The sequence below is a fragment of the Amblyraja radiata genome, chromosome 23 (assembly GCF_010909765.2).
Source record: "Amblyraja radiata isolate CabotCenter1 chromosome 23, sAmbRad1.1.pri, whole genome shotgun sequence".
In the NCBI taxonomy this organism is placed as follows: domain Eukaryota; kingdom Metazoa; phylum Chordata; class Chondrichthyes; order Rajiformes; family Rajidae; genus Amblyraja; species Amblyraja radiata.
The window spans coordinates 41,079,036-41,139,983 of record NC_045978.1 but is presented as its reverse complement, the minus strand read 5'-3'; the positions used below and the strand labels follow the sequence as shown (position 1 = coordinate 41,139,983).

At 49.8% G+C, this 60,948-nt stretch overlaps 3 protein-coding genes across 3 annotated transcripts in view; 2 read left to right on the top strand and 1 right to left on the bottom strand.

Moving 5' to 3' along the window:
* Positions 1–312: 312 nt before the first annotated feature.
* On the bottom strand, positions 313–21,284 carry LOC116986102 (vegetative cell wall protein gp1-like). The gene is made up of 3 exons (XM_033041271.1): positions 20,857–21,284; positions 3,848–5,013; positions 313–374 (listed from the first exon to the last, which is right to left on the bottom strand). The coding sequence occupies exons 1-3, from the start codon at positions 21,282–21,284 to the stop codon at positions 313–315; spliced, it is 1,656 nt and encodes a 551-aa protein (XP_032897162.1).
* Positions 21,285–22,465: 1,181 nt separating this feature from the next.
* On the top strand, positions 22,466–47,065 carry cpne1 (copine 1). The gene is given in 17 exon segments (XM_033042135.1): positions 22,466–22,599; positions 23,620–23,752; positions 24,637–24,816; positions 28,112–28,135; positions 28,137–28,187; positions 31,308–31,379; positions 35,462–35,545; positions 36,799–36,888; positions 38,006–38,101; positions 39,649–39,735; positions 40,541–40,600; positions 41,950–42,083; positions 42,199–42,253; positions 42,902–42,953; positions 43,361–43,494; positions 43,798–44,034; positions 45,363–47,065. Coding segments are annotated over 17 exon segments (1,722 nt in total). The 5' UTR covers positions 22,466–22,480; the 3' UTR covers positions 45,477–47,065.
* A 7,175-nt stretch (positions 47,066–54,240) lies between these two features.
* The window catches only part of snta1 (syntrophin alpha 1), a 15,371-nt gene continuing 8,663 nt past the window's right edge, over positions 54,241–60,948 (top strand). Inside the window, exons 1-2 of the mRNA XM_033042139.1 lie at positions 54,241–55,363; positions 58,296–58,509. Of these exons, the coding sequence (XP_032898030.1) occupies positions 54,943–55,363; positions 58,296–58,509 (635 nt within the window). The 5' untranslated portion in view covers positions 54,241–54,942. The remainder of the gene's footprint in view (positions 55,364–58,295; positions 58,510–60,948) is intronic.

The following is a 60,948-nucleotide window of genomic DNA, read 5'->3' as shown; positions in this document are numbered from 1 at the left end:
ACTTGTGGGAGAGTCTCGGACCAGAGGCCACAGCCTCAGAATAAAAGGACGTACCTTAAGAAAGGAGATGAGGAAAATCTTTAGTCAGAGGGTGGTGAATCTGTGGAATTCATTGTCACAGTTAGTTGTGGTGGCCAAGTCATGTGCTGTATATTTTTACGGTAGAGGTTGACAGATTCTTGATTAGTACGGGTGTCAAGGGTCTCTTGGGGAGAAGACAGAAAGAAAGATAGATCAGCCATGATTGAATGCTGGAGTGGATTTGATGGGCTGAGTGGCCTAATTCTGCTCCACAGAAATGACGATATATTTTCAAGTTCGGATGGTAAATACAGTGATGAGGGACAGATGCCGGTTAAATGACCTCTTTTTCTCTGTGGAAACAAGGAATCACAGATTCAGAGGAGATTTACTAGAATGTTGCCTGGGTTTCAACAACTAAGTTACAGAGATAGGTTGAATAAGTTAGGTCTTTATTCTCTGGAGCGCAGAAGGTTAAGGGGGGACGATAGAGGTCTTTAAAATGATGAGAGGGATAGACAGAGTTGATGTGATCAAGCTTTTCCCTTTGAGAATAGGGAAGATTCAAACAAGAGGACATGACTTCAGAATTAAGGGACAGAAGTTTAGGGGTAACATGAGGGGGAACTTCTTTACTCAGAGAGTGGTAGCGGTGTGGAATGAGCTTCCAGTGGAAGTGGTGGCGGCAGGTTCGTTGGTATCATTTAAAAATAAATTGGATAGGCATATGGATGAGAAGGGAATGGAGGGTTATGGTATGAGTGCAGGCAGGTGGGACTAAGGGAAAAAAGTTGTTCGGCACGGACTTGTAGGGCCGAGATGGCCTGTTTCCGTGCTGTAATTGTTATATGGTTATATGGTTATAGATGCTGGTTTACCAAGGAAAGACACAAAATGTTGGAGTAGGTTAGGCAGCATCCCTGGAGAACATGGATAGATGACGTTTCAGCTCAGGACCTTTCTTTATACTGATCATGTTTTCCAGGGTTGCTGCCTGACCCACTGAGCTACTCCATTAGTTTGTGTCTTTCCTCCTTTTCGCTGATTCCTTCGACCCGAGAGAGGAGGTGGGGCTTTGGTGTGTAACACTAGAGATGTCAGCTTTGAGAGTGGGGCAGCACAGTGGTGTAGGGGTGGGGATGGTGCGTTACAGCGCCAGAAACCTTGGATCCATCCTGACTGCGGGGGGTGCTTGTCTGTACGGAGTTTTTACATTCTCCCTGTGACCACGTGGGTTTTCTCCGGGTGCTCCGGTTTCCTCCCACACCCCAAAGACGTACAGGTTTGTAGGTTAATTGACTTTGGAAAAATTGTAAATTGTGTTTCATGTGTAGGATAGTAGTTAGTGTTAGTGTATGGGGTGATCGCTGGTCGGCTCAGACTTGGTGGGCTGAAGGGCCTGTTTCCGTGCTGTATATATAAAGTACTGCAATAGGAGGGTGGAACTGCATTGTGCTCCAGTCTCTAGTGAAGGTTGGATAAGTCTGAAGAAGGGCCTCAACCTCAAACGTCACCCATTCCGTTTCTCCAGAGATGCTGCCTGTCCCACTGAGTTACTCCAGCTTCAAGTTCAAGTTTATTGTCATGTGTCCCTGATAGGACAATGAAATTCTTGCTTTGCTTCAGCACACAGAACATAATAGGCATTTACTACAAAACACATGAATAAATAAACTGATAAAGTGCAAATAACAAATAATGGGTTATTAATGTTCAGAGTTTTGGCCGAGCCAGGTTTAATAGCCTGATGGCTGTGGGGAAGTAGCTGTTCCTGAACCTGGTTGTTGCAGTCTTCAGGCTCTACCTGAAGGTAGCAGGGAGATGAGTGTGTGGCCAGGATGGTGTGGGTCTTTGATGATACTGCCAGCCTTTTTGAGGCAGCGACTTCGATAAATCCCCTCGATGGAAGGAAGGTCAGAGCAGATGATGGACTGGGCAGTGTTTACTACTTTTTGTAGTCTCTTCCTCTCCAGGATGCTCAAGTTGCCGAACCAAGCCACGATGCAACCGGTCAGCATGCTCTCTACTGTGCACCTGTAGAAGTTAGAGAGAGTCCTCCTTGACAAACCGACTCTCCGTAATCTTCTCAGGAAGTAGAGGCGCTGATGTGCTTTCTTTATAATTGCATCAGTGTTCTCGGACCAGGAAAGATCTTCAGAGATGTGCACGCCCAGGAATTTGAAGCTCTTGGCCCTTTCAACCATTGACCCGTTGATATAAACGGAACTGTGGGTCCCCATCCTACTCCTTCCAAAGTCCACAATCAGTTCCTTGGTTTTGCTGGTGTTGAGGGCCAGGTTATTGTGCTGGCACCATATGGGCAGTTGCTCAATCTCTCTTCTATACTCCAACTCATCCCCATCAGTGATACGTCCCACAACAGTGGTGTCGTCAGCGAACTTGATGATGGAGTTCGCACTATGACCGGCTACGCAGTCATGAGTATAGAGTGAGTACAGCAGGGGGCTGAGCATGCAGCCTTGAGGTGCTCCCGTGCTGATTGTTATCGAGGCTGACACATTTCCACCAATACGAACAGACTGTGGTCTGTGAATGAGGAAGTCGAGGATCCAATTGCAGAGGGATGCGCAGAGACCCAGTTCTGCGAGTTTGGTAACCAGCTTGGAGGGGATGATAGTATTAAATGCCGAGCTGTAATCTATGAATTACAGCCTGACATATGAGTTTTTGTTGTCCAAGTGGTCCAGAGCGGAGTGGAGGGCCTGCGAGATCGCATCCACCGTTGATCTGTTGTGGCGGTAAGCAAACTGCAGTGGGTCCAGGTTTTTGTCGAGGTAGGTGTGGATTTTCGCCATGATCAACCTTCTTGTGTCTATGGTTGGAAGTGATAACCTGTGATTTGGGTCAGAGTGCAGCCAACTGTGCCATGGATAGTACCCTGTGATAGCACTTACATTAACATAACCGTGATGTTTACGATACTTGGTGTGATCAGTTATCACCAGTATTAGGTGGCAACGAATAAGTCCAAGTAATTTTATAACAGCAAGTAATGATTCAAATCTAATTTTAGCGAAAGTTGATACAGCACAGTGGGGCTAGAAATATTGAATAAACTATGGCTGAAACTAGATGCCACACAAAGTCTGAGTTTGGCGATGTTGCGGAGATGAAAGAAGGAGGTTTTAATTACATGGCGGATGTGAGGCTCAAGGGAGAGGGTGGAATCAAAGATCACGCCAAGGTTGCGGGCCTGGGGAGATGGGGAGACAGTGGTGCCGTCAATAATCAATAAGTCAATAATCGATAAGTCAATAATCCACGGGTGTTGTTTTAAGATGGAGGTTTTGGAGGGGAATGGATTTATCCAAAGAGTAGTGGGCGGGGGCGAGTGTGGGTGAGTGTGGGTGGGGGCGAGTGTGGGCGGGGGCGAGTGTGGGCGGGGGCGAGTGTGGGCGGGGGCGAGTGTGGGCGGGGGCGAGTGTGGGCGGGGGCGAGTGTGGGTGAGTGGGCGGGGGCGAGTGTGGGCGAGTGTGGGCGGGGGCGAGTGTGGGCGGGGGCGAGTGTGGGCGGGGGCGAGTGTGGGCGGGGGCGAGTGTGGGTGAGTGGGCGGGGGCGAGTGTGGGCGAGTGTGGGCGGGGGCGAGTGTGGGCGGGGGCGAGTGTGGGCGGGGGCGAGTGTGGGCGGGGGCGAGTGTGGGCGAGTGTGGGCGGGGGCGAGTGTGGGCGGGGGCGAGTGTGGGCGGGGGCGAGTGTGGGTGAGTGGGCGGGGGCGAGTGTGGGCGAGTGTGGGCGGGGGCGAGTGTGGGCGGGGGCGAGTGTGGGCGGGGGCGAGTGTGGGCGGGGGCGAGTGTGGGTGAGTGGGCGGGGGCGAGTGTGGGCGGGGTGAGTGTTGGCAGGGGCGAGTGTGGGCGGGGGCGAGTGGGCGGGGGCGAGTGTGGGCGGGGGCGAGTGTGGGCGGGGGCGAGTGTGGGCGGGGTGAGTGTTGGCAGGGGCGAGTGTGGGCGGGGTGAGTGTTGGCAGGGGCGAGTGTGGGCGGGGGCGAGTGTGGGCGGGGGCGAGTGTGGGCGGGGGCGAGTGTGGGCGGGGGCGAGTGTGGGCGGGGGCGAGTGTGGGCGGGGGCGAGTGTGGGCGGGGGCGAGTGTGGGCGGGGGAGAGTGTGGGCGGGGGCGAGTGTGGGCGGGGGAGAGTGTGGGCGGGGGCGAGTGTGGGCGGGGGCGAGTGTGGGCGGGGGCGAGTGTGGGCGGGGGCGAGTGTGGGCGGGGGCGAGTGTGGGCGGGGGCGAGTGTGGGCGGGGGCGAGTGTGGGGGAGGGGGCGGGGGCGAGTGTGGGCGAGTGTGGGCGGGGGCGAGTGTGGGCGGGGGTGAGTGTTGGCGAGTGTGGGCGGGGGCGAGTGTGGGCGGGGGAGAGTGTGGGCGGGGGCGAGTGTGAGCGGGGGTGAGTGTTGGCGAGTGTGGGCGGGGGCGAGTGTGGGCGGGGGAGAGTGTTGGCGGGGGCGAGTGTTGGCAGGGGCGAGTGTGAGCGGGGGCGAGTGTGGGCGGGGGCGAGTGTGGGCGGGGGCGAGTGTGGGCGGGGGCGAGTGTGGGCGGGGGCGAGTGTGAGCGGGGGCGAGTGTGGGCGGGGGCGAGTGTGGGCGGGGGCGAGTGGGGGCGGGGGTGTGTGTTGGCGGGGGCGAGTGTGGGCGGGGGCGAGTGGGCGGGGCGAGTGTGGGCGGGGGTGAGTGTTGGCGAGTGTGGGGGGAGCGATTGTGGGCGGGGGCGAGTGTTGGCGGGGCGAGTGTGGGCGGGGGCGAGTGTTGGCGCGTGTGGGCGGGGCCAGGGTGGGCGGGGTCCGGGTGGGCGGGGCCAGCATGATTATGGACTGGGCGGGCGAGAGCGTGGACGGTGTGAATGGGGGTGGGGCGAGTGTGGCGGGGGCGAGTGTCAGTGAGTGTGCACAGCGGTGAGTGGGGGCGGGTGTGGGCGGGGGCGAGTTGGGACGGAGGCGAGTGGGGGCGGGTGTGAGTGGGGGCGGGGGCGGGTGTGAGTGTGGACTGGGAGGGCGAGAGAGTGGGTGGTGTGAATGGGGGTGGGGCGAGTGGGGGTGGGGCGAGTGGGGGCGGGGCGGGGGCGGGGCGTGAGCGAGGGACGGGAAGTGTGCGGGGATGGGGGAGTGAGTGTGGACATGGTGGCCATGGTTTTGGTCTCCTAATTTGAGGAAGGACATCCTTGTGATTGAGGCAGTATAGCGTAGGTTCACGAGATTGATCCCTGGGATGGCGGGACTGTTATGAGGAACGATTGAAAAGACTAGGCTTGTATTCACTAGAGTTTATAAGGATGAGGGGGATCTTATAGAAACATATAACATTATAAAAGGACTGGAAAAGCTAGATGCAGGAAAAATGTTCTCAATGTTGGGCGAGTTCAGAACCAGGGGCCACAGTCTTAGAATAATGGGGAGGCCATTTAAGACTGAGGTGAGAAAAAACTTTTTCACCCAGAATTGTGAATTTGTGGTATTCCCTGCCACAGAGTGCAGTGGAGGCCAAGTCACTGGATGGATTTAAGAGAGAGTTAGATAGAGCTCTAGGGGCTAGTGGATTTAAAGGGATCACAATGAATGGCGGTGCTGGCTCGAAGGGCCGAATGGCCTCCTCCTGCACCTATTTCTATGTTTCTATGGTTTGACGGCTTTGTCAGGTTTAATGGCAGTGTAATAAATTCAGGCTACGTTTCTTCGGGAAGTTTACACCTTTGATAGTGAAATTGTTGCCGTGGTATGGTCGGATTTACCGAAGTGAGGGCGAGGAATGGAGCGATAGGCGTAACTGATGGTTGTGTAGCAGTGGTCGAGGGTGTTTGGTACTCTGGTGCAGCAGGAGACATGTTGGTGGAAGTTAGGGAGCGATTTCGTAAGGCTTGCTTTGTTGAAGTCCCCAGCTATGGTGGTGAACGCCTCGGGGTAAGACCTCTGGTGTTTGTTGACCACGGTGTGCAGCTCCTCCAGTGCCAGACGGACGTCTGCCTGGGGTGGGATGTAGACCACGGTCAGGATGATGGAGGTGAATTTCCTCGGAAGGTAGAAGGGACGGCATTTCACCGCCAGATGTTCGAGGTGTGGAGAGCAGGAGTTGGACAGGACTGCCACGTCTGAGCACCACGCAGAGTTGACCATGAGGCAGACGCCCCCTCCTCTCCCTTTCCCAGATGCCTGCGTATGGTCCATACGGTGGATGGAGAACGGTGGATGGAGAACCCTTCAGGCTGGACCGCAGAGTCTGGGGAGCTGGGGGTGTGACATGTCTCTGAAACAGAACACAGAGCATTCCCTCAGCTCCCTTTGATAAAGCAGCCTTGCCCTTAAGTCCTTCTTGTACATTGTGATATTATAACCAGAGGAACAAGCTCCCAGTGTTGATCTGTGTAGGAAGGAACTGCAGATACTGGTTTAAACTGGAGATAGACCAGTGATGACCTGCTCGCTTCATCCCGGGTCAAGAGTGTTTTACTGTCACACAGTATGTCCTGAAACGGAACAATAAAGTTCTGACTTGCAGTGTGTAATGTAGAACTCTGTAAATACTATAATAAACAACACCAAAAGTTCATAAGAAGGAACTGCAGATGCTGGTTTATACCAAAAATAGACAAATGCTGGAGTAACTCAGCGGGACAGGCAGCATCTCTGTGGAAAAGGGATGGGTGACGTTTCGGGTTGGAACCCTTCTTCAGACGAAACGTCACCCATCCTTTCCCTCAGAGGTACTGCCTGTCCCGCTGAGTTACTCCAGCACTTTGTGTCTATCTGCAACATAAAAAGTCCAGTATGTAACAAACAATAATTGTGCAAAACAAGCAATAACAGCATGGTGTTTAAGAAGGAACTGCAGATGCTGGGAATATCGAAGGTACACAAAAATGCTGGAGAAACTCAGCGGGTGCAGCAGCATCTATGGAGCGAAGAAAATAGGCAACGTTTCGGGCCAAAGCCCTTCTTCAGACAGCATGGCATGGTTTGCAATTACTCTGGAAGTGACGGTGATCAGCCTGTGGTGGCTTGTAACCACAGTACTGGGTCTGTTTGGCCCACGGAGCCTGTGCCAGAATCAGCAAAGTTATTTTGTACTGAAGCCTGTCCTTTTGAAGATAGACACAAAGTGCCGAGGTAACTCAGCGGATCAAACAGCATCCCTGTGATGTTTCGGGTCGAGACTCTGAAGCTGGCTCTAGCAGCCGAAGAGGTGCAGTGTTGATGTCTAACTGTTCCCTTGCAATCATTCTTCCACATTGCTGTTTCTCTCAATACAATACTGCCTTCAGACTGCAATATAATTTGGGCTGACACTTCATTCAGTTCTGTTTAGTTTATTGTCACAGGTACCGAGGTACGGTGAAAAGCTTTTGTTGCCTGCTATCCCGTCAACAGAGACATTGCAATCGAGCCATTTACAGTGCATAGATACATGATAAGGAAATTACGTTTAGTGCAAGGTAAAGCCAGCAAATTCCAAACCAGGATAGTCTGAAGGTCACCAATGAGGTAGATAGCTCCCCGACAGACTCTCTCCCTCAATCCCCCTGGTCCACTTCCTCTGCCCTTTCTTTTTTCGCGCCTGACTATCAAGGCTGAGCAGGTGAGGAAGGAGCTGAGCAGAGTCCGCCTAGGCAAAGCCATGGCTCCAGATGGTGTCAGCCCTAGGGTACACAAGGCGTGTGCCAGCCAGTTGTGTGAAGTGCCATAGCATATCTTTAACCTGAGCCTAGAGAGGGTTGCTGTGGTGTGGAAGACATCCTGCCTGGTTCCTGTACCAAAGAGGATGCTTCCCAGCTCCTCCAATGACTACAGACCGATGGTGCTGACCTCACACATGATGAAGTCTCTGGAGAGGGTGGTGCCTACTCACCTGCGACCCCTGGTTAAACCCTACCCGGACCCCCCTGCAGTTCACTTACCAAACAAACATGGGGGTTGAGGACGGCACCATCCACCATTGTTCCAATACTCACCTGGATAAGCTGGGAAGCATTGTGAGAGTCATGTTTTTTTACTTCTCCAGTGCTTTTAACACCACCCGGCCTGCACTGCTAGGGAGCAAACTGACGAAGATGCGGGTGGATGCTCCATTAGTGTCCTGGATCACCATCGACCTGACTGGATGACCACAGCATGTCAGGCTACAGAACTGTGTCTCGGACATGGTGGTGAGCAACACAGGAGATCCACAGGGCACGGTCCTCTCTCCCTTTCTGTTCACCATCTACACCTCAGACTTCAAATATAACTCGGACTCTTGCCACTTGCAGACTGACCCCTTCTCATCCCCCCCTTCCCCCTCCCACTCCCCCCTCTCCCCTCCCACTTCCCCCTCCCTCTACCCTTCTCCCCTCCCTGCCCTCCCTGCCCACTTCCCCCTCCCCCTCCCCCCCATTCCTCCCCCCCCCCATTCCTCCTCCCCCTCCCCTCCCTACCGCCTCACTCTCCCCTTCCCTCTCTCCCACCCTCTCCCATCTCCCCTACCCCCTCCCCTCCCCTCTCCCCCCCCCCCCCCCTCCTCCCCTTGATTATGCTGCTGGCCTTTCCAGAAGGCTTTATCTTGCTAAACGTTCTTCTCTTATCTTGTATCGATACACTGTAAATAACTTGATTGGAGAGCACGCAACAAAAGCTTTTCACTGTACCTCGGTACATGTGACAATAAACTAAACTGAACACAATGAAGTGGCAAACTGGAGTGGCTCTATATCCTTCCCATCTTCTGTTTAGATCAGAGCATTGATTTGCGCCATTGATTGCACCTCAACTTCATTGCTGGATTACTATTACATTAATGAATTATACTAATGCCATGTTTCAATAGTGATTACTCATAATTTTACTTCGGAGTCACGTGAGTGACTACGTGAAGAAGGGCCGTCGGTCTGCGTGCGCGTCATTACGTCTGAATGCAACGCGCGACGGACTGGCAGAGGCACTGCGTCCTCCCAGGCCGTTAGGATGGGCAGGTAAGGAAAGTTGAATCACTTACCTGCGTTGTTTCGGGCTTGAAACTTTTTGTAGTTTCAGGGCCCAGATGTCGAGGATACGGTCCGCGGGGAAGTCGGCTGCCGAAGACCGCAGCATTTCCCAGTAGCGGGCAACGGTGTTTCCCGACATTTAGCGCCGGCAGCTGAACTGGCAGGAGACTTGTTGCAGGAGGAGAGCTCCGTTGGTGGTCCTGCAGTACGGGAAAATCCACCCGCAAGTCAAACAACCCGTTGACTCAGAAGAGTCCGGGGAGGGAAAGGGATACCCTCCCTCAACGGAGAGCGTCTGAGGACGACTCTCCCACATAGGAGCAACTTTTTGGAGAAGTTGCTCCAACAATGACCTGCTCTAAGGAGAGAGCTGTGTCAGCCCGGGCCTACAGCAGCAGGCAGTGCCGGGAGCCTCGCATAATGGGGCAACCCAATGTCTTCCCCAGTGGGGAGTACATATGGAAGAAACCACTCTGAATCAGAGTACAAAAGCAGGGGGGGGGTGGAAACCTTCCCAGGGACAAGCAGAAGAAAGGAAGTAAGTAAGTCACTTTTACTTATATAGAACTGTTTAAGTTAACTTGCACCAAAGAGCTTTACATAAAATAAATAATAAGCACAAAAGAAAAGAAATACTTCTGCAATCATCCAGGTTCCACTGGGTGCTTCCCTGGATAGAGATCTAGAAAATGTCTCCTGCTCTGAGGAGAGGAGCATTCACGGTCAGTTTCAGTCTGACCCAAAGCAAGAATCTCATTTAGGCCCGCTGGAGGGGCCATGTCAGCGCAGGTATCCTCAGGGGCCTGCAGCAGCACCTGTTTTCAGGGCTACCTACAAATCTCACTCTCAATGGAGGGGAGTGTGAGTGATCAGTAGGTAACTGATCTTGAGTTACAATACTATACAATACCATTTATTTGTCATTTGAACCTCACATAACGTTCAAACGAAATTTGGTTTCGAGATCAGTAGGTAACTGATCTCGAATTAAAGTATGAACATACTGAAGCACATGCATATGGCCTCAAGAGACAGCAGTTGGCAGAATATCCGCACAAATGCCGGCAAGGGAACAGCACTATCAGGGTGACTTTGGAGAAACCAGCCGCCGAATCCTCTCTTCAGGTAAGACCAGAAGAAGGAAGCAAAAGCTGTCAGACCAATCAAGGTACCAACGACAAGCAAACTTCATCAGTAGGCGACAACACACCCCACACCTCCATAGGGGGTAAGCAGTTCACTGAAGCCGGTGGTAGCTTGAAAGCTGGGCACGGAAATATGATCAGAGTCTTTCAAGGCAGACTCAGAATTATGGCCAGAATTGTCCGACAAGGCAGGCTCAGTATGATAAGGTTTCCAGACCAAGACCCAAGCAGAGGTCAAGAGAAACATGGAATCCACACTCCCTACCAGTCCAACTCCCAATCAAGGAGAGAAAAGGAACCCGCATCAGGGGCCTTTGGGCTTACCACAAGACCACCGGTAGCCATGGAGGTAGGTGGGTCTGGGTTTACTGAAACAAGGGATTGTGGACCAGTTACATGTTGGTAATTTTACTCTTGTGTTTTTGTTCAAAATGACAATAACATGAATTTCAGATCTGGTTTTAAAAAACAGATAACAACATGTGATTATTTTTTACTGCACAACATACATAGGTTCCAAGCAGACTTGGAACTCGGACCGGAATTGTCTTCAAGGCAGGCCCAGTATTTTGGGCAGGATTGCCTTCCAGGACAGGTGACAGATGGAGGATGTCACTTCATCCAGGTTTAACTCATTTGTGCAGTACAGACTTTTAGAAACAGCAATTTTTTGTTACGGTCTAACTACTGTTTTATAGGAGCTTCCTATGAAATGGTCACATGGCATGCATCGACCTCAAAGATGCATACTATTCGGTGTCTATTCATTAAGAACAGGAGATATTTGAAGTTTAACTGGATGACATGGCTCTGCCAAATGGGTTGACATCAGCTCCTAGACTATTGACTAAACTACGGAAACCAACTCTGGGACTACAAAGGTCTCAAAACCACATAGTAATGGCATATTTGGAGGACATTTTCATTTTGGAGTCACCAATAATTGGCAGAAGCATCAGTCAAGCAAACCAAAACCCTGTTTGAAAGAATTGGTTACCTCATCCATCCAGTTAAATCAAAATTGACACCTACAAGGGTAATTGATTACCTATAATTTACTATCAAAAACAGTAAATATGTTGGTGACTTTGCCTAGGGGCAAACGACAATATTAATTAAGCCTGCAATGACCTGATAGTCAAATTCTAGCCATCTATCAGGCAAACAGCGAGTGTAATTGGCAAATAGTAGCTGCATTCCCAGCAGTACGGGCCTTTGCATTACCAGAACTTACAGCAAGCAAAGGAACGAACACTCAGATTACATTCAGGCCGAGTTGGCAAACTATGGATTGCCAGCAGAGGCCATTATTGAATAACTATGGTGGATAACGAATGGGAGACAGCTCAGGGAAATTTTGCTCGAAAGCCATCGAGGGTTCTTCAGACCTATGCAAGCGGCTAAGGATGGGGAGACACCAACACAGTCTAAAGCTGTGGGGGCAGATGGAATGAGCAGGAGTCTGTAATTCCCCAACACATGGAATCAATTACCCAGAATTGTTGGGGGCACAATATGGACTCAAGGTTCTCTGTAGCGATATGCAACCGGTGCTTGTTCAAATTCAGATTGATAACACCACTGCGGTGGCATATATCCATTAACAAGGGTGGTGTAAAATCTGTATCTTACGACAGATTGTCGAACCTCATTTGGCACTGGTGTATCGAGAGGAATATTTGGGAAATCTACGAGGTAAATATAACACGGTGACAGATGCTGGATCACGAATGTTTAATAACAACACAGAATGGATGTTGAATCAGACAGTATTTAACAAAATAACTACACGATTTGGCATACCAGATGTTGATCCGTTTGCATCTAGACCAACCATTAGTTACCCAGATATGTGTCCTGCGAGCTGGGTCCAGGAGCAAGGCAGTGGATGCTTTCTCCCTCAATTGGGGAGGAATGTTTATGTATGCTTTCCGCCAATTTGTCTCACAAACCGATGCTTGACAAAAATCAAGCAAGACTAAGCCACAGGCATATTGGTAGTGCCAGATTGGCCCACTCAAGCCTGGTCCCTAAAAAAAATTGGGAATTATAGTCCAGCCAGTAATGGATGTACCCAAGAGCAGGGACCTCCTAGTGAACCCAGTTACAGAGAGCAATCATCCACTACATGAACGTATTAACTTGTTGGTCTGCAGATTCTGAGGAGGCCATTTCAAGGCATAGGACTGTCCGAACAAATACAACACAGTTCGGATAACGGATGTCTTGGAGTTCCTATCAACTCTGTACTATAACTATAAACTAAGTTATAGTGCATCTATAGTGCCAGAGGCGCACTCTCCTCCAATCTGATGCCGGAAGCAGGGCACAGTTCGATAGGAACGCACCCCTTTACAACAGAATTCATGAAGGGAATTTACAATTTAAGACCTCCAAGGCCAAGGTACACTGACACATGGGATGTGAGCTTGGTACAAACCCTACTTTGACAGTGGGGACCGTCTATAACTAACCCTGAAGGTGGTATGCTGACAAAGAGTCCAGACACTGCAAAAGCTACGGTTGGACTACATGACCACCAATATGAACAACATAACATTCCTAATCAGGAACCTGATAAAACAGAGCAGGCCAGGAATGCCAGGGATGGAGATCCAGTTCTTGGCATATCCAGAGGACCAACGGTTGTGTGGGTGGTAACATACTAACACCACTATCTGAGAGTTACGGAGAACCTCAGAGGCTCAGAACAATCGGTCCTCATCAGTCATTAAAAAAAACCACACCAAAAGGTGTCAACTCAAACCATCTCCAGATGGTCAAAAGAGGTAATGCCGGTAGCAGGAGTAAACATTTATATGGTTAAATCTCACTTCACCAGGGCTGCATCTACGTCGGCAGCAAGAGCTATGGATGTGGCCCTTGACGACATCCTAGTGGCTGCAGGATGGACGAATGAAATAACGGTCCACCGGTTTTATAACAAACCCATAACCGGACTGGGGGTGTTTGCATGTACCATGTTAAATTCTGTCCCTTAGTTTCCCCCCCAAGGTTGGGAGGGGTAACTTTTTTTAAACTTTTCTTTCATTTAAAGCATCAGTTTCTTTACTTAACTACGTAATGTCTGAATGCTTTAATGATTACACGCATCCATGGTCAATCCATTCAGTGTGTGACGCCTGGATTCGTAACCGGCGTAAAATCACAGAGCTTTGAAATCTTCACGTAGTCACTCACGTGACTCCGAAGTAAAATAGTAAGATTAAACGAGAACTTACCAGTTTGAAGTTTGATCTTGATTTTATGAGGAGTTACGATGAGCGATTACGTGCCCACCGCTCCCACCCTCATACTATCAAGGTCATATGGAAGTTCTAGTTTCTTCACAATCTTACTATTCTCAGGTCTTCTTTTTATCTGTGATTTAACACCGCTGCTTTGAAGATTGACGCGCACGCAGACGGACGGCCCTTCTTCACGTAATCGCTCATCGTAACTCCTCATAAAATCAAGATCAAACTTCAAACTGGTAAGTTCTCGTTTAATCTTACTATTATCTGTGAATTATTTTAGGGCCTTAAATAGTTTATAACTGGAGATGACGGACAGGGTTGTCAAATCGACACTGCGCGCGGTAGATGGGGAATCATGTAGTTGTGAGATTGAAGGTGAAATGCCAAATGCGAAGAAGTTCAACTCTAGTATCCTGTGACAAAAGTTGATTTTGGTGAATAGAATATTTGTGTGGAATTGCTGGTTAAATATTTGCAGGTGTCAAAGAAGGAAAATATAATAAATATAGAATGCAAATTACTCGTTATCATCTCGTCCGCAGCTACCAATGGCCTGTTTCCTTCGTCAACTTGACTTTCATTCATTTGTTCCATATCTCTCTACATCACTGTCTACATCTCTCCTTTCCCTTTTCCCTGACTCTGTCTGAAGAAGGGTCTAACGAGGGTGAAGTATAGCTTCCCCTTGACAGAAGTTGAACAATGATGAAAATTGCGCCTCAGAAAATTTTGGACACCTGTTGCTTTCACCGTTGCATGATGAATCTGACCATTCCAACGCAGATCATTCTGCAATTTGATGCCAAGATGGTTTGTTTGGATTCTTCAAATAAACCAAGTATATTGTAAGATGTTTCGCCTGGATTCCTCTTTCTGGTGACACGCATGGTTTCACATTTGGAAGGGTTGAACTGCATGCCCCATTGTTGTGACCACTCAACCATAGTATCGAGATCCTTTTGGAGAGCATCTTCATCATCAGCTGACTTAATTGGACGGTACAGCAAACAATCATCAGCGAATAGTCTGGTCGTACTTGCAACTTTTTCATGGATGTCATTTATGTAAAGCAAAAATAGGTGTGGGCCAAGTACTGTGCCCTGAGGTGTACCACTCAACACTGGATGCCAATTGAAGCTCTTTCCGTTCACACACACACGCTGAAGACGTTTTGTCAGGAAACTGGAAATCCATCGTTTCGTGTTGGAACGAATACCATAGAAGTCAAGCTTCCGAAGCAGTCTCTGGTGTGGGATGACATTAAATGCTTTAGAAAAGTCCAGCACAACTAAATCCGTGATGACGTTACTATCAAGGTGCTTGGCCAGCTCATTTGTCGTCAGGATAAGCTGAGACTCACATGATCTATGCCTCCTAAATGCATGTTGGTTGTCAGCAAGAATGTTATGTTTGCTCACGTGTCGCATCAGATTATTATCAATTAAATGCTCCAGCAATTTGCAGCAAGTACTTGTTAATGAAACAGGACGATAATTCGGTGGGTTGGTGGTTGAACCCTTCTTAAAGAGAGGAGTGATGTTAGCCTTCCTCCAGTCCAGCGGAACATCACCTGAGTCAAGCTACTGTTGGAAAATGAACTGCAAAACTGGAGCCAGTTCTTCGGCTGCGATCTTGAGGGCTTGATTCTGTATCTGATCTGGTCCAATTGCTTTTGTGGTATTGATGTTGAGCAATAACTTCTTGACACCTTCAACCTCAATTTTAATAGCAGGCATATCAGCATACGGGCTGGGCGGTAGGACTGGAAATGATGAAGGCTCCACATCTTCCCGGGTGAAAACGTGTTGAAATTGGTTTGCAAGAGCTTCTGCTCTCGCCTGGTCCTCAGTGATCAGACATTCCTTCTCTCCAGAGATGCTGCCTGCCCGCTGAGTTACTCCAGCTTTTTGTGTCTTCTATCATGTGAAAACAATCACTGGGTCAGGCAGCATCTGTGGAAAGAGAAACCAAATTAATAACGTGATAAAAATGAATTGCAGGTGCTGGTTTTACCAAAGATGGACACAAATCTCTAGAGAACATGAATAGGTGATGTTTCCGGTCGGGACCCTTCTTCAGACTGATTGTAGGGGGGAGGAACTGGAAGCAAGAAACGACCAGGCCAAATTAGCGGCAAGATGAGCTCGGGCAGAGTGTTTCCCACAGGCCGGTTGTTGGCTTGGGATGGTGTGATCCCAAGAGCGATAATACATCGTTGTTAAGAGTTAATTCTTTGGTCAGAACTGGGTGAAGGAAGTGGTTTTATTAAATGGGAGGCAGAGAAGGGGTGAAGAGGACACAATGTTGGGGTCAGGGTTGTCTGGCGATAAACGGATTGTGAAGCTGTCAATTTATAAAGATTTTCATGAAAAAACATAATGTTGGAAAACTTAGATGCCACTTAAAAATGTGTAAAAAATAAAATGGTGAGGCTGTGTCTAGAGCACATTGTTGCTTTGGGTCTGTGTTTCAGAAGCTCCGTACTGTTACTGGACACATTGCAGTGAAAAATCTGGCGTAGTGTGGCTGGAGAAAGGTTGTCCATGCTGACCCGTGTGGGGGAGTGTGTGTGGGTGTGTGTGTGTGGGGGGGGGGGGGGGTGGGGTGGGGGTGTGTGTGGGGGGTGTGTGTGTGGGATGTGTGTGTGGCGGGAGTGTGTGTGTGGGGGTGTGTGTGGGAGGGTGTGTGAGTGGGGTGTGTGTGTGTGTATATGAGTGTGTTCAAGTTACATTTATTGTCACATGCATCAGTTGGTACAGTGAGAATTGAGTTAGCATACAGCCATACGAATAAAAAGAACACAATACACGATAGAGTTTAACATAAACATCCCCACACAGTGTGTATATATATGTGTGTGTGTGTGTCTATACATATATGTGTGTGTGTGTGTGTGTGTGGGGGGGGGGTGTCTATATATGTGTGTGGGTGTCTATATATATATATCTATCTATCTATCTATATTTAAAACTGTGTGTGCGTGTGGCTGTGTGTGTTTCTGACTTGTGGCTGCCAGCCTTTGATTTGCTGCTACGCCAACACCCGACCCACAAACGCCCTGATTTTTTCCATTTCGGTAGAGATTTCACTTTTCATTCCAAGTATCCACTCATTAAATTTCGTCGTGTCTATGTACACATTTTTAATAAAATCCTTCTCCCCCCCCAAATTTCAAAAGAAACAGCTCTCAACTATAACATGCTGGTGAACGTTCCATCGTGTGATGTCACAATGCCCAATGCTCACAGATGTCCAATCGGAATGGATCCATTTACATATGCCTTTGCAGGAGCCCGAGCCCCTCCCCCCCACCCCCGCAGCCTGTGTCGAAGCGCGTCATCACGTGTGTGGGAATAGAGAAAGAGGATTGGGGGTGATGGGAATGGGGAACAGATGGACTGTCCCTACCCCTCCCCCTTCCACTCTCCCTCCCCACTATGTCCCCTCTCTCCCCCACCCCTCTCCCCCTCCCTCCACACTCTTCCCCCTCCCTCCCCTACCCCATCTCCCTTCTCCCCCCCTCCCCCACACCTCTCTCCCCCTCCCCAATCCCTCTCTCCCCCTCTCCCATCCCTCTCTCTCCCCCATCCCTCTCTCCTCCCTTCTCCCTCCCTCTCCTCACCCCTCTCCCTCTCCTCCCCCTCCTCCTCCCACCCCCCTTCCATCTCCCCCCTTCCCTCCCCCACCCCCTTCCCTCTCTCCCCACCCCCTTCCCCCTCCCCCCACCCCCTTCCGATCCCCACCCCCTTCTCTCTCTCCCCACCCCCTTCCCCCTCCCCACTCTTCCCCCTCTAACCCCCTACCCATCTCCCTCCTCGCCTCCCTCCCCTCTCCCCCACACCTCTCTCTCCCTCCCCCTCTCTCCTCCCCTCCCCCACCCCTCTCTCCTCCCCCTCTCCATCTCCCTCTCCTCACCCCTCTCCTTCTCCTCCCCTCCTCCTCTCACCCCCATCCCTCTCTCCCCCCACCCCCCTTCCCTCTCCCCCCCTTCCTCCCCCACCCCCTTCCCTCTCTCCCTAAAATTGATTTTAGATAAAACGCTAGCACTTACCGCTGTGATTTTTGGCCATCTTACTCAGTCCCCCTCCGCTCATCAGATGCAGAGGATTCTTCCCATCAATTAAAAATGAAAGTGTTATAAGTGTTTAAAAAATGTTGAGAAACTCTCTCCTGTCAATCACGCCATGAAGGCCACGCTCCTTCTGGTGGGAGTGGGGAGGGATTATAAAACCCGGAAGTGTGGGTGTGCTCAGTCTCTGCAAGATGGGGGAGGGAGAGGTCATGACTCTGTCTGAGCTGTGAATCAATGAACCACTGAATGTCTACTGAACTGTGAGTGTTGTGTTTGAAATGGTATGAAACTGCATTTGAATTTGGTGGCCTTGTACCCTGCTTGAAGCGGCATGAAACTGCACTTGAATTTGGTGGCCTTGCATCCTGCTTGAAGTGGTATGTCACATCCTGACCAAGAATCGAATGCTCTGATGTTTACTCGATGAGTATTCATTTTACGCTATAATGAGCCTATATTTATGTTAGAGACCCCCCCCCCCCGATGGTGCCTTTGCAAATGTGGGCTATTACCTTTAACCTAAAATAACCCTAAAAGTGGTGCATAGTTTGAGTATCTGTAGTTTGTGTGTGTGTCTGTGTATACCTGTCAAACGTGTATCTGGATGTGTGGTTGTAACTGTGTATGTATGTGTGGCTGGATGTATGTGTGAGTGGATGGATGTGTGGATGTATGTGTGTGCATGGATGTGTGTGTATGGATGTATACATGTATGTCTGTGTGTGGATGGATGTGTGTGTGTGCGCGGATGTACGTGTGCATGTATGTATGTGTGTGTGCATGCATGGAAGTGTGCGTACGGATGGATGTGTGTGGATGGGTGGGTGGACTGTCGCACTCATTCACCAGCACATTATCATAAGTAATTCACTCATTGTTTAAATAATTTGACCAAATAAACAGTGAAACGATCGACATTAAAATAAAACTTTATATAATCATTTATTTCCCCAATTTATTTGTTTACATTACATCTGATTTTCATCTGAATATTCTTCATCAGATTCCAAGTCTTTTGATAAGTTTTGATAAGTCCATTGATAAGTTAGTTCAAGTTCATGTGGAGGGTCAGGCAAGGCTAAAGAAAAAAATCTCATGGTCATTAAGTCTGCATGGACTTCAATTCATAAAATTTCAACCTCTTCTTAATGCTAATGAGAATAACACTGTTACTACCATATATATATTAGTTCAAGTTCACATACACCAATTCATTTCTACATAAACATCAGCCATTTCTGATCATTTCTCACTCCAATGGAAGCCTATAAAGTGCAATCAATATTCCTCAGTTTTTCTCCCGTGGTCGGGGCCTGGAAACGGCCGCTACGGACGGCACTGTGTACAGCCTTCCCCCCCCGCCCGCGTAGATGATCCAAACACACTCCGCGGTTCCGCGTTCGCTTCTTTATTGAGACCGCGGCTTCACTATGTTAAGTACATAGGCCCCGCGGTTGGAACACTTTTTCCCGGTAAGTTTACGCAGGCAGCTCCGAGAACAGATGTTAAAGAAAACTTATTAGACTTCAACAAGCTGGCATTAGAGAAAATGTTTTAATTTACTTTGTTATGGATACACATAGTTTAGGTGATACTAAATTGTTATGGATACAATAGTTTCCCCATAGTTAAGTGAGTGAATGAATGAATGAATGAATGAGTGAGTGAATGAATGAATGAATGAATGAATGAATGAATGAATGAGTGAATGAATGAATGAATGAATGAGGGAATGAGTTAGTGAATGAGTGAATGAATGAGTGAATGGGTGAATGAGTGAGTGAATGAATGAGTGAATGAATGAATGAATGAATGAATGAGTGAGTGAATGTACAGCCTCCAAATCTAATTATTTCACATTATAAAAGGGTGCAATTAAATTAATTAAAGTCCATACAGATTAATTTTCATAAATTCAGACTTTAGATCTTACCTTTCAGTTCCAGTTAATTCACAAAGTTTGACTGGTTTCACAACTTTGTGTTGCAACACCTCAGCAGCGACTTTGCTTTCAAGGCTTTGTTCCACTTCTATCCACTTAGCTGCACATTCTTCAGACTTCTTAATGCTTTTCTCACTAAATTCAATTACCCTGCTGCAAATTTCCACGACATGTATTCGACAGAACAACAAAGAACCTTAATCGGAATCTCCAGTAAAACAGGCATCAGTAGAAGCACTCTCACCCATGTTGTGTGCTCCCTGCCTAGCTAGCCTGAAACAAAGCGCGTGATTGGCCAACTGGCGTCCGACTCAATGTCAAACGTGATTTGATTGGACTAAAAATACCCCATATTTTTTTCTCTAATTTAATTTAAAAAAGGTGCAGGTTTTGTTCTTGATGACTTTCAGGGCTGATTTATATAATATTTTTACACAATATGTGAACATTTCATATAGTTCTGTGAGTTGGGTCACAAAACTGCACAAAAAATCTCCTCGGGCCACAGCCTAGTGGCCCTGCACCCTGCTTGAAGTGGTAAGAAACTGCAATTGAATTTGTTGGCCTTGCACCCTGCTTGAAGTGGTAAGAAACTGCAATTGAATTTGTTGGCCTTGCACCCTGCTTGAAGTGGTAAGAAACTGCAATTGAATTTGTTGGCCTTGCACTCTTGGTTTCTTGGTCCTCCAAAATATTCCAAATGGAATTTAAACTGGAGGTGGTTAAGCCAGAAAGGGTTATTGGGAAGAAAGAGCTACTTTAAATTTAGTTGCATCTGGTTGGGTAACTATAGTTGGGTGGAGATTATCCCATGCTTTAATTGTGCGGGGGAAGAACGAATTGCTGTATACATCTGTCTTTGTAGCTGGGATCACTCTGCTTGATATGGTAGGAAACTGTATTTGAATTTGGTGGCTTGCACCCTGCTTGAAGTGGAATTTCAAGGAATATCCACGAGTCAACTGCCAGCCCACCAGCCATTAGTGAGCTGCCAGCACACCAGGCTTGAGGGACTGAGCTGCCACCCCAAGAATCCATTTGGCCCACAATGTCCATACTAGCCCTCTGTAAACTAGTCCCTTCAGCCCACAACACCAATACTAGCGTTCCAGAAAGCCCCACCCCACCCCCACCCACTGGTCACCAATATTGGAATTGGTGGAGAGGTGGAATATTGCGTTGGGGAACCAGCCCTCCCGTGTGAACATGGGACCCAACGAGTCCCACTTAGTCTAATATATATATATATATATATAAATATGTGTGTATAGATATATATTTATGTCTCTCTCCCTCCCTCTTTCTGCAGTAGCTTGTTTCCCCAGTGCTTGTTGAGCCGGTTTGGCCGTGCACTGCGTTCGGGATGTGTGTGTGTGTATATGTATGTGGTGTCAGCTTCTCCATCTCCGCCCTATTCAAGCGATGCGGAAATGAATTGCATTGATGAGACGAGTGAGTTTGACTTTTGATGAGCAACCCCGGGCCCAATGTTTGTCAGGGTGCGGAGCAGCGGGCCAATGTGTGCGGAGGCAGAGGCGGGCTGTGGTGGAGAGGGAGGGAGGGAGGATGGAGGGAGGGAGCGGCTGGGGCTGCGGCGTTGGCGCTGACATGACACGGACACGGCGAGGTACGGCCGCTCGGCTCGGGGGTTGTTACACCCACCGCCTGCTACTGCTACAGTGTACGCGGCCCTGGCTCCAGTTGCGTGTGCGGGAGGCCGCTGTTGTGGCTGGGTGAGGGAGGGAGGCCACACTGTGGGCGGCTTCGCCATCCCCGTCTCTGTGCTGGGAGGTGGGGGCGCCTGTGTCCGCTGCAGTCGGTTGGGGGGAGTGTTTGAGTGGGGAGGTGGGTGAGCCGGGGGGGACTGCCCTTCCCCCGGTGTGGATGACATGTTTGGGATGTGATGTGCGCGTTGCTGGGGCGGGGAACTGTTTGGTATTGTGTAGGTGCCGCACCCAGCCACGGCGCTTTGCAATATCCCCTTCAGTCAATTGTCAGTGACTCCCTTCCTCTGGCTGTGAAAACACTCCTGACGTTGCAGTCGCTGGCAAGCTTGGCTGAGATCATTATATCGAATTATATAATTATATTACATCTTTCAAGATTGAAAGATAAAGATATAAAACTTCAAAGATATCAATACAGGGTTGTTAATATCTATCTTCCTGCCTCGTGCGTAGCTTGTGTAGCAGTTCAAGGTAGTTTGATTTGGTTTGCTGTTAATTAGGTTAACATTAAATGCCCTAATTTGAAGCCCGTGTTTAACTCGTCAGCCTCTTGGTGTCTGTGTGAGATGTGATTAACGTCCAAAACAAAATGTTGGAGGAGCCTCAGGCGGTCCGCGGGAAAGAAATCCGATGGCATTTCACGTCTGGACCCTCTGCACTCAGTGTCTATGATACAAAACAATGATGTGGATAGTGAGGAAGTTGGCTGAGGCTACAGCAGTTGCAGAGTTTTGGCAGATGGAATCTAATCCAATGTATGTATTTTGGGAGGGTCAAATAAAGGTGGGAGATGTAGCATAAATGGTAAAGTGTGAAGGAATATTGAGGACCAGAGAGATCTCGGATCCCTGATGTCATGCTTGGAGGCAAATCTGGATGCCATAGCTGGAGGCAAAGAGTGTAAACGTTGGCTGTTGTGCCATGACCTCACTACAGGGCATCAGCAGCTAAACGTTGCCGTTTTCTGCCATGCACTAATCATTAAGTTACCCGCTTTGGTATACTTGCGGGCACTCTGAGGTGTACTCGCATTGATGCTTGGACATTCTCCTGAGAACTCAGGAAGACCTGGGTTTAACAACCTCTCTGGAGGGTAACATAATGACAGTCCCATGGTCCCTCACTTGCAATGGGAGAGTCCCACTGGCTTTGTACTTGCATTGGCAAAGGGGCCTGTCCAACACTTGAGTGGGGGTAAATTAATCTGTGCTTGAGCCTTGTACGGAAACAGTGCTCCTGTGATAAGTAGGCCAATCTATTTGTGCATAGTTTGACTCACTTTTGTACAGATCTGATAGGGGTTTGTGAACTGTCTGAAGAAGGCACGGAGACAGGGCAAGTTGTAACAGGCCCTGTGCTAATGATATTCAGGCTCATAAGCACGGGGCCTGTCACAACTAGCTCTGTCCCCCTGCATTTTATCTGTGCATACTTTCTATCCTTTAAACCTCTTGAACATACTGACTTTAGACTCGAAAGGTAAAGTTCCACAGCCTTTTGAGTGTGAGATTTCAGTACTTCTATGATAGTTTGTAAGGAAAAGCACTTCCTGATTTATTGCTTGAAGCACCTTGCTGTGAACAAGGGAAACCCCTGTCAGGAAGGAGCATTGTGGCATCTGCTGAGGGTTGAAGCTGTGCAGGAAGATCTCTGGCATTCTTGTAGTGAGTTGGGCCTTTGTAATGTGATGTGGATAATATTGCCCGGTTCAACAAAGTGAGTTGCAAGATTGTTCCGTTTTCGCTGAAAGGAAATTTTAGCAAAATACCGTACTGTATGTAAAGGAAGTGCTACTGTAAACTTGTATTGAGGTGTGAGGAGTAATTTATTATTGTGTAACAGTTGGATGCTGGTGATACAAGGAAGTACACAAACCTGGCTGTTGGTCCCAGCCTCAGTGCCCAGGGACATTGTGATGGAGTTGGCTGCTTTGAGCAGCATTGTGTGGACTTGCTGTGGCACTGAATGTAAAATCTGTTTCTACTGTGTGTAAAAGTGCGTGGCATTACGGGAGGAGCACAGTTACTCTGCTGCTGAGGTACAGCTCCTTTTCATCTCTGTGCAGAGCAGAATCATTTGACAAATTGTGAAATGATTGTGGCTACAGTTCAGGGCTGATTGCAGTAAGCATCTGATTCATCTTTAGCAGGACACAAAATGGTGTAGTGTCTCAGCAGGACAGGCAGCATGTCTGGAGAGGAATGGGCGACGTTTCGGGTCTAGACCCTTCTTCAGACTCAACTCTACTGAAGAAAGGTCTTTACCTGAAACGTCGCCCATTCCTTCTCTCCAGAGATCTCGCCTGTGTCGCTGAGTTACTCCAGCATTTTGTGTCTACCTTTGATTTAAACCAGCCTCTGCAGTTCTTTCCTGTACACTATGATTCATCTTTAGTTTGCTGGCTGCCTTGTGTCAGGTAGTGTGTGAGTGAATCGGCGATGTGTTGTGTAGTATTGTGCTCTGTCCGCACATTAGGACACGTGATTGTCTCTCTTCCAGATGGCGCAGTGGTGTGACAAAAGTGCAGCTGACCATTTCCTGTCAGGATCTGATGGACAAAGATGTTGGCTCCAAATCTGATCCGCTGTGTGTCTTACTTCAAAACACTGGGACTGGCGACCAATGGATAGATGTAACATTGTTTATGTAGCCTGTGTGTATTTTTCAAAGCTTTTGACAAAGTCCTGCATTGTAAAAGAAACCCCACGTGATCCGAGACATTAGCAAGACAGATCCAGTTAGTCCAGGGGCGGGATGCAAAGGCACTGTTGTGCTGCGGAGCTCCAGTCACCTGACCTGAACCAGGTATGAATGTTGCAGTCTCTAATTTTAAGTAACTTCTACTAACCCTCCCCTCCCCCTTTCCCCTTCCTCCACCCCGCCCCTCCCCCTTTCCCCCTTCCTCCATCCCTTCCCATCCCCTTGCTCCCTTCCTCCACCACAGTTGTTAAACGTTCTACAGTTCACCACATTGTATCCCATTTGAGATCACACCTTCCCAAGCCAACAACGGACCTACCAGGACACTACGCTGCCTGAGGTGAGTCCGAAGAATGGTCCCAACACAAGACGTGGCCTATTCCTTTTCTCCAGAGATGCTGCCTGACCCACTGAGTTTATGATTATCTTTGGTGATGGTTGGGTTGGCTGCAGTTGAGTTATGGTGGAACTTTGGAGGTGAGTAGACTTTGTCAAAGTGTTGTCTCAGCTGACGCCACACTACGATGCCAGGTTAGAGGAAGCCCTACCCACCCCTGCAATGGAAGTGTGGAATAACACTTGGAAAAGTTAATAAGATCCAAGCACCATGGATTATTGAATATATGCCACCTTGCTGGAACACTGCAGTAAGCTCAGCCTGTTATAAAAAAGAGCCTCTGGAGATGTGGACGTGTGCTGACATCCTATCATGAAGTGATCTGGCCGGGTTCCTTGACATCCAGAATCAAAGCTAAGAGGTGGCTTATTTAGATTGAGAGAGAGATGGGAAACTAACCCTTTGTTCCCCTACTGCAGCTGGACCGGACTGAGCGGGTGAATAATTGCCAGAAGCCGGAGTTTGCAAAGAAGCTGGAGGTGGATTATTACTTTGAGCGTGTGCAGAACCTGAAGTTTGGCATTTATGACATTGACAATAAATCCTCGGCCACGAACGACGATGACTACCTGGGAGGTGTGGAGTGTACCCTGGGACAGGTGACTAACTTTGTGTGTTGTTGGTTCATACACAGTGCCCTGCTGTCTGCATTTCCTGCCCCTCTTACACAGGCTCCAACCGGTGGCCGGACTTTAGAAATGGCGGCGCCTGCATGTGTGAATATGCAAGAAGAATTTCATTGTGCAGTTACACATGTGACAAATAACGAACTTTCACAACCAGATCAGGCTTAGACCTTGACACGTGCAGGGCACCTGCTATCAGCTCGCTCTCCTGCCCGCTACCAATGCAGGGAGACAGATGGCTGTAAAATGAGGGCAGCAGCAAAAAGGTAGAAGGGAGAAAAGTAAAAGTGTAAGAAAGAGAGATCAATGGCAAAAATCAAAGAGGCCCGCATTAAATCATCATTCTATAAAGGCTAAAAATGTTCAAACAAACCTGAAAGTTTTGTGCCTTAATGCGAGGAGCAATCGTTATAAGGAGGATGAATGGAATGCACAGTTAGTTGTTAACGGATATGATATAGTTGGGATTACGGAGACATGGCTCCAGGGTGACCAAGGCTGGGAGCTCAACACGCAGGGCTATTCAATATTCAGGAAGGACATTATTGCCCTAATTTGAGGAAGGACATTATTGCTATTGAGGGAGTGCAGCGTAGGTTCAGGATGGAAGGACTGACATATGATGAAGAATGGGTCGACTGGGCTCAGGAAGCAGCAAACCGGAGGACTGGGTGAAATTTAGAATTCAGCAGAGGAGGACAAAGGGGTTAATTCAGAGGGGGAAAGAGCATGAAAGAAAGCTTGCGGGAAATATAAAAACTGACTGTAAAAGCTTCTTTAGACATGTGAAGAGGAAAAGATTAGTGAAGACAAATGCAGGTCCCTTACTATCAGAAACAGGTGACTTTATAATGGGGAAACAAGGAAATGGCAGACCAGTCAACCAAGTACTTTCGTTCTGTCTTCACTAAGGAAGACAAACAATCTCCCAGAAACACTAGGGGATCGAGGATATACTGGGAGGGAGGAACTGAAGGGAATCCACATTACTCAGGAAATTCTGTTGGGACTGAAGGCAGATAAATCTCCAGGGCCTGATGATCTGCATCCCAGAGTACTCAAGGAGGTGGATGCATGGGTGACCATTTTCCAATGTTCTATAGATTCAGGATCAGTTCCTGTGGACTGGAGGGTAATCAATGTAACTCCAGTTTTTCAGAAAGGAGGAAGAGATAAAACTGAATAATAGACCAGATAGCCTGACATCAATTGTGGGGACGATGCTTGAGTTATTAAATTATTAAAGATGTTACAGCAGTGCATTTAGAAAGCAGACAGGGTCGGTCAAAGTCAACATAGATTTATGAAGGGAAATTATGCTTGACTAATCTTCTGGGATTATTTGAGGATGTAACAAGTAGAATGGATAAGGGAGAGCCAGTGGATATGGTGTGTCTGGACTTTCAAAAAGCCTTTGACAAAGTCCCACACTAGAGATTAGTATGCAAAATTAGAGCACATGGTATTGGGGGTAGGGTATTGACATGGATAGAGAACTGGCTCGCAGACAGGAAGCAAAGAGTAGGAATTAACGGGTCATTTCAGAATGGCAGGCAGTGACTAGTGGGGTGCCGCAAGGCTTGTTGCTGGGACCCCAGTTATTTACCATATATATTAATGATTTAGACGAGGGAATTAAATGTAACATCTCCAAGTTTGTGGATGACACAAAGCTCCGTAGCAGTGCGAGCTGCGATGAGGATGCTATGAGGCTGCAGGGTGACTTGGGTGAGTGGGCAGATGCATGGCAGATGCAGAATAATGTGGATAAATGTGAGGTTATCCACTTTGGTGGCAAGAACAGGAAGGCAGATTATTATCTGAATGGTGTCAGATATGGAAAAGGGGAGGTGCAACGAGACCTGGATGTGCTTGTACATCAGTCATTGAAAGTAAGCATGCAGGTACAGCAGGCTGTGAAAAAAGCTAATGGCATGTTGGTCTTTATAGCAAAAGGATTTGAGTATAGGAGCAAGGAGGTCCTACTGCAGTTGTACAGGGCCCTGGAGTATTGTGTGCAGTTTTGGTCTCCTAATTTGAGGATGGACATTCTTGCTATTGAGGGAGTGCAGCGTAGGTTCACCAGGTTAATTCCCAGGATGGTGTGATTGACATATAATGATAGAATGGATCGAATGGGCTTATATTCACTGGAATTTAGGATGAGGGAATCTTATAAAAACATAAAATTCTCAAGGGATTGGACAGGAAAATGCAGGAAAAATCTTCCCGATGTTGGGGGAGTCCAGAACCGGGGGTCACAGTTTAAGAATAAGGGGTTGGCCATTTAGGACTGAGATGAAGAAATCCTTTTTACCCAGAGAGCTGTGAATCTGTGGAATTCTCCGCCATAGAGGACAGTGGAGGCCAATTCACGGGATGTTTTCAAGAGAGTTAACTTTAGCTTTTATGGCCAATGGAACCAAGGGACATGGGGAGAGACAGGAACTGGGTACTGATTTTGGATGATCAGCCATGATCATATTGAATTGGGGTGCTGGCTTGAAGTGCCGAATGGCCTACTCCACCTATTTTCTATGTTTCTGTGCTATCTCCACACTGACCACGCCTCACCTTGTGGTGGTGGTGGAGTGTCACCCCGTTGTAAATATCTATCACCTCTGCTGTGTGACCACGTCCAGCAGACCAGGGAGTGTGATGGCATTGCTAGATAATGCTACACTGACAAACTAGAGAGCTGAAATGCTGTGAGTCTTCCCCTCGGGATCAGGGAAATCCACCGCAGGTTTCTACATGACACGTTTTCATGGTGAATAGGAAACAACTTTGTTCTGACAGTGTACTCGGAGGCAAGTGGCCATCAGTTATATGTGCACCAGCAGACTTCTGAGAAGTTCTTCCATAAGCTCGGCTACTGTCCGATTCCCCTCCACCTCACTGGACTTTGTCTCTGGAACTGATGCGCTCCAGTACTATTGTACCTGACTTTGGCTTGATTGTATTGATGAAGAGTATTGTCAGATTTGATTGGAGGAGAGTATTTTAAGAAAAAGGCTTGTCCCTGTACCTTAGTATGTGTAACAATAAAAAACGTAAACTAATCAAAGTGAGAGACTGAGAGAAAAACAAGGAACGGTTTGGGACTATGACAGGATCATGGAACAGTGGGATTTTGTTTGGACTGGGATGTTGGGAGAGTGAATAGCAGTGACTCCAGTATTATATTGATACAGAGGTGTAGAGAGAATGTGGGGCAATTGGGATTGATGCTGCCCACTATTAAAGACCTGTCATTTATTTTTTACAGATAGTTTCAAGTAAATCATTCACATCGCCCGCTGCAACTGAAGAAAGGGAAGTTAGCGGGGAAGGGGAGCATCACTGTGAGTAAAAATACAATATTCATCCACACCACTGCCCTCTGCTGCCCCTCACCCTCACCACCCTGCCCGCGCACCTCTCTCCCTCTCTCTCCCCCTCTCTCTCCCTCTCTCTCTCCCTCTCTCTCTCACTCTCTCTCCCTCTCTCTCTCCCTCTCTCCCCGTCACTCTCCCCCTCACTCTCCCTCTCTCTCTCCCTCTCTCTCTCCCTCTCTCTCCCTCTCCCTCTCCCCCCCCCTCTCCCCCCCCCTCTCCCCCCCCCTCTCTCCCCCCCCTCTCCCCCCCCCTCTCCCCCCCCTCTCCCTCCCCCTCTCCCTCCCCCTCCCTCTCCCCCCCCCTCTCCCCCCCCCTCTCCCCCTCCCCCTCCCTCTCCCCCTCCCTCTCCCTCTCCCTCTCCCCCCTCCCTCTCCCCCCCCTCTCCCTCTCTCCCCCCCCCCTCTCCCTCTCTCCCCCCCCTCTCCCTCTCCCCCCCCCCTCTCCCTCTCTCCCCCCCCCCCCCTCTCCCTCTCTCCCCCCCCCTCTCCCTCTCTCCCCCCCCTCTCCCTCTCTCCCCCCCCCCCCTCTCCCTCTCTCTCCCCCCCCCCTCTCCCTCTCTCCCCCCCCCTCTCCCTCTCATCCCCCCCCCCCTCTCCCTCTACCTTCCCCCCCCTCTCCCTCTCTCCCCCCCCCGTCTGTCTCTCCCTCTCCCCCCCGTCTGTCTCTCTGTCTGTCTCTGCCTGTCTGTCTCTGCCTGTCTGTCTCTGTCTCTCTCTCTCTCTCTCTCTCTCGCTCTCTGTCTCTCTCTCTGTCTGTTTCTCTGTCTGTCTCTCTCTCTCTCTCTCTCTCTGTCTGTCTGTCTCTCTGTCTCTCTCTCTGTCTCTCTCTGTCTGTTTCTCTGTCTGTCTGTCTCTCTCTGTCTGTCTGTCTGTCTGTCTGTCTGTCTGTCTGTCTGTCTCTCTCTCTGTCTGTCTCTCTGTGTCTCTCTCTCAGGGAAGTGTTGCAGACTTTACCTGTGGATTTGTGTGGAAGTACTGCTTGCTAGCTTTATAATTCTCTCCACAAAGTAGGAATCAGTGGGTTATCTAAAGTCAATATGTTGTATATATTGGAGTTTGTTTCCTTTTTTTATGCTTGGTAACAATCCAATGTTATCAGTGGTTGATAAGTCGCCCTCGTGTTTCTATGAGTCACGACTGTAAAGGATTGACTTCAGCTTCATGCAGATTTTGTGGTTCATTGTAACTTTATGAAATTTATTTAATAAATGAGTTATTGTTTAAGAAGGAACAGCAGATGCTGGAAAATCGAAGGTAGACAAAAATGCTGGAGAAACTCAGCGGGTGAGGCAGCATCTATGGAGCGAAGGAAATAGGCAACGTTTCGGGTCGAAACCCTTCTTCAGACATATAAACGAGTTAGCCCACCACACAAATTGAACTAGATATTCAAGGCAAGCACAAATCTCTGATTGAGGAATTGGTGTTACTGCAGACGATATTCTTGAGAGGTTGGAAGGAATGGCAGATGCTGGTTTACACCAAAGATAGACACAAAACACTGGAGTAACTCAGTGGGACAGACAGCATCTCTGGAGAGAAGGAATTAGTGACTTTTCAGGTTGAGAGTCTGAAGAAGGGTCTTGGCCCGGAAGGTCACCCATTCCTTCTCTCCAGAGATGCTGTTACTGCAGCGTTTTGTGTCTATCTTCTGATGCTGGAGGTGTTGGGATGATGCGGGGGGAACATAAACCCATGCTGTACCTCGCCTAGAAGGAAAATCACAAAATGCAGATGCTAGAAATCTAAGCATTTCATCGGGAAATGCAGGAACCACTCAAAGTTAGTCAGAATCTGGAAGGGTAATGGGTGGCGGTGTGGAGGCGCTATGGTTAGTAAGTGTGCGAATGATGAGAAAGTCGGTGATGTTTTAGATAGGGATAAATGTTGCCCAAGGGTAACAGACGGTTGCAGATCAGAACAGAAGTTGCACAGTGTTCCTTGTACTAACGAATGTTGACTAAAGAATGTGCGGGAGATGCAAGATGGCGCCCAAGCCAGGCAGCTCTGTGTGAGGTGGTCACAGACGTGGATCTGCACCACGCATTACAATCACTCCACTCTTTTAAATCTATTCCAACAGTAGCATTTCTTACTTGAACTATGCGACTCAAGTCATTCCCTTTATCATGTAGGTCTTTCTGCTGACTGGTCAACACACTGCAAAAGCATTTCACTGGACGTGACAATAAACTCAACTCAAACATTGCATTTCAAGTTTATAGTTCTTTGAAAGTGGCAAAATAGGTAGATAAGTTGGTTAGGAAAGCATATCCCAACATGCCTTCATAGATCTGGGCATAGAATCTCAATGTTGGAGGTGATGGGGCAACTTTACAAGTAGTGGTTAGGCCACTGTGTGTAGTTTTGGTTGCCCCACTGTAAGATGGATGGGATTGCTCTGGAGATTCTTGATAGGATGACCTATGTGGATAAGTTGGGCTTGTTGTCCCTGGAACAAAGGAAGCTGAGGGGTGAAATTATAAGAGGCATGAATAAGATATGGTCAGAATCTTATTTCCAGGATAGAGGTATCCAAACCAAAAGGGTATAGGACTAACGTGAGAGGAAGGAGTTTCAAGGGCATGTCAGGGGAATGTTTCATTTTGCAGAGAGAGTGGATGCTATCTGGAATTTGCTGCCAGAGATGGGGGAGGAAACAGATACAAGCGCAATGTTTAAACAACGTTAAGACGAGGTATACGGTCAAATGCAAACTAATCAGACTAGTGAAGATGGGCAAGCAGTCAGCATGGAGCTGGTGGGCTAAAGGACCAGTGTCAGTGTTGTGTCAATGAAGCAGCAGAGCACCAGGGCAAATTCCTTGTATGTATACATACTTGGTCAATAAACATTCATTCATGAATGATACACCGTTAATGTTTGAGCTCGGAGACCTTTGTCAGAATTGTTCACGTTTCATTTCAATGCAGAAGGAGCTTTACTCTGTATCTAATGCCTAATATTGCCTGCACTGGGAATAGTCCCTGCTGACCATGGATACTCCATGGGGAAAATGACATTGAAATATTCTGGTAGTGTGTATGATGCATGGTCTGATGTGAATCTTTGTTCTCCTTATGTCCAGGTTGTAGCTGAAGAGATGAACGATAAAAGATTAGCAGTTCTTCAGCTGGAGGCCAGAAACCTGGAAAATAAGGTAGAAACAAGGAACTGCAGATGCTGGTTTACAAAAAAAGTGTCTCAAAGTGCTGGAGTAACTCTAGCATCCCGAGAGATCATGGAGAGGTGATGTTTTGGGTCAGGACCTTTCTTCAGACTTGAGTCTGGAAAATGTTTAGTGTGGGTGGGCACCGTTCACAGTGCGTGGGACTGTGTAGGAGAGGTATTACAGTGGCTCTGGGCAATGGGGATGGTGGGCTGGTCATGTGTACTGCAGGCAGTGTTAGTGCTCTGTCTCCCAGGCTGCAGAGGAGATGCAGGCACCTGTTGGACTGCAGCTGAGAGGATCTGGGACCTCCCGGTTGCCCTCTTCACCCTGCCCTGCTCTCCCACAGCATGCTTTACACTCTTCCAACACGGGTAGCTGCACCTTGGCAGCGCATCTAAGACACCTTCCATTTGCAGTCATCAAATTCTATGTTGTACATCAGAGGGCTTTACTTCTAGGGAATTCACTTGTCTAGAGGGGTTGGGAGTGAAAGCCTCTGTTTATAATTAAATGGCTACCTGGAATCCAGTTGGCAGTGGTCATGGGTTGACAGCACACATCTCCCTCCAACCCTGGACATGGTTCACTCTGAGCGTTAGTAGGTGCACTGAGTGAAACGTAGGCTTTGTACTTCAATATAATTATGGAGAGGGTCAGAACTGGACCTAGGGTTGAGATTTTTGATTGGAGAAAGGCTAACTTTGAGGAGATGCGAAAGGATTTAAAAGGAGTAAATTGGGACATTTTGTTTTATGGGAAAGATGTAGAAGAGAAATGGAGGACATTTAAAGTTGACATTTTAAGAGTACAGAATCTTATGTCCCTGTTCGGTTGAAAGGAAATAGTAAAAATTGGAAAGAGCCATGGTTTTCAAGGGAAATTGGACACTTGGTTCGGAAAAAGAGAGAGATCTATAATAATTATAGGCAGCATGGAGTAAATGAGGTGCTTGAGGAGTATAAAGAATGTAAAAAGAATCTTAAAGAAATTAGAAAAGCTAAAAGAAGATATGAGGTTGCTTTGGCAGGTAAGGTGAAAGTAAATCCAAAGGGTTTCTACAGCTATATTAATAGCAAAAGGATAACGAGGGATAAAATTGGTCCATTTGAGAGTCAGAGTGGACAGCTATCTGCAGAGCCAAAAGAAATGGGGGAGATATTGAACAATTTATTTTCTTCGGTATTCACCAAGGAGAAGGATATTGAATTATGTGAGGTAAGGGAAACAAGTAGAGTAGCTATGGAAACTATGAGATTCAAAGAAGAGGAAGTACTGACACTTTTGAGAAATATAAAAGTGGATAAGTCTCCAGGTCCAGACAGGATATTCCCTAGGACATTGAGGGAAGTTAGTGTAGAGATAGCAGGGGCTATGGCAGAAATATTTCAAATGTCATTAGAAACGGGAATAGTGCCGGAGGATTGGCGTACTGCGCATGTTGTTCCATTGTTTAAAAAGGGTTCTAAGAGTAAACCTAGCAATTATAGACCTGTTAGTTTGACGTCAGTGGTGGGCAAATTAATGGAAAGGATACTTAGAGATAATATATATAAGCATCTGGATAAACAGGGCCTGATTAGGAACAGTCAACATGGATTTGTGCCTGGAAGGTCATGTTTGACTAATCTTCTTGAATTTTTTGAAGAGGTTACTAGGGAAATTGATGAGGGTAAAGCAGTGGATGTTGTCTATATGGACTTTAGTAAGGCCTTTGACAAGGTTCCTCATGGAAGGTTGGTTAAGAAGGTTCAATTGTTGGGTATTAATGCAGGAGTAGCAAGATGGATTCAACAGTGGCTGAATGGGAGATGCCAGAGAGTAATGGTGGATGGCTGTTTGTCAGGTTGGAGGCCGGTGACTAGTGGGGTGCCACAGGGATCTGTGTTGGGTCCACTGTTGTTTGTCATGTACATCAATGATCTGGATGATGGTGTGGTAAATTGGATTAGTAAGTCTACAGAGAGATTTATGCCAGTTGGAAGAGTGGGCTGAAAGATGGCAGATGGAGTTTAATGCTGATAAGTGTGAGGTGCTACATCTTGGCAGGACAAATCAAAATAGGACGTACATGGTAAATGGTAGCGAATTGAGGAATGCAGTTGAATAGAGGGATCTGGGAATAACTGTGCACAGTTCCCTGAAAGTGGAATCTCATGTAATAATAAATAATAATAAATTTTATATTTAATGGGCGCCTTTCATACAAAATCTCAAGGACACCTTACATAGTAATCGGAATAAAAACATATAATCGGAGTAAAACAAGTAATTAAAGACATCACAATGACACAAATTAAAAACAGAATTCAATCCAAAAACAGAAAATCAAAAACACAGTGTGAAGAGAGAGCAGCGGCAACCAATTCGTGCCAGCGTCCACTCTCCCTTCACGGCAGCCATCTTGGACACAGACCTACAGGACTACAATTAGACAAAAGAATCATCCCCCCACAGTGGATAGCACTGTGGAGGAAGGCACAATGTCCAGTCCCCACCCCTTGTTCACCCCAAAGTCAGGCCTATTGGGGCCACCGCAGTTGCCTCTACGGAGGCCCGATGTCCCTGGCCGTTCTCACCGGGTGGTCTTGCCCCGGCGGCTGGGCCACTTGGAACGGCCGCTTCTTGGTTGGAGCCCGCGGCTGCCGAAGCCGACAAGGCCGCGCCGGTTTGGAGCACCCAGGCTCCAGGTGAAAAAGTCGGAAATGTAGATAGGGTGGTAAAGAAAGCTTTTGGTGTGCTGGCCTTTATAAATCAGAGCATTGAGTATAGAAGTTGGGATGTAATGTTAAAATTGTACAAGGCATTGGTGAGGCCAATTCTGGAGTATGGTGTACAATTTTGGTCACCTAATTATAGGAAGGATGTCAACAAAATAGAGAGAGTACAGAGGAGATTTACTAGAATGTTGCCTGGGTTTCAGCAACTAAGTTACAGAGAAAGGTTGAACAAGTTAGGTCTTTATTCTTTGGAGCGCAGAAGGTTAAGGGGGGCCTTGATAGAGGTCTTTAAAATGATGAGAGGGATAGACAGAGTTGACGTGGATAAGCTTTTCCCACTGAGAGTAGGGAAGATTCAAACAAGAGGACATGACTTGAGAATTAAGGGACAAAAGTTTAGGGGTAACATGAGGGGGAACTTCTTTACTCAGAGAGTGGTAGCTGTGTGGAATGAGCTTCCAGTGAAGGTGGTGGAGGCAGGTTCGATTTTATCATTTAAAAATAAATTGGATAGTTATATGGACGGGAAAGGAATGGAGGGTTATGGTCTGAGTGCAGGTAGATGGGACTAGGGGAGAATACGTGTTCGGCACGGACTAGAAGGGCCGAGATGGCCTGTTTCCGTGCTGTAATTGTTATATGGTTATATGGTACTGTGTCTAGTATTAGACCCATGTCAGCTCTCAGTCTGCCTGAACGGATAATCATCTCTCCGCAGCGCTCTTGTAACGAGCCAAAGATACCACAACCATTTAAAGTGGCAAAAATGTGATGAAATCACCCCATATATCTGTAGAAATATGAACTCACTCCGTCACGGATGAAGCCTGATCCTGCTTCACGATGCTATCTCAGAATAAAAGGGTGTACCTTTACAAAGGAGACGAGGATGAATTTCTTTAGCCAGAGGGTGGTGAATGTGTGGAATTCATTGCTACAGACGGCTGTAGAGGCCAAGGAGGAGGGTCTTGAGTAGTAAGGGTGTCGGGGGTTATGGGGAGGAAACATGAGAATGGGGTTGAGAGGGAAAGATAGATCAGCCATTATTGAATGGTGGAGTAGACTCCAATGGCCTAATTCTGAGTTGTGTGCTTGCGAACTTTACTTGTACACTTGCCAACTAGAAACCCACCACACACGGTTCCCCTCCTAATCACGTACTGTCCCAACTTGCCAACGTGTCAGTGGATCTAACCCCTGGAACTGTGTTCCCATTCCCATTGCGGGAAGAACGGCGGCCGGTCAGGAAGGCAGCTCACTGCCGTCTTCCCATGCAGTTCACAGAAGAATTGAGTAGATGGCAGCCATTTCATATGTGCTTAGTTAATAAGATTTGTTTGTTTTGTTTGAAAGGATTTTATGGGGAAATCGGATCCATTTATGGAGCTGTTCAGAGAAGGAGATGGTGACAAATGGCAGCTGGCCTATCGGTCCGAGGTAGAGTTTCTTGTGCATCAAAAGGGGTGGGGTGGGCAGGGGTGGGCTGGGCTGGGGTGGGGTGGACAGGGATGGGGTGGGGGGACAGGGATGGGGTGGGGGGGCAGGGATGGGGTGAGGTGGTCAGGGATGGGGTGGGGGGGACAGGGATGGGGGTGGAGGGGCAGGGATGGGCTGGGGTGGGGGGACAGGGATGGGGTGGGGGGGACAGGGTTGGGGTGGGCGGGTGACAGGGATGGGGTGGGGGGGACAGGGATGGGGTGGGGGGGGGACAGGGTTGGGGTGGGCGGGTGACAGGGATGGGGTGGGGGGATGGGGTGGGGGGGACAGGGTGGGGGTGGGGGGACAGGGATGGGGTGGGGGGGGCAGGGTTGGGGTGGGGGGGCAGGGTTGGGGTGGGGGGGACAGGGTTGGGGTGGGCGGGTGACAGGGATGGGGTGGGGGGGGACAGGGATGGGGTGGGGGGGGGACAGGGTTGGGGTGGGCGGGTGACAGGGATGGGGTGGGGGGATGGGGTGGGGGGGACAGGGTGGGGGTGGGGGACAGGGATGGGGTGGGGGGGCAGGGTTGGGGTGGGGGGGACAGGGATGGGGTGGGGGGGACAGGGTGGAGGTGGGGGGACAGGGTTGGGGTGGGGGGGGGCAGGGATGGGGTGGGGGGGGCAGGGTTGGGGTGGGGGGGCAGGGAGGGGGCAGGGATGGGGTGGGAGGGGCAGGGATGGGGTGGGGGGGACAGGGTGGGGGTGGGGGGACAGGGATGGGGGGGGGCAGGGATGTGGTGGGGGGGACAGGGATGGGGTGGGGGGGGCAGGGATGGGGGGGGGGGGACAGGGATGGGGTGGGGGGGGGCAGGGATGGGGTGGGAGGGGCAGGGATGGGGTGGGGGGGAGGACGGTGATGAGGAATGGATGGTCAGTTTTCAGTGGCAGCAGCGTTGGTAAGAGTGGGCAAGGCTTCATCTTGAGGAAGGAGCCAGAAGCTGGAATGGGAATTGATTTAGGTTGCTGAGATCTGGACAATGTTTAAAAACAAGATGGTAGCAGCTTCAACAGTAACTTTCAGGAATGACTAGAGGGAGAAATGTGCAAGGCTGTGTTGAGAGGGCAAGGGAACAGCACAGATTAAATAGGTCCATTCAAGAGCTCGCACAGACACAGTGGGGAAGAGGCTGTGGTGCGTGATTCTGTGGGGCATAGCGGGAAAGAATGCACAAATCAATCTTTGTGTACTAACAGTGTCATCTCCTGCCTGCAGGTTATTAAGAACAACCTCAACCCCAACTGGAAGCCCTTCTCTGTGTCCTTGCAGTCCCTGTGTAACGGAGACATGCAGAAGTCCATCAAGGTAGGTGAGAGTCTCAGTGCCAGGCATGTTGCTGTTGTAAGAAGCAGGGCTGTGATTCTGACTAGCCCTCTTACTGAGCTCATTCCTGGAGTAATGCACGGACTGGATTGTTCAATAGGTTGCCTCAGGTAACCAGGTGAGGGTTTGCAGGCATGATGAACCTCACTGAAAATCCTGTATCCTAAAGGAAGAGGTGGAGCCAGTGGGCTGAGGAGAGAGCTGAGAAGGGGAGGAGATAGTGAGGACTACCTGAAATTAGAGGTCAATGTTCATGCCGCTGGGGTGCAGACTGCCCAAGCAGAATATGAGGTGCTGCTCCTCCAATTTAAGTTGGTCCTCGCTCTGGCCATGGAGGAGGCCCAGGACAGAAAGGTCGGATTGGGAATGGGAGGGGGAGTTGAAGTGCTGAGCCACTTCAACTTCGGTTGTTTTTTGCGAATCGTTCAGTGAAACGATCGCCAAGCCTACGCTTGGTCTCACCGATGTAGAGCAGCTGACATCTAGAGCAGCGGATGCAATAGATGAGGTTGGAGGAGGTGCAGGTGAACCTCTGTTGCACCTGGAAAGACTGCAGCATCTTTAAGTTTAGTTTAGAGATACAGCATGGAAACTGGACCCTTCAGCCCACCAAGTCCATGCCGACCAGTAATCCAGTTCATACTAGTTCCATTGCTACACAGACGGGTGGATTTACTGAGGCCCTGTAAACGTGCCTGTCTTTGGGACATGGCAGCGGATCAGCCACTGTTTCGCCAAATTCCCTTTCTCTTACTGCAGACCCTGTCAATTTTCAGCATTTTCTATTTGTAGTTTAGTTAGACATTCATCGTGGAACCAGGCCATTTGGCCCACTGAGTCCATGCCACCCATTGATCACCCGTTACACTAATTCCATATAATCCCACTTTCTCATCCGCTCCCTACACACTAGGGGGCAATTCACAGAGGGGCCAATTAACCTACAAACCCGCACGTCTTTGGGATGTGGGAGGAAACCCGAGCACCCGGAGAAAACCCACGCGATCACACGGAGAATATACCTATACCTTAGGGTCAGGGTTGAGCTCTGCGGTAGGGTCAATGGTAAATCTTCATTCACTCCGTTTGTTTATGTCAGGTGACTTGTAACGATATGGATGAGAGCACAGAGTCAGACCTGATTGGGGAGGTGACGGTGCCTATGTGTAAGCTGCTGGAAGCACAGGATCAAGTGGTGAGGAGCCCTGCTCTAACTCTTGCTGTTGCCTGTCCTGTAGGTGACCTGCTCTGACTATGATGGTGATGGGTCTCATGATCTGATAGGCCTTTTTGAAACTAACCTCTCTCAACTCCAACAAGTGGAATCGGGGAGCCCGGTGAGCATTGTAACCTTGTTCAGCATGAATCGGGGAGCCCGGTGAGCATTGTAACCTTGTTCAGCATGAATCGGGGAGCCCGGTGAGCATTGTAACCTTGTTCAGCATAACGGCAGTACAGCACAACCAAAACTTGCCAAAACATTCTTCTATATTGATCATTTGTAAACGTGGCCACTGCAATGCTTGTAAATTTAAAAAATATTCTGTACATTGCTGTTCTAGTCTTCCCTCTGCTGGAGTTTTCCCTCTCCCTTTCCCTGATTGATCATTCCATTTTTTCTGGTGTTTTCCATGTGTGCATTTCTCTTTAGCGCTCTCCCTCTCCCTCTCCCTCCCTCCGTCTCTCTCGCTCCCTGACCCCTGCCAGGGTCTTGGGCCTGTCCCATTTTGGCCGTCAGTTACGCGACAGGCCGGTGGCGCGCGAAGATTACGTGCAGGACGAAGTCCACTCTCCTCCACATCACTCCATGCGCCCGTCCCCACGCTACCCACACGCTACCCACACGCTAGCAGGTCGCGTAAATGGCGCGCGAAAGACAGCCAAGTGGGACAGGCCCTTAAACATTCTTCCCGTTATTCCCTTATGTATCTATACACTGTGGATGGCTCGATTGTAATCATGTATTTGTCTTTCCGCTGACTGGTTAGCACACAACAAAAGCTTTTCACTGTACCTCGGTAGACGTGACAATAATCTAGATTCAAACTCAAACTCAGATGCTGGGTTTTGATCAAAGAGGCACTAAAACATGGGAGTAAAGTGAACTCCACTGTTACCATGTGGAGAGCCCTGATCCAACCACAAGAGAAGCATCTGCAGATGCTGGAATCTGGAGCAGAACATGAGTCTGGAGGAACTCAGTGGCTCAGGCAGTATCTCTGGAAGGAATGGACAGACGACGTTTCGGGTCGGGACCCTTTTTCAGACCCTGCCCAAAATGTCATCTGTCCATTCCCCTCCACAGTTGCTGCCTGACCCGCAGAGTTCCTCCAGCATGTTGTGTTTTGCTCAAGATTGTGGCATCTGCATTTGGTTGGGTGTGGAGGGTAATAAATAATTGTTGCTGTGGGTGTGATGGTCTTGTACATGAGGCCATGCATTGGGGCATTCTGTACATTCTCATATTGGCAACGCAGAATGGTGGCTCCATCTTTCCAGCCAGTATGGTGACTGGACCTCGAGAGAGAGGGGGAGAGGGAGAGGGAGAGGGCCACTCATGTGGAGCTGGGAGTAGGGGGAAGCACAGTGTTTCCATGCCCGAGTGTGCTATCAGAACGAGCTTGGGTCTAGAGTTGCTGAGAAACGACATGAAAGGCTTTCATTGATATAGCCAGTCTGTGAGGGAGAGATGATGCACGGGCCGGTGAGCATATCTCAGCTATTCTTGTTCTTGTCCTGAAGATGGAGTTTGACTGCATCAACCCAGAGAAGAAGAAGAAGAAGAAAAGCTACAAGAATTCTGGCATTATTCGAGTCCGATCGTGCAAGGTACAAAGATCATTTACTGACGTACCCTGGGGTTGTCCTGTACAGGCGATGAATCCAGTGCACAGTCTTGCCCACTGGGGAATCAGAGGCCATTCCACCCATCGATTGTGTTCTACAGAAACAGGACGAGGCCATTCTGCCCATCGATCCTGTTAGCCATGTGTTCTCCGTTCTACCATTCGGTTAGACTGCACCTGGCTTGTTTCCCATTTCCATTTACTGCCTTCGGCTTTGTTTTTAATGTTGAAAGATACAGCAGGGAAACGGGCCCTTCGGCCCACCGAGTTCACGCTGACCAGCGATCACCCATTCACAATAGTTCTATCCTACACACTGGAGGCAATTTACAGAGGGACAATTTACTTACAAACCCGCACGTACTCGGGGTGTGGGAGGAAACCGGAGCACCCAAAGGAAACCCACGCGGTCACACAGGGAGAACGTGCAAACTCCACACAGACAGCACCTGTAGTCAGGATCGAACCTGGGTCTCTGGCGCTGTGAGGCAGAACTTTGCTGACAGTAGAACTAACAACAAGATATACTACCATGGTAAACAAATATGTCGCACATTGTAGACAGGACAAGTCCAGTCCATTGGGTCACATCCCTTCCCCTGACTGCCTGACCCCCCCCCCCCCCCCCCCCCCCACCTTTCACAGCCTTGGAGGGGGGAGCTTTGTGTCTCCACTGCCCTTGTGTGGAAGTGATTCACTGGTGTGTCCCGGCTGCTTTGTCCCATCCCGCACTATTCATCATTCTCTGCTCTAAACTCAGTGCTGTTTGAAAACTTGTTATTTTACAGATAGAAACGGATTTCTCTTTCCTGGATTATGTGATGGGCGGATGTCAGATCAACTTCACAGTGAGTCGTTTTCCATGGTGTTGTCTGTGGAACTGATGCGCTACAATGCTGAGAACTATAGTCTGCACTCTGTGTATTCCCCTCTGCTCCACCGATTGTACCAGTTGGACTTGATTGTATTCATGTATAGTATTATCAGATTAAATATCAAAGCTTTTCACTGTACCTCGGTACACATGGCAATAACAAACCTAAATCTAATCAAAGACACTATAAAGACTGGAATCTGGAGCAAAAATTGTGTCCTGATGCAAGGTCTCGACCTGAAATGTTGCCCATCCTTCTGCTTCCACAGATGCTGCCTGACCCGCTGAGTTCCTCCAGCGCTTTATTTTTTACTACTTATTTCAATATTGTTTTGCCGGGTGCACTCGCCAATCGGGGAAGTTCAATGGTGTATTTATTTTCCCGTGTGCAAAGTGCAAAAGCATGGTGGAATTATATTACAAAGCCTGCGGTGGAGTGTGGCGTATGTCGGCATGTCCCTGATCAGCAAGTGTAGTCCACTGAGCCCACGTGCTAGAGGTGCCAGCTTTAGCTGCATTTTTACAGTCCAGAGCTAGTTCTCATGGGCGGTGGCCGTTCCAGGCAAGCCCCAGGCTGCGGCAGGGCCTCCAGCATGGCCATCTTTGGGCCCTCTCTCTCCTCGCCCGTACCCCTTTGTTCCACGGGGGTAGGAGCCTCCCGCAGCCAGTCTCGAGGGTGCTGTAGGACAGATCCCCGTTCCCTCTCCTCTCCCACCAGCCTCACTCCTTGCCCGCCACGTCCATGGCCGTCGCCAGCTCCACCCTCCCGCTCTATGGTGTTCGGGGGACCAGCGCGGCAGGCTCCTCATTCACCGCTGCCGCCCACTACGTCCTACAAACTAGATCGGCTTGGCGACTTCCCCCGTAGACTGCGGTGCACCGGGAAGTGGTGTCCAGTGTCTGTTGTGAAAATATAGCATGGAGTTGGACTGTCCACTGTTGAAGGTCATAGTTGCAGAATGAAGACAAAATGCTGAAGTAACTCCGCGGGACAGGAAAAATCGGTGAGGTTTTAGGTCGGGACCCTTCTTCAGACCATCTTTATATGCCAGTCCCACAGTTATGAGAATCCAAAATATAATTAAAAACCAGCAGATGCTAGAAATCTGAAATAAAGTTGGAAACTGCTGGAAATATTCAACAAGCCAGGCAGCATCCATGGAGGGAAAGATTTAGTGTTGCAGGCGTGAGGCTCCTCACACCAGGTGTTTCCAGTTTTCTGGTGTTTGATCGCAGATCTCTTGTTTCACCGATGTGCAGCATGTTTGTGTTTTTATACTTTCCCTTGTATCTAATGTTCTCCACAATGTCTCCCCCTCTCAGGTTGGGATAGACTTCACTGGCTCCAATGGAGATCCTCGTTCCCCCGACTCCCTGCATTACATCAGCCCCAACGGGGTCAACGAGTACGTGTCAGCTGTCTCGTCTGTGGGGCAGGTGGTGCAGGATTACGACACGTAAGCTTTCCCCCCCCCTCCCCCGTGCTCTGTGGCCACTGACCAACTGTTGCAATGTGCAGCACTGCGCTGCCTTTGTTCCTGGCTGATTGTCCCATTCCCGCTGTCTCCACAGGGATAAGCTGTTCCCGGCCTTTGGATTTGGTGCCCAGATCCCACCCAAGTGGCAGGTAGGTGCAGTGTGGATACCTCCCTGTGGTTGCTACATGCCCGCCCTCTCCTTCACAGGCAGTTACGCGTCTCCGTGCTGTCGGGACCACCAGACTCAGGAACAGCTTCTTCCCCTCTGTGATAAGGCTTGGGAACGGTCCTTCCAAAACCGGGGTACTGTCCATTTCACCTCTACCCCATTGCGGACATTGTCTCTCTCTGTGACTGATGTACTCTTGGTTGAGATGTTGGGAGTCCTGTCTCCTTATTCCAGGCTGGTCCAGGAGTTGGGCTGGTAGGGGCTGGAATCACCGAACAGAACCACGTTGGTGATAGATCGGGTAAATGCCCAGAGTCGGGGAATCGAGAACCAGACCACATGGGTTAAAAGGTGAAGGGGAAGATTTAATAGAACTGTGGGGGGGGGGGGGGGGGGGGCATTTTTCACACAAAGAGTGGTGGGTGTATGGAACAAGCTGCCGGAGGACCTAGTTAATGCATGTACCATCACAACATATAAGAATACAAGAATGGTCTAGTAGTGGGGATGGTGAGGTCTTCATTGGGGCACTGACTCGGGGGAGGGATTAGGAAGGATTCCTCAGGCCAATTTCGATCAATAGGTTTTGGAACTAGGTAATCAAAATGCTCCTTTCTCTCTTTCCCAGGTGTCCCACGAGTTTGCTTTGAATTTTAGCTCCGACAATCCGTATTGCCAAGGTAGGATGTTTCTCCAGTGGTTGTCCGTGTCTCCACAGGGAAAGGGGAGTGCGTGCATGTCACTCCATCCTTCTAAACACATCAGGCACTGGGAATAAGAAATAAAAACGCTGCAAATACTCAGCAGGTCAGGCAGCATCTGTGGAGAGAAGGAATAGGTGACACTTTGGGTTGGGATCCTTCTTCAGACTCTGAATCTAAACGTGAGCAGGTGGGACTAGCTTAGATGGGGCATCTTGGTGGGTATGGACGAGTTGGGCAGAACGGCCTGTTTCCGTGTTGTGTGACTTCTTGGTTAGCATGGAGATGAAGAGGTGAAGGGTCTGTTTGCAAGCACCATGCTGAGCATGTACATGGTAGGCTGAAGGGCTTGTGGCTGTGCTGTATTGACTGTACTGTGTTGCCAGGTGTACAGGGCATCATCGATGCTTACCGCAACGCCCTGGTCAACGTGCGTCTGTACGGCCCCACCAACTTCTCACCCATCATCAGCCACGTGTCCGGCTTTGCAGCGACCACCGCCCAGCACCCGGTGGCAGCGGTGAGTACCGGCACTGGTGGGGGGGGGGGGGGGGGTAGTGTCAACCATTACCGGGGGTGGGGCCTGTCCAGGTGTCTATCCAAAGGCCTCACGTTGCTCTCACTCTGCCTCCCCCCTCCCCCGGCAGAGATTGGTTCCTCGTCTTTGAAAAAGGGCAACTGAATTTGAATGGTGTGTCGCTGATATTAAAGTCACTGGGAACATTCATGTGGTGGGGTGGGGGGTGGGGGTGATGTTGGGGAGCCTGGGTTTGGACAGTCTGGTGTTTCACTGCCTGACTTCACCTCTCTATCTCCCCCCCAGCAATACTATGTGCTGCTGATCATCACAGACGGGGCGATCACTGACCTGGACCAGACGCGTGATGCCATTGTGAAGGCGTCCCACCTGCCCATGTCCATCATTATAGTGGGCGTGGGCAACGCTGACTTCAAGGCCATGGAGTTCCTGGATGGAGATGATGGAGTGTTGAAGTCACTGTCTGGACAGCCCGTTGCCCGCGATATTGTGCAGTTCGTGCCCTTCAGACAGTTTCACAACGTGAGTCCAAGCTGAGGAGCTGCCGTCTAGACTACAGCACCGTCTAGACTACAGCACCGTCTAGACAGCATTCCCACAACACAGTACAGTACAGTACCGTCAAGACATCATCCCCCCCCCCCCCCCCCCCGGTGGAGTGTGATGGCCCGGGTGTGAGAGCAGCTGGCCCTTGTCCCGCCTACCGGGTGTCGGGGAGGCTCGAACGTGTGGAGTACTCGCGGCTGAGCAAACACCCGCTCTCCAAACTCCCCCTCCCAGCTCACCACTCCCTCCACAGACACCACCTGACCTGCTCACTCACTCCTGCACTTTGTCTTCCACACGAGATGCCAGCGTCTGCAGTTCCTCGTGTCCCCACCTCCCCATACTTGCCACCTGGGGCTAGTTGCTAGCCGCCTGACTCTGGGCCTGTTGGATTCCACCAGAGCTGACATCAACACATTAAAGCAAGGTTCCCCCAGTTGGCTGGGAGAGGCCCCAATCTCTAACAGTACCTCTGTCAGAGGGGCTTGTAGTTGTGCGGCAGCACAGTAACGCAGCGGGTAGAGCTGCTGCTTCACATCCCCACATAACTGGCTTCAGTCCTCACCGTGTCCAGTTTGCTCCTTCTCCCCGTGACCGTCAGGATTTCATCCGGGAGTTCCGCATTCCTCCCACATACCAAAGCGTGTGTGTTGCTGTCTCTGTAAATGCTGCTAATGGTGGCAGTGGAGACCAGCCAGAGTTTGTGGGACAACAGGAAACGTTAGTGTGGATTGGGATTGTTGTGTGTGACCAAGAGTTGACAGAACTGATGGCCGGCCAGTGACCGGGGGGGGGGGGACAGTTGTGGGAAGACTGGGATCCGGCAGGGCTGGCGACACGAGGGGGGCTCAGTAACCCATTTGGTGGTGTAGTGACGGTGAACCGTGTGGTGTGACGGTGAAACATAGAAACATATACAATAGGTGCAGGAGTAGGCCATTCGGCCCTTCGAGCCTGCACCGCCATTCAATATGATCATGGCTGATCATCCAACTCAGTATTCTGTACCTGCCTTCTCTCCATACCCCCGATCCCTTTAGCCACAAGGACCACATCTAACTCCCTCTTAAATATAGCCAATGAACTGGCCTCAACTACCTTCTGTGGCAGAGAATTCCAGAGATTCACCACTCTCTGTGTGAAAAATGTTTTTCACATCTCGGTCCTAAAAGATTTCCCCCTTATCCTTAAACCGTGAAATAAGGTGAACCGCGTGGTGTAGTGACGGTGAACCGCGTGGTGTAGTGACGGTGAACCGCGTGGTGTTGTGCCGATGTCAACCCCGGTTTGTTTCTCTCCCCCAGGCTCCGCAGGAGGCTCTGGCACAGACGGTCCTGGCAGAGGTGCCCAAGCAGTTAGTGAGTTACTACAAGATGCACAACCTGGCACCCATCAACCCCCCCAGCCCCGCCAGCTAAACGGGGCGGGCACTGCCCAGTGTGGCCGGCACCCCTGCACTGAGGCCAGGCTCACCGGCACTTCTGATATTCTGCTCGCTAACCGGGACCATCCCACCCCACCTCACCTCTTGACAGAGGGTGCTGGTATAAAAGCTTAGACCCTTGCTCTAGTACACACTGCTGCCTTGCATATACCACTTCCAAAGCTTTCTGTGTGCACTTTATATTCCTATGCCTGATAGAGAGAGTGCAGCGGCCATATCCACGCTGCGGTACAGCACGGCGTGACGACGCCTCCCTCGCGCATGTGATGAATGATTGTGGACAATGCCACTACCCGGGACCACGTCTCACTCTGTTTCCACTGGGTTTCACAATTAACAGCTATTGACCATTCACTGAGTGTGACTGCACTCTCTGATCTATCTCACTCCTGCCCCAGTGCATCACATGGTCTGTAAGACCCAGGTAACTCATGCCCTGTGGCACGAGTCAGAAGTGGCCTCAACCAGTCCACCAGTATTTACACTTTCAGTACTTATTATAGGTTACGTATCATTGACTTGCAGGATTGTCTTCTGCCCGAGGAGAGGTGGGATCTGCCGATTTGCCAAAGCCCAAAACTCCCCATTCAAACATTGTGAATGTTCCCCGTGACTGTGGTCCCCCATATGCCGGGACCCTCCATGCACCGGGGGCCCACAGTGACTGACCACCCCCCCCCCCCCCCGGCTTGCCCCTCCCCCGCTATCTGTTGAGGTGAAAGAGGGGCACATTTTAACGGATACGTGTGGGGCATTTATTTAATATACAGAGGGGTGGGGGCCTGGAAGGTGCTGCTAGGTGGAGACAGATACGATAGTGGTGTTTACTGAGACCTGTAGATAGGCAATCGGATTTGTAAGGAAATGGATCAGGTGCAGGTACATGAGATCATGTCCAGAATGAACACTGTGGGCTGAAGGGCCTGTCCCTTTGTGTAAGGCTTCTCACTGCCGGGCTGGGAGCTCGATGCCTGGCTCATGCACTGATGGCTACTCACTGAGCTCTGGCAGCTTGTGGACCTCCATCCTCTCTCCCTGGTGAGTCTGCCCCATCACAGGGACCACAATCCCAGCCACTCCTGGCCCCATGCATGCTGCCTCGACCCTTGTTGCTGATCAGGCCAATGCAGTTTTACCTGCAGCACAGCTGGGGAGCTGCACTGCTCTCTAAGCTGCCCTGTACTGCACTCTTTGGGCTGCCCTGCGAGGCACTGCTGTGCACTGCTGCTGTCAAGGTGCCTCATATCCACCACACTCCAGCTTGTCTCCATAAAGCTATAATGTGCCAAACTTGCTTTGATTCTCTTGGTTTCTCGGCTAAATCCGTCACTGTTGATGAGAGGGCCTGCCATGTATCCTCCTCCCAAATCCTGCAAGATGGAAGCTCATGACTGTTCCTCTCCACCTCGTCCCCACTCCCGCCTCACTCTGCAATGAGACTATTCCCCAGCCTCAGACCAAATGTTGTCAAAACGGACCATCTTTTGTAGAAGATAATTGATTCTGTGCAAACTTTTTGTTTTAATTGTGGGTTTTGAATAAATTACTTTGGCCTTTTGTGTGCGTTGGTGTTTCCAATGTTGTCATGTGGGGAAATATTCCGTGTTTACATGAAGCCACATCTCCTGCTGTTACACTCGGCGTGGCTTCATCACTGCTGCGGGGAGAGAGAGCTTCACCACGCGGGCACCATTCATGCAGCTTCCCACTGTGCCAGCCTGCTCACCCACTAACACAACCCACACACCCTTACACAACCCCACACACACACACTTACACAATCCCACACACCCACTAACACAACCCCCACACACCCACTAACACAACCCACACACCCTTACACAACCACACACACACTTACACAACCCCACACACCCACTAACACAACCCCACACACCCATTAACACAACCCCACACACCCATTAACACAACCCACACACCCATTAACACAACCCCACACACCCATTAACACAACCCCACACACCCATTAACACAACCCACACACACCCACTAACACAACCCACACACCCACTAACACAACCCACACAACTCATACGAGGAATTTGATTTGCCATACAGTCATACCAAAAATGCAACCACATGAAAATGTAACATAAACATCCATCACAGCGGCTCCTCCACATTCCTCACTGGGATGGAAGGCAATAAAGTCTTATCTTCTTTCCTCCTTTTTCTCCCATGGTTGGGGAGTCGGATCATCCGCAGTCGGGGTGATTGAAGCTCCCGCAGCCAGAGATCGAAGCCCCCGCGATCGGGACGGTCGGAGCTCCCGAAGCCGATCCCTAACCAGGGACTGCAAGCTCCATGATGTTAAAGTCCATAGGTCCCACGGTTGGAGGTCCCGAGGTCGATCCCCAGCAAGAGGTTGCCGGCTCTGAGATGTTAGGCCGCAGTGCAGATGGAAATACGATAAGGAAAAAGTTGCATCTCCGTCGAGGAAAGAGATTAAAAAGTTTCCCCCCACCCTCCATAATACAAAACGAAAGAGACACTAAAATATTTAGCTACAGATTAAAAAACAGCAAAAAGAAAGGGATGAGACAGACTGTTGGCGAGGCAGCCATTGTACGGTGCAATACCTGGTGCTGTGCTGTTCCATGAACCCACTAACCTGCCTCGGGGGTGTGGGTGGAAACTCCAATATAGAGGGAGAGTGTTCAAACTACACACGGGCGGCAGCCAAGGGCAGCATTGAACCCTGGTCACGAGATGAATCCCTGCTCCCTGCCTGCTGTGCCCCATACTCACCCCAACAGGGAGTACAGGGTCTGCATCCCCTGTTCCAATATCTAAAGGGGCTGCTCCTTGCCTTCTGGCTGCATTTTTCACCCACCATCCTCATCTTTGGACACCCTGTGCGTAGGGGAGTGGGTAGGGTTGAAGATGTCCTGGTTGGGTTGCTCCTGGGCCTGGCCAAGCTGGCCATCCGCGAGTCACGGCGCCAGACTGTGGAGGGCTCTACCCGAGCCGGCTTCCTGCCCCTTTTCCGGGGTTACGTTCGTGCCCGGGTGGGGTTAGAAAGGGAATACGCCCTGTCTACGGGCACCCTGAGGGCGTTCCGGGACCGCTGGGCTCCGCAGGGTGTTGAATGTATCCTCAATAAGGATTGTAACATAGTTGTATAATAGTTTATTATGGATATATGTTTGTATTGTATTATGGTGGTGGGTTCTGGGCTTGTTGTAGTGTAAATATTATTTTTAATAATTGAATAAATGTTTTGATTAAAAAATAAAAAAAACAGGGAGTACAGGTCCATCACACTCAGGGGCAATATAAAATATATCTGCAATCCGAATGGGATCAATAGCCTCAATTGGCAGGTTGTAAACCCATCGTGCCCTTCAGCAACACACTCTGCCATCCTCACTGCTCTGAGTGCTGTAGTAACAACGGTGCCTGTGACGTGAAGTGATCAGGATGGTCAGTCAATGCAGACATTGACACGGGATGGATACAAATGCAAATTAAATTCATAAGTTCTACGAGCAGAATTTGGCCATTCGGCCCATCAAGTCTACTCTGCCAATTCAATCATGGCTGATCTATCTCTCTCAAATCCATTCTCCTGCCTTCTCCCCATAATCGTCATATTCATAATCATACTTTATTAGCCGTATGTTTTGCAACATACGAGGAATTTCATTTGCCGTAGTCATACCAATAAAAGGCAACAGAACACACAAAATACATTTTAACATAAACATCCACCACAGTGACTCCTCCACATTCCTCACTGTGATGGAAGACGAAAAAATGTTCAATCTCTTCCCTTCTTTCAACCCGACACCTGTACTAACCAAGGATCTGTCAATCTCCGCCTTAAAATATACATTGACTTGGCCTCCATTGCCATTTGTGGTAATGAATTCCACAGATTCACCATCCTCTAACTAAGTAAATTCCTCCTCATCTCCCATCTAAAGATGTGTCCTTTATTCTGAGGTTGTACCCTCTGGTCCTAAACTCTCCCACTAGTGGAAACATTCTCTCCACGTCCAGGTTTCCACATTTTTGAATCTCTTCTCTTCGCTTCGTTGGTGAGGTGATGTGTTTCACGACGTGTCTGTGAGACGTGAATCAGAGCCCAGGGGAATAGCTTACAGCTTCTGTTGAAAAAAACCCAGGAGAGCTCACCCTGGTTTCAATCTGTTCACAGATTGGCATAGATGGGGATTCTTGGCCACGTTAGTATGGTTTATTATTGTCATGTGTACAGAGGTACAGTGAAAAGCTTTTGTTTGTGTGCTATCCAGTCAAACAAAGATTCCACATGACTACAATCGCCGTACACAGATAAAGGATAAACTGTACAACATTTAGTGCAAGATAAAGTCCGATTAAAGATAGCTCAAAGGACTCCAATGAGGTGGATGGGAGGTCAGGACTACACTATAGCTGATGAAAGGACATTTGCCTGATAACAGCTAGGAAGAAACTGTCCCTGAATCTGGAGGTATGTGTTTTCACACTTCTGTACCTCTTGCCTGATCAGTTTAGTTTATTGTCACATGTACCGAGGTACAGTGAAAAGCTTTTGTTGCGTGCTGACATGATTACAATCAATGTATTTACAGTGTATTGTACATGTGGGAGAGGGGAGAAGAGGGAGTCCTTGATTATGCCGCTGGCCATGCCGAGGCAGCATGAAGTGTATGGGGAGTTAATGGAAGGGAGGTTGGTTTGTGTGATGGTCGGGGCTACGTCCATAATTTCATGCGGTCTTAATTGGAGCTGTTCCCAAACCATGCTATGACACATCCCGATAAAATGCTTTCTGTGGAGCATCTGTGGAAGTTGGTGAGAGTTGTAGGGAACATGCCAAACTTCCTAAGTCTTCTAAGGAAGTACAGGCATTGGTGTGCTTTCTTGGCCATTGCTTTGATGTGGCTGGTCCAGGAGAAGATGCTGATGATATTTAATCTTCATGGAATAGGGTCAGTATGGGCAAGGTGGGCTGAAGGGCCTGTTTCCATGGTGTGTGGCTCTATGACTGTTTGCTTGGGGTGCTTCATTGCCTGAGGTGGGGACAAGGGGCGGTGAGAGTGAGGGGAGCAGGGAGGGGTAGTGGGAGCACAGCTGTTGTCGGCAGCTGTGTAAATAGTGGCGTGGGAAGAGTTGGATCACAGCCTCTGCGTGTAATTCTGGGATTCTGTTCAAATCCTTTATCCCAACTACTGAGTTCTAAAGCGTTCCAGAAAAGTATTTTTGTTTAAAATGTGGGAGTAACGTCCCAGCGACTTTGCCCGGCTGACGGACAAGGCTGACTGACCCCAGAGTGCAGTCACCCAGAGCAGCGGTGGCACATGTAGAGGCAGCGTGTTACTGGGGGCATGCACAGAGACCCAGGCCCCTCAAAACACACGCACGCACACACACCGTCCTGCTCTCTTCTCTCTAACTTCCGGTGGATATTTAGAGATGTGGATCAAAGGACAAAGGATATTTATTGTCACTTACACCAATTGGTGCAGTGAAATTTGAGTTACCACGCAGCACGCAAATAAGATAAACACAACACTTTAGAATTTAACATTAAACATAAAAACATCCCCCCACAGCGGAATCAACGTTTCCCACTCTTCTTCCTCGTGTCCGGACATCTTCTATATCACGTCTTTCTGGTCTGTCAGTGATGGTTGCAGAATTGGCTACTTCAGTCAGTCGCTGTGGTACAGTTTCTGTCGTCAGCATTGCCCGGGATGCGCCACGTGGAGCTTCTTGCATCCCGTTTCCCACTGGGCAACAAACTTCAGTCCTCTTCCTCTTGTTCACCCGTGGTCGGGGCCTATTAAGGCCTCATGTTCGGGCAAAGGAGATTAGCTTAACTTGCCATCATGCCCGGTACAGATATTGTGGGCTCTACTGTTCTGTGTTCTCATCCATTGTGCCCGAATTGTCCCGTTGGCTCGGCTCCTCTGCGCTGGCACCAAGTCAGGTTTACATCCACCTGCAGAGCAGACCAGGTCTTCAATCAATCAAAATGACACACGGTGCTGGAGTAACTCAGTGGCTCAGGCAGCATCACTGGAGAAAATGGATAGGTAAAGATTGATACATAGAAACATAGACAATAGGTGCAGGAGTAGGCCATTCGGCCCCTCGAGCCAGCACCGCCATTCAATGTGATCATGGCTGATCATCTAAGAGCTCTATCTAACTCTCTTTTTAATGCATCCAGAGAATCGGCCCCCACTGCCTTCTGAGGCAGAGAATTCCACAAATTCACAACTCTGTGAAAACGTCTTTCCTCATTTCAGTTCTAAATGGCCTACCCCGTGGCCCCGGTTCTGGACTCCCCCAACATCAGGAACATGTTTCCTGCCTCGAGCCTGTCCAATCCCTTAATAATTTTATGTTTCTATAAGATATCCACTCATCCTTCTAAATTCTAGTGAATACAAGCCCATTCGCTCAATTCTTTCATCATATGACAGTCCCGCCATCCCGGGAATTAACCTGGTGAGCATACGCTGCACTCCCTCAATAGCAAGAATGTCCTTCCTCAAATTGAGTAATTCAGCATCTCTGGAGAACATGGATAGGTACAAAGTGATGGAGTAACTCAGCGGGTCAGGCTCACCTATGGATAGGTGACGTTTCAGGTCAGGACCCTTCACACAAAATCAAATCACTCAAGAAAGATCAATATCATTGAAGTCCAGAGTCCAATATCTTGATCCAGAGGGACCTCGATAAACAGGCTGGTACTTGGGGAGTTCAGTTTATTATTGCGTGCAACGAGGAACAGTGAAAGCTTTTGTTGGATCCTAACCAGTCAGCGGAAAGACAATACATGATTACCGCAAATTGAAGGAGCAGCATCTCATATTTTGCTTGGGCAGTTTACACCCCAGCGGTATGAACATTGACTTCTCCAATTTCAGGTAGTCCCTGCTTTCTCCCTCCTTCCCTCCCTCCCTCCTTCCCTCCCCTTCCCAGCTCTCCCAAAACCCATTGTCTCCGCCTCTTCCTTTCTTCTTCCCGCCCCCCCCCTCCCTCCCACATCAGTCTGAAGAAGGGTCTTGACCCGAAACGTCACGAAACTCCACCATCCATAGATGCTGCCTCACCCGTTGAGTTTCTCCAGCATTTTGTCTACCTTCGATTTTTCCAGCATCTGCAGTTCCTTCTTAAACATGATTACAATCAAGTCATTCACAGTGTACACATACATGATAATAAGAATGATGTTGAATGCAAGATAAAGTCTGATTAAAGATATTGCGAGAGTCTCTAATGAGGTCGATGGTGGCTCAGGACCGCTCTCTAGTTTGGTGATAGGATGTGTGGTTTCATAGTGGTAGCCTGCACATGACACAACTACCAGGGACTGTAGTAACGTCCACAACAGCTGCTGACACAATCGTAGCACGGAAACTGGCCATTCAGCCCAATCGCCCAATCTGACCATCTATGCTAGTCTCACCCGTCCGCGTTTGCCCCATTTCCTTCTAAACCCGTCCTATCGTGTTAAATGTTATAGTCCCTGCCTCAACTCCCTCCTCTGGCAGCTCGTTCCATGCACCCTTCATACTCTATGAAGAAGTTGCCCCTCAGGTTCCTGTGAAATCTTTCCCCTTCCCCCTCCCCCTCCGTCCCCCCCCCCCCTCCTCCTCCCTCCGTCCCCCCTCCCTCTCTCCCTTCTCCCTCATACCTGTGGATTCTCCACCCTGTGATCACAGTGTGAGTGACTGCTTCACCTGTGGCCGCCGCTCCCCCTCCCGCCCCTGAAAACAATATCCTTGTACCCAACCTCCTCCAACAGCTCCCTGCCATTGCACCACCGCTAAATCACCCCCCCCCCCCCCAATAGTTGCCGCCAGCCCCCCAGTTTAACGCGACCACCAGCATCATCAATAACAACGCGAATCGTGCAAGGCCGGTCCAGGAGAGAGCGAGCGCCCACTCACTCACCCACCTCACCCTCACCCTCACCCTCACCCTCACCCTCACCCTCACCCTCACCCTCACCCTCACCCTCACCCTCACCCTCACATCAACTCCCCATACCCTCTCCCCAACCGGCGGCCCTGAGGGAGCGCCGCGCTATGGGAGGGGCGGTGAGGGAGCGCCGCACTGTGGGAGGGACGGTGAGGGAGCGCCGCACTGTGGGAGGGGCGGTGAGGGAGCGCCTCACTGTGGGAGGGGCGGTGAGGGAGCGCCTCACTGTGGGAGGGGCGGTGAGGGAGCGCCTCACTGTGGGAGGGGCGATGATGGAGCGCCGCACTGTGGGAGGGACGGTGAGGGAGCGCCGCACTGTGGGAGGGGCGATGATGGAGCGCCGCACTGTGGGAGGGGCGGTGAGGGAGCGCCGCACTGTGGGAGGGACGGTGAGGGAGCGCCGCACTGTGGGAGGGGCTGTGAGGGAGCGCCTCACTGTGGGAGGGGCGATGATGGAGCGCCGCACTGTGGGAGGGACGGTGAGGGAGCGCCGCACTGTGGGAGGGGCGGTGAGGGAGCGCCGCACTGTGGGAGGGGCTGTGAGGGAGCGCCGCACTGTGGGAGGGGCGGTGAGGGAGCGCCGCACTGCCACGGCCTTCACTTTTTGACTTGATCTCGCCGGCTGATGAAGCCGGATATCTGTCCCGTCAACACTTGTACACAGACGGACTTGGAGAAAAATGGATCCTGTCATTGGATAGAAATGGTTGTGGATGAAACGCGGGCTGCGGACACTGAGCCAAGGCGAACAGGTGCCGTTGTTGGCGGCGGCCCGGCTGCTGGACTAGCGGAGCCGAGTCCAGGAAGATTGAGTTTGTTTTTTTTTAAACTTGCAGAAACCTGCTAAAGCAAGTTGCCAAAAGTTTCTAACAACTTTGGAAAGAGTTGGTGAAAAGTTTGTGAAAAGTGGGAAAGTTTCTAAAAAAAAGTTGTGAAAATTGTGAGTTTGTGGAAAGTATCTAGAACGGTTTGTTAAAGTGAGCAAGTGTGTAACAAGTTGTTATAAAGTTCGTGAAAAGTTGTAGGAAAGTTTTATAAAGTGAGAAAGTTTGTAAAAAGTTGCGAGAAAGTTCTTGAAAAGTGGGAAAGTTGATGGAAAGTTACAGAAAAGCTGGTTACAAGAGAGATTACAAAAATAAAGTTGAGAAAGTTGGTGAAAAGTTTGTTAAAAGTGAGAAAGATTGTGCTAAAGTTGTTGGAAAGTTTATGGGAAGATTGAGAAAAGTTTGTTACAAGTGAGAGGTTGTAAAATGTAAGAATGTTTATGGCAAGAAGTAGGAATTCGTGAGAAGTTGCGGGAATGTTTGTGGGAAGTTGTGGGAGTGTTTGCGGGAAGTGAGAGAGTCTGGCAAGTTTGTGAGCAGCTTTGGGCGGCAGCGGGCCCTTTAACTGGGGGCGGGCCGGGTCCCGGCCGCGGGAGGAGGGTCTCGGATCTCCGTCCCGGCCCGGACACTCTGACCTTGGCCGCCGCCGGGATGGTGGTGCGGAGCGGACTGGTGGAGGTGCGGGGCCCCGAGCCCGAGCCCGAGCGCTGGCGGCGGCTCCTCGCCTCCCTGTCCGAGGACTCGCTGCATCTGAGCCCGGCCGGAGCCGCCCTGAGCAACGGCGAGCCGGAGCCCTCTCCCCCCGGCACCGAGCCCGGGCCCGGCCGCCAGCGCAGTGTCCGCATCGTGAAGCAAGAGGCGGGCGGGCTGGGCATCAGCATCAAGGGCGGCCGCGAAAACCACATGCCCATCCTCATCTCCAAGATCTTCCGCGGCCTGGCCGCCGAGCAAAGCCGCCAACTCTATGTGGGCGACGCCATCCTGGCCGTCAACGGCACCGACCTACGCGAGGCGTCCCACGACCAGGCGGTGCAGGCGCTGAAGAAGACGGGCCGGGAGGTGGTGCTGGAAGGTGCGGGGGGGGGTTGGTGAGATGCTGGGTGGGTGGTGGGGCGGGGGGGGGGGGGGGGGGGGGGGGGGAGAGAGGCCACCCCTTGGTGTGGGGGTGATGGGGGATTCACTGCCCTACTGGGGTTAAAGTAGGAGGGAGAAGTGGATGAGGGGCGGTGGTGGGGCCCCCTCTCTCAGAGACCCGGCCCTGGGGGTTTATTTCTGCCCGGGGTTTGTTCAGCAGTCGGGGGTCAGAGAGAGGGGTACAATTGCCAACGGCCGTGGGTCTGGGGGTCGCGATGACACCTCTCTCCCCCCCCCCCCCCCACCCGCTGTGTGGCCCGCATCCAGTGAGCCACAGGCGGGGGGGAGGGGGGATTGTGGCGGTGTCTGTCCCCAGGGGTGGGGAGGTCTGTTGCCGTCAGTCACGGCTGGGTTAGCAGTCACTGCCATGTTGCTGTGAGCAGCTTCAGCTATGGATAATCACTGAGATCCAGCGCGAAATCCGGCCCTTCAGCCCATCGAGTCCCTGCCCTTTTTTCAGCGGGCAGGCAGCATCCCTGTGCAATGTGAATGGGTGACGTTTCGGGTTCTCCCCCCCTCCCCTCCCTCTGCACCCTCCCCATGTCAACGGCTATGTGATCATGAACACAACCAGATTAAAGTACATGGGGGAATCAGGAAACATTGGGTGTGGGTTTCAGGTGAGGGGGGAAGGATTTACCAGTCAACTGAGGGGTAACTTTCTCACTCAGAGGGTGGTGGCTATATGGAACGAGCTGCCAGAGGAATAGTTGAGGCAGGTAACATACACAACATTTAAAAGACATTTGCACAGGTACGTTGACAGGAAAGATTTAGGCAAAACATGGGCATGTGGGGCAGGGCTGAAGGGCCTGTTTCTATGCTGTCTGACTATCTTGGCCAGCATGGACAAGTTTAGTTTATTGTCAGTGCTGTTTGAAATTTTGTTGCGTGCTAACAACTCAGTGGAAAGACTGCATCTGAAGAAGGGTCTCGACCCGAAACGTCACCCATTCATTCTCTCCTGAGATGCTGCTGCCTGTCCCACTCAGTTACTCCAGCATTTTGTGTCTACAGTGAATAGACTGGATTACAATCGAGCCATCTCTCTTCAATCAGACTTTATCTTGCACTAAACGTTGTTTCATTTATCTGGTAGCTGTTACACTGTGGAGTGGGTGAGCCTGTTGCCAGCATTGGACAGTTATAGACCGTGGATAAAATCTCTCCACTAGGATAAGAGCAGAGAGTTGGGAGACCCGTCACACCGGGCAGCGTGTGGGGAGGGGGAGGGGGGGGGAGAGTTGGGTGGTGCAGCGTGACCTGTGTTTCCAGCATGTGTAGTCCGCTCCTGTCTAGGGGGGCAGGGAGCTGGCGGAAGGGATGGGATTATCGTGGTTTAGTCATAAAGGACGGCAGCAGGGGTTGGAGGCATTGATCCGGAGGACAACAGTGGGGTCTGCAACTCACAGTGGGACTCAGCTGACTCTTACTCCAGCACTTGCTGTCCATCTATGGTGTAAATCAGCATCTGCAGTTCTTTGTGTCTACAGTAAATATCGGTTTATTTCTGTGCTCTCCAATTTAAATTGGATTGTTTTCTCTCCTGATAGACCTGATAGAAATACATAAAATTCATGAAGATAGAGAACTACTTCCCCCCAGGGTGGAACTGACTAGAGGACATAGGGTGTTGAGTGCCTGGACCATGCTGCCAGGGTTGGTGGAGGGGTATGAGCCTCTTTACCAAGGTTCCCTTTAGCATTCACTTTGTCCTGTATCTGCTCGATTGTAATCATGTGGTCCTTCTGCTGACTGGATAGCATGCAGCAAAAATATTTCACTGTACCTCATGATAACTGATCTAAACGTGCAGGCAGAGGAGATTAATTTAATTTGGCATCATGTTGGGCATGGACGTTGTGGGCTGAAGGGCCTGTTCCTGTGCTGGACTGTGTTAAAATCCCAGAGCTCAGGTGTGACTCTCCCTTCATCAGCTCTGCCGCTTTGATCAGTGCTGAGTGTTTTCATTGGTTCTGCTATTACATCTAATAATAGATCCCCGCCCCCTCACTCCATAATACCCACGGTCTCACCCGCCATCTTTCAATACTTGTCTTCCATATCTGTGGCCCGTTCCCCAGTCCGTGACCAGTGGGTAATGATCATTGATTCCCTCCTCTCCCGGCCCTGCATTTATTGCCCTCCAGCCCCCTCCATTTCCCTGCTATCACTGACTCCCTTCACGTTCCCCCTCAGTTGCCCAGGTGGTGGAAGTGTATACAATTATCAGAGTTATCTGAGGCACAGATTGGGTAGACAGTCAGAAGCTATCTCCCAGGGTTGAAATATCAAATACTAGTAGCTTTATGGTGAGACAGTCAAAGTTTAATAGAGATGTGCGTGGGGCAGAGACATACAGCATGGAACAGGCTCTTCAGCCCAACTCATTCCATACACAAGTCAAGAGTGTTTTATTGTCATATGTCCCAGATAGGACATTGAAATTCTTACAGCACAACAGAATATGTAAACATTGTACATAAACGGGAGAAAAAACCCCCACGTGTTTAAAACAAAACAAAAAGCCGCTGCGGTTCCTATTATTGATTCCCTTACCCTGGGTAAAAGGCAATCACCCGATCTATTACTCTCAAGATCTTATGCACCTCTATAAGATCACCCCTCATCCTCCTGCTCTCCAAGGAACAGAGTAGATGTGTGGAGCGAGTTGATGCAGGGATAGGGATGACTTGCAGGCAGATTGGAGTTGGCATCATGTTGGGCACAGGAAAGTTGCATTGGTGTTGCGTATTCAGTGACGTTGCTTTGTGTTCTCTGTGATGTTGCCGTGTTGGTGCATGTTCCGTGACATTGCATGTTTGTCCGTGTTCTGTAACGTTGCCATGCTGTTCCTCCTCCCCCCACAGTGAAGTACCTGAAGGAGGTGTCCTCCTACTTCAAGGCCTCATCACCAGGGACCCCCCCAGCCTGGAGCCCCCCCTCAGGCCCCGGCGATGGCCCCACCGACCCCCCCTCACCGGGGGCACTGCCCGGCGACAACGACACCCAGACCGAGCTCAGCTTCCCACTGGAAATGTGTTACATCCGCAGGAGAATCCAGCCCCCAGATACGGAAAACAGGTACGGGGGGAAGCAAGGGGATGGGGGGGGGGGGGTGCGTGAGGACCATTGGGGGGGGGGGGGGGGGGCAGTGGGGACACAGCTGCTCGTGTTGAAACTGAACAGAAGCTGCCGGTAACACTGTGGGCCGGTCAGTCTCCGTCGGGAATGAGGGGTCACGCACTCCCTTATCTCCCCAGTGACTCCATCCGACCCACTGGGTGTTCCGGCACATTCTGTCCGTTTCCGGTTTCCAACAGCCACGGATCCTATGGGAAAGACAGGCAGAGGGGGTGGGGTAGCTCAGCCTTCGCGAGGGGTGACATCGGATCAGAAGATGCAGAGTCCCTGTGGGTAGAGCTGAGAAATCATAAGGGTAAAAATACCCTACTGGGACTTATTTACAAGCCCCCAAACAGGAGCTAGGATACAAGTTACAGGAGGAGATACAATTGGCGTGTAAGAGTGGCAATGCTACGGTGGTCATGGGAGATTTCAATATGCAGGGAGATGGGAAAATCAGGTTGGTACTGGACCCCAAGAAAGGGAATTTGTAGAGTGCCTCCGAGATGGATTCGCAGAGCAGCTTCTACTGGAGCCTACAAGGGAGAAGGCAATTCTGGATTTAGTGTTGTGTAATATACTGGATTCGATAAGGGAGTTTCAGGTAAAGGAGCCACCAGGAGGTAGCGACCACAACACGATAAGTTTTAATCTGCAATTTGAGAGGGGGAAGATGAAATTGGATGTGCAGTATTGCAGCTTAGCAAAGGGGACCACAGAGGCATGATGGAGGAGCTGGTCAATGTTAACTGGAAAGTCCACCTAGCAGGGATGACGGTGGAACAGCAATGACAGGAATTTGTGGGAATAATTCAGAAGATGCAGGATCTTTTCATTCCAAAGAGGAAGAAAGATTCTAGGGGGAGAAAGTGGCAACCGATCAAGGGCGTAAGATGAGCGGGAAGACAGAGGATTGGGAAGCTTTTAAAGAACAACAGAAGGTAACTGAAAAGACAATACGGGGAGAAAAGATGAAACTGAACAGAACAGAATCAAGGGATATGGGGAGAAGGCAGGCACGGGTTATTGATTGGGGACGATCAGCCATGATCACAATGAATGGCGGTGCTAGCTCAAAGGGCCGAATGACCTCCTCCTGCACCTATTTTCTATGTTTCTATGAAATACGATGGTAAGCTAGCCAAGAATATAAAAGAGGATAGCAAGAGTTTCTTCAGTTATATAAAGAGTAAGAAAGAGGCACGAGTGGACGTTGGGCTGCTGGAGAATGATGCAGGAGAAGTGATAACGGGTAATAAAGAAATGGCAGAGGAGTTGAATAACTTTTTGCATCAGTCTTCACAGTGGAAACACCAGCAACGTGCCTGAAATTCAAGAGTGTCAGGGGGTGGAAATTAGTGGAGTGGCTTTTACTAGGGAGAAGGTGCTTGGGGAAATTGAAAGGGCTGAAGGTGGATAAGTCACCTGGACCGGATGGACTGCACCCTAGGGTTCTGAAAGAGGTGGCTTTAGAGATTGTGGAGACATTATTTCAAAAATCACTAGGCAGGAGAGGTCCTAGATGATTGGAAAATTGCCAATATTACCCCGCTGCACAAGAAGGGAGCAAAGCAGAATAATGGGAACGATAGGCTGGTTAGTCTGACCGGTGGTTGGCAAGATTTTAGCGTCCACTAGACTAAGTGCAGAACGGGTCTGGTCCCTGAACGTGCTTCAGACCCCGGGAGGGGGGAGCGGGCGGGCGTGATGCCGAGTGAGCCTGCGGGCCAGGCGTACGCCGTCAAGACGCTACGTTCGACGTTGAAACGCTGCGTACGCCCGTCGAGACGCTGCGTAACCCCTCAACGCTGACAGGCCGTTGACGCGCCGGCTCTGTCACGCTGGCTCAAGCCAAAGATCGGCTGTTCCCCCGCTCGGCGAAAAGCAGACAGAGCCGGGCCTTGGGGGAAGTGGAGGAGAGCCGGGCGGCGACAAAATGAGTGAGTGGGGGGGGGAAGGATTTTATTTAAAAATGTGTACATAAAATGTCTAAATGTAATGAGGAGTGGATGAGTGAATACAAAAGTGAAATGGAAAAAATCTCTGAGTTTTTGCGTATGGTTTTGGCGGACCAAGGAATCAAAGGCCATATCTCACACACAGACACACACAGACTAAATAGGCCGAAATCAGCATGGCTTTGTGAAGGGGAGGCCTGACGAATTTGCTGGAATTCTTTACGGATGTAAATGGCAGGACAGACAAAGGAGAGTTGTTTACTTTGATTTTCAGAAAGCCTTTGATAAGGTGCCACACGTGAGGCTGCTAAGGAAGGTGAGAGCCCACGGTATCAAAGGGCAGATACTAGCATGGATAGCAGGTTGGCTGGACAGCAGAAGACAAAGAGTGGCAATAAAGGGGTTGGCTGCCAGTGACTAGCGCAGTTCCGCAGGGGTT

Coding starts and splice junctions, on each gene's coding strand:
- LOC116986102 (XM_033041271.1), bottom strand. CDS start 21,284: ATGTCATCCACACCGGGGGAAGGGCAGTCCCCCCCGGCTCACCCACCT. Junction 5,014..20,856: donor CCCGGGGTTGCTCATCAAAA/GTCAAACTCACT, acceptor TCGCCCTCCCAG/TCCACACTCACACCCGCCCC. Junction 375..3,847: donor CCCCGCCCACACTCGCCCCC/GCCCACTCACCC, acceptor TTGTTTCCACAG/AGAAAAAGAGGTCATTTAAC.